This window comes from Camellia sinensis, chromosome 1 (genome assembly GCF_055761805.1).
Source record: "Camellia sinensis isolate YWXY chromosome 1, ASM5576180v1, whole genome shotgun sequence".
Classification (NCBI taxonomy): Eukaryota; Viridiplantae; Streptophyta; class Magnoliopsida; order Ericales; family Theaceae; genus Camellia; species Camellia sinensis.
The window spans coordinates 113,151,886-113,223,974 of NC_138961.1; the positions used below are offsets into that span (position 1 = coordinate 113,151,886).

Here is a 72,089-nt window from a genome sequence, read left to right on the forward strand (position 1 = left end):
TGCTGATCTTCAGAGCCATCAAAGCGTCCACCCTTAATGGCTGCAGCTTGTTTGTCACGAACCTAGCCATAAACATCTCGACCAGGCCTTTCCAAGTCTTCACGCTTCCCTTTGGTAATTTGTGGAACCAATCTGATGCAATCTCCCTGAAGGATGAGGGGAACACTTTGCAGAGTAGTGGCTCATTTCCACTATACAATGCCATTAAGTTCAAATATAGTCCAATATGGAAGTTGGGGTCTAACTTACTATCGTATATTTGAAACTTCGGCATATTGAATCTCTTTGGTGCCTAAACCTGTCCAATTCCACCGAGAATGGTGTCCTCGGCTTATCTGGGGAGGTTACCTCGGCCTCGGCATTCTGTTGCTTCCTCTTGAGGTAATCTCTTAACTCCTCCTTTGTCCGCCCAGGAGCTCGGCTATCTCCTGCTTTCAGTCTTTTTGGTGCGCTACTTTCAGTCTCGTGGTGTGTCCTTTTCGACCCCTCTCCATGAGTTGTGTCGAAGCACAGTGCCTGCCCCTGAACATGCCAATGTCCTTTGGGGTCTGCCTCCTTTGTGCGGTGCGTCCTTCGTGATTCTTCTCTTCTTGACTCTCTTTGTCCGACTTCCCTAGAAGGTTGGTGAGAGTATCTTTCGCTCTCGTTGTGCTGAGGGGCTACAGGGATCATTTTCTGCCCTCCCTTCTGGGCATTGGCCGCTGGAATCGACGTGTCCTGCAGCGGGAATGGTGGCTGCATGACGTTATTTTGTATCATGAAATTGACAACCGACTGCAGGTCTGCCAATTTGTTTTTCATCTCTTTTACCTCTTTGTCCCTTCGTAGGCACCTATCCTTCCAAACTTGGAGGTCGTCCTCGTTGTAGTATCCACTTCGATCTGGTTTCTTTGGTGCGTCGCCAGTCTGGCCGACGTCTTTCATTCCGTGATTCTGGTCACGAGTTTCTGCATTGCATTCGTCTCCTGTGATATCAAGGTCAATAGGTCTCCCACCCCCAGTAGGAGTGTTGTCTCCAATCTTTTCCTTCTGTCCGTTACTGGCCATCTATTCTACTTTCTTTCCCACAGACGGCGCCAAATTGTGTGGGTGATTTTCCGATCATACTGCCCAACTTAGTATTCAGTTAGAGAACATTGGCAGAATAGATGACACCTAGCTAACCTGTAACAGAAAGAGTAGACTCCGGCGGTGGTTCGTCTACCCGGGGGCACTCCAACAATCAAGTCAGTATATCTCTCAAAGATAATCAACAGTGCTTAACTCACTAGATAGAATATAAATTGCATACCTTAGACCCATGGGGGTGCCTCTCTTTTATAGCAAACTCAATCTTAATCCCAATAGAAGCCTAGCTCTAATGGACTTAGGATTACCATCAATCTTGGACTCCTAGTAGGATTGTGATAAACTTCCTAAGAGTCTTATCCTTTCCCAACTGTAGTCTTCCCCTTTTCTAGGACTCTTGTGCCTTATCCGCTTATCTCGGATTCTGATATCTTCGGAGGTAACCTTGGCCTCGTCGAGATAACCTTGGCGTCATGTCCAGAACACGTGGCACCTCGGCTGACATGTCGGCGTCACCTTAGCCACGTGTTGGTACTTAGAAAATATATCCCCACACTCCTGAATCAAAAAAAAAAAAAAAAACTGGATGGCTCCATCATATCACAGTGATGCTGACTTGGCCGGCACATGGTACTGTAATTGGCTCATGATACCAAACAAAAAGGATAAAATTTACTAGTGGTTTCACGTGATTCTCTAGAATGAGGACTCTCGATTCTTATATTAAAGAAAAATGCTTGGTCACTGGAGCCTGCCTCTGTTTGAATGATGTGGTCAGACAATTGTTCGGATAATCAGTGTTATTTTTATCAATCGCAATTAGTGTCTTTATCAATTATAATTATTATTTTTATTAATCGGTGTGTTAACAAGCATTCGTCTAAATGACAAGCTAGACAACCTCTCGGACGACCAAGTGTCAATCGACATACGTAAATTCAAACAATTCAAGCGAGCTCAAATTCAATATATATATTAAAATCGAGAGTAAGAAGAGCTAAAAGATTTCTTTTTATCTCCTAAGACCATCTCAAATGATGAATAAAAAATTTCATTAAATTTGAGCAAAATTTTAATAAAAATTTTGATTTGATACTTTTCACTCAAATGCTAAAACTAAAATTTTCATCAAATTTTTTCGCATCCCTAGTTGTCCGGGCAAATGTCCTGGAAGTCATCTGGATATGAACAAAAAAACTATCAAAATTGCTCTGGGTGGACATTCGGGAGGATTTCCGGCCTAAAGGTTCTCATTTTATGAAAGCTTTGGTTTTACCTTTATTTGATATGAATTTGGTGAAATTGTCTTTTTTTTTTCTTTTTTTTTTTAACTGAATTTGGTGAGGGTTGGAGCGCCTCATTTGGCGCTTTTCGTCAAATTTCAAATTTGATAAAGCATCTAATACTGGATTGGAGATGCTCTACTGAGTATGAAAAAAAAATGTAATAAATTGCAAGGAGGGTTGGAAGGTCTCTTTTTATCTCCTAATGAGTATGAACAAACATGTTATGCAAATTAATCTTGTTTTAATTCTTAAAAGTTACTATTTTTTTTTTGGGGCAGGGACCGTGAGGTAAGGCGGGCAAGGCCACCACCTCAAGCTCCCAAATTATGTCTAAAAAATAAGATTTGAAAATAATTTTGATTTTAAGTTATGTTTGATTTATTAAAATAAAGTTGAATAGCGTAATCATTCTATGATAATATCTATTTTCATGTTTGTTTTACTAAAACACATTACAAACGAAATCACAATTCACTATTGTGAATGAATAGTAATTTTATAAAGTCTTAGGCCTCGTTTGGCAAGTGGCTGTTTTAGCCAAAAAGTTACTAAAAAAACAAACTCCCAAACAAGGCCTAAGGAATGACTATTCTATTCAATTCAATTTCAATTAAGTGAATCAAGCACTACAAAGTAGTAGTTTAAAAATGAAGATTTATACAAATAATTGAATTGATGAATCATTTAAAAAAAAAAATGGATGATTGCTTGTCAAATGTATGAATTATTTATATAATATTATTTGACTATACGAATTATAATTACTTCTTGAAAAATAATTTTTTTAAAGTTGAAATTAATCAAATTTTACAATTTAATTTACTACGTCAGGAAAATGTGTGAATAAATTGATAGTGTTAATAATTAAAAAAAATGTTTAAAATTTATCTCAATAATTATGATTTACGCCAATAATTATGTGTACCATATGTAACAAATTTATAGAATGTACAAGCAAAAAAATAAAAATAAGTTGAAGATTATTATTATTATACCAATATATATTTTAAAATATATATGAGAGTGGAAACTCATCTTCTCAGTTCACCTTAGGTCCCCAAAATGTTAGGACCGACCTTATTTTTGGGTAAATATGGGAGGAGAAAATTTTATTTTTATCCTTATAATTTGGCTCGATGATCAATTCTACCCCCTCCCAACTTTGCGTAATTTCAATTTTATCTCCAAATTTTTTGAAATAGTGGCAATTTGCCCCTTACCATCACCGGAAAAAGTTTTTTAAAAAAATTATATTTTGACCCAAATTTCAAAAGAAAAATACATACTTGCCATCTCTTACCTGAACTCACCATCTCTCCAACTCCACCGGCCACCACCATGGGCGGCTAGCCCTCCTCCACTAATCAACAACTCCATACATTGATTCCTCCTACATCCTAGTGGCTTCATCCACTACCGAACTCCACAACCCCGTGTCCTTTTCACTAATTTTGCGATCTTCATTTGAAGAAGAAGGGTGTAAATCATCTAGCAAAGAGTGAGCTTTCCCACCACCACAAATTTTCTTGGAAAATGACTCGAATTGTACTTGATACATACTTTCCAATGTTACATACTTTCCATTGTTGAAAATTTTTTTGTGGCTTCACACAATGTACACGAAAAAAACTTGTTCAAGCAACTACGCGAAAGAGGTGTACATTTCTATGGACACCCGAGTTTTGATCTTCTCTAAATCCTCATAATATGAATTCTCTCAGCTTCAATGCATGAGCTTGAAGAAGAAAAGGCTTTCTTTACCGAACAAGAAGTTGATTCTCACAAACCTCCAAAACCTTATTGCCATTGTTACTTCTTCTTTATCACCCTCAGAGAAAGCAAAAAAATCAACGCTGTTCACTCTTCTTTTGATGGTTGCCCAGATAAGCTCTTGCTTCTCTGATCATTGTGGTGGCTCCGGTTCTATTACAAACATAAAAGGCTCTAATGATCTGAGCTTTAATGGGAACAATAAAACCCTGAATGACAGATTGGTTCTATGTTCTTTAGTCCCCACAACAGACTTTGGCCAGGTGGTGGTGTTTTCATTCTCTAGTAACTCAAAATTTTGGGCAAATTCAGATAAATCTTCAGTGAAAAAGTCATCAAAGTTGGCATTGCAAGCTCATTTCATGGTGGGAGCTCTTGAGATGGGTTTGTTGAATAATCTAGATTTGAAGAGTTTCTTGGATGACCATGTGATTGAAATGGACCACCCATGGCGACTCACCCGAGCAATATCCAAATTGTTTTCTCAATCCCAAATGGGACAAGTCAACGGACCAGTACACGAACTTCGAGTTTGCCCTGAGCTCAATGGTCTCATCTCTGGCGGCTTCCAATTCGGCTATATCCAACAACAGCTTTGCATTCCATGAAATGATCGGAATACTTGCCAACATTTGCAACTCTGGCGAGATCTCCCCGCAGTCTCACCATTTGCTAGCGGCCATGGCGGTGGAAAACAGCAAGACTTTGAATTCACAGTCACATTTGCTAATTATGGGTCATTTCGTGAAAGAAAACTTGCCCAATTAGGGTTTCATGGGGAAGGGTTGCAGTGGAAGAGGGCTAGCCGCCGACAGTGGTGGCTGGCGGAGTTACAGAGGCGTAGAGAAGAGAAATGGTGAGTTTGGATAAGAAATGGTGACTTCGCATCTTTCTTTTAAAATTTTGGGGTCAAAATGTAGTTTTTAAAGACTTTTTTCTGTTTAAATGTGATGATAAGGGGCAAAATGTTAAGATTTCAATAATTTTAGAGGTAAAATTGAAATTACGCAAAGTTTAGGGATAAAATTGATCATTGAGGCAAAATATAGACCTAAAAATGAAATTTTCTCATATAAGAACTTTATAATACAAAACAAAGCATACATAAATGGGAATTTCATATTACAAAGTTAATTATTGTTTTTTTTTTGGGTAAGTAAAAGTTAATTATTGTTTATATTATTTAGTAAGGAATTTTTTTATACGAAGAGGAATATGATACTTTGCAAAAATACATATATTAAATGGGTTGTGTTATGGTTGAACATGCTTAACTCACATACGATTTGGGTTGTGTTATGATTGAACATGCATAACTCGCACATAATTTATATGACCCATGTGAAAATTTGTATCGATATGTAAACATGAACTCATTATTGACCTGCAAATATCCAAATATAACTTGAATCTAGTAATCATAAAATTTTAAATGTTTTATTCCTAGCTATTGGATTAAATTTTGGTATTAAAAGAAGACTTTTTTTTGTTTTTGAAATTTTGTTGTATGTTTGGACATTAATGGGTGATAAACGAGTCGAACGAGTTGAACAATTAACTATTCAATTTTGGTTTAAAAAATTTAATGAGTTTCAAAATTTGTTCAAATTTAATTCGTTAAACTTTAAAGTTGATCCCAAACGAATTTTTGTCTATCCAAACTTGAATAGTTTAATTAGTATTTTTCATATGAAGCGTATCAAATTGAGCCAAACGAGTAATTAATTGTTCAAATTTAGTTTAAAAACTTTAACAAGCTTAAAAATATGTAAAATTGACTTAGTTACTTAACGAATTGAGATCAAACGTGCTTTTAACAAGCGGAATACAAGTCTATCTTGAGCTATTTAGTTCGTTTTTCCCCCCATCATCCAAGTTTAAGCCATTAAATAACTCCCAATCAGGTTGATTGATAAATATGATTAAAAAAAAAAACAAGAGCAAAAAACACTGAAACAGTGCCCTCCATCGAAAAAATACAAAAATACGAACAGTGCTCTCACCAGCTATGGTGTTAGGAGGGGCAACAAAATGTAACGCTTGCAATATCCCAACTTCAAAACAAAACACCAATGACTGCTTCATAATATCAAAAGAATAATGTTGCCCAAACCAAATTTTTGTAGAATATTTTCATATTTGTGATCCTTTCATTGTAAACCAAAACACTCTATACCATGACTCATAATTTAAAAAACAAAACTCGCATTTCATTTGGTCTAAATTTTTTGAATAAAATTTTTGCTCATGTAACCATTTTTCATATAAAAAAAATGCCAATATCACATCATTTTGAATGAGTTGTTTGTATAGTTTTTTCCTTGATAGATTACAGTTACTAAGTTACAGAACAGCTCAGTTTTCTGATATTCAGAATTAGTTTATATGTACTTAAGAACTGTCACTCCAAAAACAATGCCTAGGAAAGTAGCAATTGCAATGCCAAAGATGCCAGCAAGAATACCAGGAACAACTAAAGACCTCCATCCTTTGGCTGTGGCCATTCCACAAGCTGTTGTAGGGCCTCCAACATTCGCATTTGATGCCAAAAGCAATAACCTCAGGTCCAAGCGAAACAACTTTCCTAATCCAAGGATCACTGCAAGATGAACCGCGATCTGGACCAAAGCAAACATGAATATGCTTGGGGCCGTGTTGATGACATTCCATATGTTCCCACTAGCACCCACCACAGTGAAAAAAACCTGTGAAAACAATTAACACCATACAAATCAGCACAACTACAATAGAAAGACTAGGCTATTCTTGTCAGTAGCGTGAAGCTGCCAAAAAGAACCATGAAAACAAAGCTTTTGTCAGGGCACTGACTATTATTACTAAGCATGGTTAATGTTTAGTAAAAGAATGGTTAATATTTTCATGGAAAGATACAATTAATGAGAATTCATATTAAACACACACTTTGGAATTTTGGAGTTGAGTGAAGGTAGATGAATTTACACAAGAGACAAACTTGCCTGCATCAGAATCACAGCCATAGCCTCACCAGAAGGTGCAAGGTGATCAAATTGTGTTGGAAATGCAGTTGCTAGAATAACAACAATTGCTGTAATGGCCGGAAGGCTACCTCCTTGAATTCCAAAGTGTTTCGTGAATAAAGTGGCTATCTTGCAGATAGCAAATGATACAGCAATGGCAGTTGCAGTCTGCAACACAGGAAGCTTGTTGCTCGTTTCTGACCCCATATTTGATCCCACATCTGTTAAATTCCAGTTATCATTAAAGGATAGATATTATGGTGACAATTCGTTCATCAGCTATGGCAATGTTTGTTTCCTTAGCTCTTTTTAACAGTGGCTATGCCAATTCAGATTTTCTAGAGGATACGTACAAACAAAAACAAACTGATCAATAAATCACTATTCCATCAACACACCATTGGTTGATGTTGAAGACTCCGGAGGTATTTTGGAAGCCAATGCAAACAATGTTGTAAAATATACTGCACAGATAACATTATCTGCAGCTAGTCCTGCAGCTAAAACTGAGGGAGAGACGCCAAGGGCTTTGGAAATGGCAACATAATTGACAGCTACACAGAATTAGAAACAGAAACTTCATCAGTCATGCTGAAAAACTTGGAAAAGGGAATGCCACTTGTAAAAGAATATCACAACTCAAAGAATTTAAACTTAATATATATATCATGACAACTCACATAATTTTAAGCTTAAAAAAAAGGAAGATGAAGAAGAAGAGAAAAAAACCAGACTAACCATTTTGCATATGAATAAAATTCAAACTTTCAAAATTGCATACTAGATTCTATTAATGTAAAGCAGAGCAATCCAGGTTATCGGCATGGGTAAAGGAGTGAGGCCAACTTGATCTTACCAGTTTAAACCATAGGCAAAGTGAAATTAGTTAAATTCATTTTAAACAAATGTGCTATTTATAATACCGGTGTTCATGGATCGGAATGGTTTGGCTTTAAGGTAAACCAAGAACCAAATCAATACCTGTGGTCCCAAAAATTTGAAAACCAAATTAAACAGTGAAATCTTTGGAACCAAACTGCAAACTGGTTCAGTTTTGGTTCGGTTCCATGTAGCAATGCTAAGAAATTTATCAATATATCAATTATTCATTAAAACAAATATTTATTCTACCCATAAAAAATATTTCAAAAATTTTACAAGTATACTTCAAAATTTTAGAATATTCTCCAAACTAAATTTTATAAAATGTGTACAGGCATAACAAATTCATCTTATCATATAGCAATTACTGTAGAAATACAATTTTAATAATATAACAAGGGATCCGTTATTCCCACTCTATTTTGCTTCAAATGCACTCCCCTCTTTGTCCTTAATATACATAGTTATGTTAATACCCTTTCACACAAAATTCACTCCCTGAAAAAACCAAAATTTCAAGGGTATTAATGTAACTATGTATAATAAGGACCAAGAAGAGAGTGTATATGAAGCAAAGTCGAATGGGAATAGCGGCTCCCTATAACAAGTGTAAAAATCTGCAATTTTGTCCTAAAAAATAAGGGGGGCTGGGTTTTAAGCTTTTACAGCTTGGAATAAAGCTGCAATGTTGAAGCATTTATGGGCTATTTGTAAGAAAGCTGATTTTTGTGTGTCAAATGAATTCATACTTATATCATAAAAGGCTGTTGTCTCTGTGGTCCATATCTTTACCTGCTGATGCTTCATGGACTATAGAAAGATCTTTAGAGTGGTTTGTCATTGGCAATGGTAATGATACTTTTTTTGGGACTTGATAACTGGCAAGCAGGGATATTGGAATTGGCCTAAGAGAAGAAATAGGAGTATTCAACAGATTATAACTCATATGCCTCATTCTTTGAGGCCTGTTATTACTAAGGATGACTATATGTAAGGTGGCTTCCCAAGTCTAATAATCAATTCACCATTCATTCTGCTTGGAAGGCAATTAGGGAATGTAAACCAATTGTTCCACGGTATAAAGTTGTGTGGTTTAGAAAGCAAAAATCTTTTTATCTCTCTAAACTTTTTCTCTTAAACCTTCATCCCGAGCCTCACCGCTGGCCGGCCACCGCCAATGGCCATGGTGGCCAGCTGGCCTCTTCTTTCTCTTTGCGTGTGCGCGTTTTGTTTTCTTCAATAAACTAGAACCCCCCATAGTTTTATTACTCTCACCATAGTTAGTTCTTAGTTTGTTTAGGGTGTTTTTATTCTTTAGTTTTGGTGATGGGTGCCTCAATTTCGGACGTTTCTGAGAGAGTTTTCGGTTATAGGTTTAGCGGCTATGGAAGAAAGGGTGAGGGGGGTTGTCAATTCCACCATTTTCGGCGATCTTAGATCTATCATTTCCGACAGACAGTGGCTCCAAATCTATTGTGTTTAGCAGTTGGTTGTTTTTGGGCATTGTTTTCGAAGGTATCAGATGATGTGTAATTGGGATGTTTGGGCGTTGGTTGGGCATGGGTTGGGTTTCAGCAGATGGCTTCGGTAGGTGGGTGTTTGAGAGGTGGCTCCAGCTTGGGTGTTGGTTGGGCAGGTGGGTGTTTAAGGGGTGGCTTCAGTTTGGGTGTTGGATGCTTTTTTGAGTGTTCGGCAAATGGGTGTGGGGGATTTGGAGGGTGTTTGATTGGTTGAGTTTGGTCGGTTGTATGTTGTTTCGTTGGGAGTTTTGAGAGGGTGTTTGTGCGGGGGGCCTTATTGTTTTTCGGCAATTTTGGATCGGTAATGGACGGTGGTCGGGGTGAAAGAGGAGAGGGAGCAAAGGAGCTTGTTCATGAACGAGGAACAAGGAGCTTATTTCAACAATCGCAACAAGTACATGGAGGCGGAATCGAGATGGTGTGTATTGGAGCTGCAGCGGCGGAGATGGCGATGGAGCTGGAATTGCAAGATGGGATGCGAGCAGTAGCGGAGGTGGAGTAGCAGAAATGGGAGGCGAGTGCAGAGATGGGGCTGTGGGATGGTTGCTCGTGGTGTTTTTCGTCCTCTTTGGCAGGGTTTTTTTCTTAGTGATGTGCGTGGAGGTTGGTGAGGTGGATCAATATTTGGGGATGTGTTTTTGGGGAACAGAAGGTTGTGGGATTTCAGTGTGGCTTTGGGTAGTGTGTTTTGGCGTGGGAAAGATTTTCTGGGCGGTTCAAATCTTTCTGGTGTTTTGTATTTAAGAGCTTCTCAATTATTATTTTTTTCCTTGTAAAACTTAAAAAATCATGAGGCTGAGGGGTTGGTTGTGTGGATGCGAGTAGCAGTACTAGGGGAGTTTGAACTCTCTGAACCTGTCTCTGTACATTTCATTTCCGTGTACCTTTAATTTCATGTTTTTAATGAAAATTTTACTTTGCCAATCAAAAAAATAAAGTTGTGTGGTTTTCCCAAAATGTTCACAGATGGACATTTGTACAATGGCTGAGCTTTTTGGGGAACTTATCTACCAAAGATCGACTTAAGAAATGTGGTGTGACAAATGATGCAACTTGTGTTCTTAGCAGCCACGATGATGAATCCCATTGCCATTTAGCTGCTATTCAAAGAGTATTTGGAAGTAGATTCTAAGAAGGAATCACACTAATAACATCACAGGGATCCCCTTCCACTGGAAGATGAAATTCGGTGTGCTATTGCATATAATTGCCATTTCTTTCACTCAATCAATTTACAAACTTGCAATGTGGGATTGCAAGTTTTTATGGATTGAACAAGATTGAAGCCGGGGAAATGGTTGAATTTGCCAGCAGTGTGAAAGGAATAGCATTGAAGAAGACTCAGTAGGAGGCAGCCCGACTCCTACCCAATGTGAACCTGCAACCATCTACCAAGTGCGGGGTGAAAGGAATTGTAGGATCTTCTCTCTAAAAAGACTGAGTCTGATCGAGTGACTGCTTGGATCATTGCTGATGTGATATCTAAGTTGTGTTCATGGAGGAAGGTTGAATAGTCTCAGGAGAATCGTCTTATGTGCTCTTATTGAAGTATTTCTAGAAGATTTTTTCAGTTATTGTGTAAATTTCCTTTGGTAACTGTGTGACCAGTGTTTCACTCTATGTTTTCTAGTTGAATTTTTTCTGTTTGGAATCTAGATACAGGTTGTTTGCATTGTTAGTGCTATAAAATTTTAAGTTATCCAAAAAAAAAAAAAAAAAAAAAAACACGAGCGTAAAAATATATAAATAGTGAAAAACACAATACATAAACATATATATCTTTATATAGAGTGGAAAATATTTTCTACATAGGATGAATAAAGGTGTCATCAGCATTGAAATAAGATCCCTATCTATAAAAAAAAAAAAAAAAAAAAAAAACCATTGAAATAAGATTGAAGTTCTAGGAAGTCAATGAGAAAGAGAACAGATTCCTTGTGAAATACCCCTAAATATATATATATATATATCAAAATTAATAAAAAGTAAGGAACGGTTTGGTTTAATTCAGAATTTTGAGTCTTAATCTGCAAACTCAACCGTAATCAACAGTTCTTAATTTATTAGAACCAGAACCAAACCATCTCCTAAATGGTTTGGTCTGGTTCAGACGGTTTAGTGGTCTGACTTGGTTTTTTGAACACTCCTAGTTTATAAAGGGAAATGAGGAATTTAGAAGATAATGAAGATAAATAGTATCCCTCACAAACATTAGTCTCCAAAACCAATAAAAACTTTTAACGGGGAAAACTTATATCACACATGCCGAAGACATACAAAAATTAGGTAATTGGTGATAATTTTAAAACTCTTGGTTATACTCTATATATTTATAAAAAAAAAAAAAAAAAAAAAATGAGAGCTACTAATAGCTCCGACTTTTTTATTTTAGAAACCCCACCTTCTTTATTTTTTGGGTAAATTACTAATACATCCCCAGAGATTTACTTAAAATACGAATTGTTCTCTGTAATTTTGGAAATTACATACTACCCTTTGAAGTTGATAATTTCATAAGAAATGACCCACTTCATTAATAAATCATCATGTTAATTAACAATTTTTAATGATGTGAGATTTATTTCTATTAATAATTTAGATAATTTTATTGTTATATAGAAGAACAATTAGGAATTTCATTTTTTCAGTTAATTATGTTAAATAAAAAATTCTAATAAGGGAGTATTTATAATTTTACAAACCACAGAGATTAATCTGTATTTTAAGCAAATCTCATAGGATGTATATGTTATTTACAATTATTTTTTAATTACAAATTTACCCTAACATAAAATACCAATTTTATCCTCATCCTTAACCTCCCAAACCCAAACCCAAACCCAAATCCAAACCCTAGCCCTACCGCTACCCCAACCCCTACCCCACCCACAATCACCACTTGCGGCCAACCCTCCCCAACTTCTCCTCGGCCACCCTTGTCAGCGAATTTAGCCCTCTCTCCCACCTGTGCCATCCTTTCCGAAAGTCAACTACAATAAAGAAAAAAAAAAAAAAAATAGAAAACTCATTCAAATCAAACATATATATAATAATTGTAAATCAATTATATACAATATTTTGGTATTTAAGAGATGTTTAGGTGTGGTTAGTTATCATTTTGATGTATTTTCGTGCGGTTTGAAATAAATGGAGTCAAAGCTCTGTTTGACTCTAGTTTGTTGAACAAATTACGATTGTTTGGCCTTTGATAGCCAAACATTGTCAGGTTGTTTGGATTATTAAGGTCAAACGTGATCAATTTCACCAATGTTATCCCGCTCGGTAGGGTAGAATCAAACAAACTTGGTTTGTTTAGTTGTTTCTACTCGAACAAATGGCCAAACAAATCCAGTTCGTTTGGCCATGGTTATCCAAACAAAATTCGAACACTGAAGAGGAACGGTACAAAAAAGTTTGTTGAGGTAAGGGAGGGTTATTGCTAGGCGACAACAGATGTGCGAAAGGGGGTTGGTGGATGGGAGCTCCAGTAGTAAGGGTTGTGATTTTGTGAAGTGAAGTCCCACATCACCTAAGTATTAAAATAATGTTAAGCATATAAGCGTAAAGGAACCCTCACCTCAATAGATAGCTTTTGGGGTTGAATTCTACCCAAGACCGTGTAATATGGTATCAAAGCCGAAGTACTTAAGGATTGATAGGGTGTGTGTCTGTGGCTTGCATGTTAGGTGTGAGGAAGTGCGTGAAGCAAAGTCCCACATCACATCACTTGAGTACTAATGTTAAGCATATAAGTGTGAAGGCACCATTACTTCAATATCTAGCTTTTTGGGATTGAGTTCTACCCAATACCATGTAACATGGTATCAGAGCAATTTTAGAGGGGGTACTTGAGTAAAATGGCATTTTTCAATGGCAGTCATCAACTCAAGTGAGTTTTAGGAGAAGTTGCCGATGGACAATGCGACAAATGGGTGCATTTCAGCTAGATTGATCAAAGATAAATGAGGGAATCTTGGCCAGAAGTGAGATTGGCTGTCGAAGGTAGGCCATTAACACACAGGTGATGGACTCATCAGTGGAGCTGGTACACACACTGCAGCACAGCTTTGTGCTACATCAACGAAGGTGTTGATCGTTTGAGTGGAGGAGAATGTCACAAGTTGCCTTTCAAGGCCAACTCTGTGACGCTTTGCATTTGTGGGTGTGACTAAGAGTGCTCAAGACTAGCCTTGGAAGTGCCTAGATGATTGGCATCGAGATTCCAAGTCAACAGTTTGGTGCCTCAACGTGGCCCCAAGGTTGGCCCCAAGCAGACCAAGGTGCACACACTGACAGCAGCAAGCAGCAGCCGAGTGCATATTCCATGGTGCTGATGGGTGCCGAAGGTGGTGGAGGAGGTGGCCAGAGGTTGGGGTGCTGGAGGAGGGGGTTTGTTAGAGGAAAGGTTGTGGCAGGTGTGGGCATCCAAAGAAAGGGGTATTTTTGAGATTATGGTGGGGGTCCAAAGAAAAAAAGGGTGGAAAGGAATTTGGGTGGTGGGGATCCTAAGAAAATAAATGGCGCTATCAGCAGCTTCTTAAAAAATACCTAGTACAAGTCACAAAGCATGATTTCCTCTCCAAATAAACATTGAGTGCATATTCCCAACGCAACGAAAAATAAGCAACAAAACAGGAGAAAAGTCACTTCATCAAGCAACACATAAGGACTTCATTTTCCTCTGGGTTATAACAAAGCTACATAATTAGTATTTAAGATTAGACAGGATTACATGGTGCTGTTGTCAATCATATAATAGATAAGGGGTTCAAGAAGCTCATAGAAAAGGTAGCTTGCAACCATTATTCACTATAAAGTACCTCCACCAATATGTCTACCCATGAGCGCAGCAGCAATCTTCCAACTATCTTGACCGAGAGATCGCATTGGTACCATTAAAAATGCCACAGCAGTTCCAATGGTTGTTGCAACTGTTATAGTAAAATAAAATAAATAAATAAATAAATAAAAACAATAGTTAAAGAAACTGTGGAGCAGATAATGTAGAAAACCAAAGTTGACAGCATGATCTTCTTATAAAAGAATATTCATCAGTCTCTAGCAATATACTAAGTCACAGCTTATAAACTGATAGCTACGGATGGCCAATTCAGAAATTCTCTTACACCATAAGCATGTGCTGTGCTGTGAAATTATAAGAATGGATTACAATATCTGCACCTACCAAGATTCTTCATTATCTTAGCATGACTAAGAGAGACACAGATTAATTACCAAAAGACAATCAATGATAATGGCCTATTGCAGCAAAAAGTTTTATTTTTTTATTTATATATATATATTTTTTAAATCCCTTAACTTCTGATGAAATATGACAGAATATGGTAGCAATTAGATTGAAATTGCTTCCGAACCAACGAAGCACACCTAACTGCAGACCTCACAAAATTAATAGCCAAAACTAAAAGGCACTTGTTGCATTTAATAAATAAATAAATAAATAAAAAGAGCCAAAAGTCATGTCAAAAAATGGTGAGGCTTCCCTTCAAAAAAGAAGTTTGATCACCCTGGCATCAACCCTTCAATCAAGGGAATATTATTCATGAAACTTCAAAACTTTGACAAATATTGCTGTTATCTTGTATAACGTAAAAACTTAAAGAACAGACAATACTTTTTCAAGAAGAGAATGAAAGGAAAAATGAAAAACTAGAAGTTGATAGCACCAATGGTGTTTGTTTGACAACACATGGCAGATTAGAATGCAAAGTACAAATAATTTCAAATATTAAACCAATGGTTCGAAAAAACAAAAAACAAAACCAAAGGAATTCTATGAATTTGAAACTAACGACCACATTCAATTACAGTTGACATCTTTCATAAAATGCCCATCCATTAGGTGAGTTAGACAATTGCCCAAGGCCCCCAAACTTTTAGGGACCTTACTGATATATACTATTAACCAAACGCCCTTAGTAATGTTCAAAGCTCAAAAACTTCATTATTTCTTTGGGCCTAAAAGGGAAGTTGACAAGGCCTCACATGCTCAAATCATAATTTAAAAAATAAAAAAAGTGAAGCGTCATGTAATTTTTTTCCTTCTATATTTGTACTGGATCAAATAAATAAAAGACACGTGCTAGAATGTTCTAGATAATTTTTTTTTTTTTTTCCTTTTGGTTTGGCCCTCAAAATAGTAAAGCATCCTAGAAGCCTAACATCTTCTAACAGGATCAACAGTTAATTATAAAAACTTAACTAGTAAGTGGATTAAAAATATTATCAATTAAAAAAATGCTAGAAAAACTTCATTGCAAAAACTTAATTAGTAATTATTCTAAAAAAGAACCAATTTTTATATAAATTAATATTTAATAAAAAAGCATCCATTCGAAATTTCACCTGAAGCCCCAAAAATAATTGAGCCACCCCTTGCAATACGGTGGAATTACATGAAATCTAATTCTTCACTAGATTTAAGTATTCATAGAGAACACCACACGGTAATCAGAAGAAAGATTTTTCATCTATCTTCTCTTATGATTTCTCCTTATGAATCCATCACAGAGCTTCATTTTGGACATTTTATCCAATGAACTTCCCATGAAATACTACATCAGCATACAAAAATGAGAAGCCATTGGTACCATTCGGATTTTTTCTATCCAAGGAATTTATTTCCATGAAATTACTACACATGCATTCAAAAGGAAAGTCATTGCTCAGGAGTGATCAAAAAACACAATCAAGTGAAAAATAAGATTTTAGAGAGGCAAACCAAATTACCAATTGTACAATAAATAAATAAATAATGCATTTAGAAACAAATATGAGAGCACAAAACCTAAAATTGCAATGTTAAGAAAGAAGAAGGTAGTACCTGATCCAAGCAAGAAGGCCAAGAGCAGCGTCCCAGTGGACTTTATGACTCGACGCAAGTCGGCTCGAAACAACAGCAATGGAACAGCCATTGGGAGCAGGAACTCCAATACAATAGCATATGCCGGGGCTTCACTCGATATGATCCCCAAATTACTCGCTGCAAGTCCAACCAAAGTGCTAACCAACGCACCACTCAATGTACTCCCAATCTTTGTCTTCTCTGACCTTCCTCAACAAAACAGTCAGAGAACAGAAGCAATCAATCAAAAAGAAACACAAAAGAGAAAATCAAGTCCTAATTATATATTGTTTGTTGATGAATAAATACAGAGATTGAAATGGAGTGAGTCTACAAGTGTAGTGTACCAGATACCAAAAGCGCCGACGGAGAAGAGAGCAGTCCAGGTGCCCCATTGATCATGGGGAGAAATGAGAGGGAGATTAAAATGCGATGATTTAACAGTTAGGGTGGAACGAATCGAATTGGGGTGTATTGTGGGTAAAATGAGAGGAGAGAAGAGGGGGGATTGATGATGATCTTCTTGTTTGATATGCGAGAATGATGATGATGATGATGATGATGATGATGAATATTGGGGTTTTGAACTGAAACTGATGGCCGTCGCGGAGACCGTTGTGCAGATGTTTTGGCGGGAACAGAAGAAGCACGGGCGTTGCTGCTGCTGCAGCTGCAGACACTTGGCCACCACCGTTGATGATATCATTGAACGCGATTTCTGTTTAGAGTGGGGTGCTGGGGAGAAGTAGCGTTGTCAGTTCACAAGAAGTCGCCGCTACAAAATATTGTAGGAGTAGGCTAACGGTTTATATGATTTGCAAAAATCGTCCAACTCGTTTAATTTGTATATAAATGGGCGGTTTTATAAATATAATAATGTGAGCGGATACGATTTAAAATATGACATCTTTATGAATTGTGGGTTTAATCCGCACCCATAAGAAAGCGCCTGTACTTTATTTATTTATTTTTTATTATTATTGTTTTATTTTAACTATTGATTACATTTATATATCCCCACTTAGTTATTTTTGTCCAAAACAAAATGCTTTTTATTTTTTGAACTTCTCTAACATTGCATTTGATAATAGTATTATATTAACTGAAACTGAATAATTACTAATCATATTATTATTATTATATAACTGAACTTGTCCCGAATGAAGTGTGATTTGGAATTTTAAATTCCTTAATGAATATGCAGTTATAGTTTAAGATTTTGAAATATATGTTTGGGTTAGTTTATGATTTGATTTAAGATTTTGGATGATTTGTTTATGTTACGAATTGGATTTGTTGTATTTTTGACTTTATAAGTTTAAATTCATTAATTATTAATGTTGGAGCATTTTAGAAAACGGGGAGAAAATGGTCCAAAATAAATATTTACAAAATGAGAAAAAAAATAAGGTTCAAAAATAAATTTTTGAAAACAAAAAGTTTAATTCGCAAACCGCCCGTACATCCGCAAACTCTATCCGCACAAACCGTAAACCGCACTGTGAGCAATTGCGGGTTATCTTTTCCCCAAACCGCATAGATGCGGGCGGGTCCAAACCAATCCGCAAACCGTCCAAATCCGAACCGCGAACACCTTTACAAAATACAATAATAAAACCGAAATGCTATGCTCCAGATTTTTGGAGGGGACCTTTCTATCATATGCATCCTTCATCCTTATTTATAATCTTTATATTTTTTTTATTTTTTATTTTTTCGGCTCCACTTTGACTACTATAAAAAAAAATTAAAAAAAATTATTTTTTTGAGTCATAATTGAAAGAAAAAAAGAAGAAGAAGAAGTCATAATTAAACATCACATGTGATATAATCAAATATGTCATAACTAAAATATTGTTATAATTAAAAAAGAAAAATAATCATAATTAAAAAAAATAACATAACTAAAGATACATATGGTACCTCATTTTCAAAGAGTACGTATAATAATATATTTTTTTTGGGTGAATAACATTTTTTATTTTTATGATCTATTATATTATTAATTATGATTAATATTAATTATAAAATTATTTTTATTATAATTCAAGAATCATTTATTATAGTTTATATAATGTTTGATTATGAATATTTTTCGTTTTTATTAAAACTGTTACCATATTAAATTATGTCCAACTTATTACCCATTTTTTAAATTTACAGTATTTCCCCAGGGTAAGAAATTATGTCAAACTTATGGTAAAAACCTTTAATGTTACCCATTTATTAAATTTACAGTATTTCCCCAGGGTAAGAAAGTAACTGTGGCTGAACAAAGAAACAAGAAGACTGTCAAATGCTTTGCCAACGAATAGTGCGTTAGACGTCGATGCGCCATTAAGTTACTTTATTTATATATTGATTGGTCCTTATCGTGATCGTTTCTTTCATCGGATGGTCCTCATTTCGTCAAAAGTCACTTTCATCATAAGTCGTTAGATCCTTGCTTATCGAACGATCTATGAGTGATTTGGAATGATCTACATAAGTATATATTTTGACTTTTTATGAAATATGAATTGGGTATGAATTTGGTTTGAAGTGATGTGATAGAGAGGTGATATGATTTAAATGAGATGATGTGACGTAAATAGAATAGTGATTTTTTAACTTTTTGACTTTTTTAAGTTATGACAAGCAAGGTTTAGATAATGTTAGGTCATAATAGTCAAGTTGTATTACACACTAATCGATGGATTACAGATGATCGGACTGCATTCCCTTGCTAGTGCTAGTCTAGTGTCACGGACTTGGTTGTTTCCAGGCTATCCGTGCGGCACTTAGACAATTTCAAGTCTCACTTGTTGATACTAAGTCAGTCTAACTCACACACTTGTAGGAAAGAGAAGTTAGAAAAACATAAGAGAGTTTGAGAGAATGCCCACACCTGTAGGAAAGAGAAGTTAGAAAAACATAAGAGAGTTTGAGAGAATGCCTTGTACTCACTTTGAGAGAAAGCTTTCAATTCTTCGTTACTTGGGTCTACTTGGGTGGTTTGGGCAAACGAGACCCTCCCCCTTTTATAGGCTACAATAAACATTCTAGAACTACAAGTATGGAGAGTGTTTTAGACACTTCCTCCTACTACATCTAATAGACTATTCTAGAAGCATTTTAGATCTACATGGATGGAGATGATTCTAGAGCCTTCCCTCGTCCTTTCAAAGAACCTATTCTAGAATATACAAGAACTATGTACAAGCTTCTAGTCTTATGTACAATTGTCTACCATGCTCTTGATTGTTCTAGAGAATTCTAGAGTATGCTATTTTAGCCTCTCCTCTTGTAGCCATTCTCTAAGGAGTTCTGGAAGCTTCTAGCAATCTCCATAGCTTGCTAGTGCTTTCTTGTGAGGGGTAGCATCCAAATTTATCAATCCGTGACACTAGGCCATAGCCCACCTATTGTTCTCCTTGTCCGTTGGATGAGTGTTGATCCAATGGTCTTTGTCATTTTTGAGGATATCCTTCTAGAATGATATCTTTGCTTTTTAGACATCATTGGCCTGAACCATTACTTTTTCTGAGTTTATACTCCTTGAGCCTAATTAGTTCTGGGCCTGGCTCTGTTTTATTGACTGGATCTAGCTTTGCATTTTTACCACAAATGGTATGAAACAATATTCAAAAAATTAATTAAAAAAAATTAAAGTTTGAAATTTAAATTTAAATTATTTGTCTGTTTTCATTAGATAAAACTAGAAGGGAAAAAAAAAATATTTTAATCATTATATTAAAAGTGTTGCTAATAACCCCTAATTTATTACTTAGGACTCCTTTTTCTTTCAACCCATTACAAAATTTAAAATTGGAAAAATTTCTAGAACCTCACATAATAATAGAACTATCATTCCTACAAAATATTACACGCCCACATAGATTCACACCTTTACAATTAGCAAACCCGTAAAAACCTAACCCCCTCCTAAAAACCTAACATCGCAACTCCACCCTCTTTGAAAAAACAATCATTGCATCAACGATCTCACCATAGACCTATTATTATGTAATTTTAAAATTATATTTTTAACTTAGAAGGAAATTTAAGAAGGGGTGAATTGAGTTTCTAAATAAATTATTAAATTAAAAATTTAACCCAGATAAATAAATACATAAATAAATATACGAAACAATATATAGTAGTTCGGCACAACTAGGCCTACGTCTACTCCGGAAGTTCTTCCTTGAGAGTTCTCTACCATTCTTCATATACTAATAGCGCCACTAGCTTCACGAGTGCGAGTAAACTTTTACAACAAGTGGTCAACTCCAATCACTCCAACCAAGTGATTTTATTACTCTTTTTACAAGAATAAGAATAAGGGATATAAGACCATTTTACAATAAAAGCTCAAAATCTCAACAGATTTTCTCTCAATAGAAATAATTTATCACTGAAAGCACACAACACAATGTTTGGGGACACTTCAATATCACAAAATTTTCTCTTCAACACTTATTGTATTTTTCTCCAAGCAAAATACCCATTTTATAGCACAAAATCTACCGTTGGGAGAAGAGACACTCCTCTTTTGACACCACGAATCACGTAGGCATGCTCATCTTTTTGACTTGGTGACGCTTCAGATTGCAACTTGAATTCACGCGAAAAACACGCCAGCTTTGAAACAGTTGGCCAAATGTCGCTTTCAGTAAATAGTAATACAATTTTTTCAAACATTTCTCATGAAAAACAAGAGGGCACAGCAACTACATAGTAACTTTTTTATTAAAATATTTGGTAAAATCTTTATTAAAATATTTATATGCATAGTAAAATCTCTTTAAAATAACATTTATAATAATTATGAAAATATATATTCCTTTTAAAAATTTTATAGTTGTTGTTGAGATTTAAAATACACTCTAATAAGAAATAACTCACTACCCCACGTGGGTATATCAAATTTGTCAAAAGATAACAACCAATCAATATCAAATTTGTCAAAAGATGAATAGTGATCAGCTGGATTTTTCAAAACGTGAAGAGTGAAAATTTCAAAATATTTACATAAAATCAGATATAGCATAGTAACTTCAATTTAAATAATATTTAACACAAATACATCTTACAACATATATTTTAAACAGATAATATTTTGTGTGAAATAATGTAAAATATGTATACTAAAAATCATGACAAATCTAATGTATGTTAGACATCATCAAAATCAAGCAACATTATTAACAATTTTTCCTTTTTTGATGATGGCAATACATGCATGAATTTGACACAAAATTTTATATGAATAAATACAACAAAAAAATGTTCAACATCATCATACATGCATTTATTTTCAATATATTTTCTCCACCTTTATTAACAAATTCTTTGTCATTATATTTTCTCCCCCATTATTAACATATTCTTTGTCAAAAAAAAAATTATATATTTCTTTTTCCCCCTTTGATAGCATTAAAATAAAGGTTAATATGGGTATAAAGAATCGATTTTGAAAAAAAATGTCACAAGAAATATTTAGGTGCCGTTTGGTAACACTTACGTTTTCAGTTTATATTTACAAAAATTTTAAAAACTCAAATAAAAGCTTATTTGGTAAATTTTTGATTTATAAATCAATGGTCTCAGTTTATAAATTTGGCCAAAAAATGTAAACTCAAAAAATGTGTTTCCGTTTTGAGTTTTCAATTTTTTTTTTACCACCCAACACTAGCCACCACCCGCTATCATTTTCCACCACCGTCTTTCGCCACCATCACCCACCCGCCACCACCACTCACCACCCACCTGCCACCACCATCCACCATCCGCCACCACCAGCCACCACCAGCCACCAGCCACCTACCACCACCAGCCACCACCACCACCACCACCCACCACCCACCCGCCACCACCACCCACCACCCGCCATTGTCACCTATCCACCGCCACCACCGTCACCACCACCCACCCGCCACCACCCACTACTACCCGCCATTTACAACCCACCTGCCACCACCATCCACCCACCCGTCACCGCTTTCCACCACCGTCTTTCGCCGCTACTTGCCACCACTTTCTACCACCGTCTTCCGCCACTACCACCCACCTACCCGCCACTTGCCACCATTTTCCAGCACCGTCTTCTGCCACCATCACCCACCACCTGCTACCATTTTCCACCACCACCCGCCATCATTTTCTACCACCGTCTTCCACCGCCACCACTCGTCACCACCCACCACCCGCTACCACTTGCCATTTCTCACTCTTTTTTATATTTTTAATTTTTTAAAAATATTTTGTCTAAACCAAACGCGTTTGTAGTTTATGTTTTTCTAAAAATAAACAAAAATCAGTTTATAAAAATTTTGTAAATATAAACTGAAAACGTAAACGTAACCAAACAAGCCCTTAACAATAAAGACGCAAGCATTTAACAGAATATAAAAACTCCTCCTGAATTAATGCACAAAAATAACACAATAGATTACAAATTGATAATACCGAGGGCTATTAAGATCCGGCCATATAGAACTACACCGAGTGCACTAGCATAAAAGGAGAAATGTAATGCCCCGAAATAACTAGCAATAGAACCATCTCATGATAATAATGAAATAAACATACAATACATAATATAATGCTCTTCCATTTCATATGATCTCGAATGTACAAAAGATAACATATGTGGTTATACATTTATGAGTCCTAACCCTGAATCTATAGCATGTGTTATAGACAAAAGATATGAAATCTAATTTAAACAGGTAATTAAATGCCTTAAAGTCTATAACTTTCCAAGACGATATTAGGTTACAACAAAAGTGAGTTCAAGCTCAATATAGTTAAAGCCTTAGGCTTATACATAATGAAATACAACGAATAAACAAAAAAAAAGCCTTCAGCTCCAAGTTCCTCCCAAGCTATGTTCTTGGTGAAGGCATATCATTAGCACTTGAAAATGGTTTTCTCATATAGGGTGAGCTAAAGTCCAGTAGAAATATTCTAACACAGTTTATGAATCTTAACAAGGTTATAAGGTGGATGCATATACAATAATCGTGCCAAGACATTTTATATCTCTTTCCAAAATCATGCAATGCCAAGTTTATATCACAATTCATACAATCAATTCCTTTTTAATAGAAACAAGGCAGTGGATACAACACTAGGAATCTCTTGAGACGTGTCTGCAAGTAGGCTACAAGCACTACCAATTTGTCATTTTTACTGGTATTAACCGGAAGACTCGACACCTAACCATGCGGGTTTCTGGACTTTCACCAAGGACACTCAGGCCAACATAATACCACAACTACACTCCTACCCAGATTCATCAAGGTATTCATAATTTTTTCTCAAAACGATAACCATTTTCAATGTGTTAAATATGCAACAATGCCTAATGCAAATGGATCAGAAAATAGTTTTGATTCTCCTAGTTCTCATATAATTTCTATAACAATCATAGCTATCATTTATCGATAGCTCAAAACAGATATCTCTAAATAGATAAATAAATTTCTAATAAGGTTATACTTTCCAAATTCTCAAGATGGGAGTGATAATACATCCAACTCCGCTATCCTCATCAACGTTAATCCAATTTCACAAATCCACATCAATTCCATTTTATCAATATAAAACCAACGTTCGATAAATTTATGGAAAAATCCTCTTTTTCTTTATAAACCAATCCCAAGGATAAAAATCCATCTTTTCATCATAACTCCGCAATAAATATATTTCCTCAATCATTTCCAACAATTCATTTGAAAACCTCTCTTTTTTTATTTCAACCCCAAAACCCTAGGTTTGTCCAAAAATCTCCAAATCATAATGTTGTTTCAAAAACACAAATAACCAAGTTAAAAATCGTAAGAAAGTGCAAAGATATCCCTACCTAGAAGCTAGAAGGCGAGAGAGAGAGTGATGGAACCTCAACAACGTCGAAACCCAACTTTGTTCCAATCAAAAGAAAGCTCTCGGAGTGCTCTACTTTTTTGTCAAAGAGACTAGGGTGAAGAAATCAATGGATCTAGGTGTATTTATAAAGAGAATGTGAGTTCTAGAGAGAGAGAGAGAGGGTCTCAACTTAGGATTTTGAAATGTTTAGAGAGAGTGAGGAGTGAAGAAGTGATATAAAAAGTGATTTTTACAACCTGATATACGCGCAGATCGCTCGAGCGCAGGAATGGTCACTCGAGCGACCAGACACAATAAGTGGGACCGCTTGAGCTAAGAATACCAACTCTCAGAAGTTTTATAGATAGAGGACCATCGCTCGAGCATAAGAAAGACCGCTCGAGCCAGCACCGCTCGAGTACAAGAAAGACCGCTCAAGCGAAGAATGCCATCTCCTAGTATCTCTACAGACTTGCAAAAGTACTGGAAGTTCACAAAGACCGCTCGAGCATAGGAATAACCACTCGAGCGAAGAGGCAAAATTTTGGGCAACAATAGTTTTGAAAAACAAGTTACCAACCTGTTCCAAATGCAACCGAGACACTCCAATAACCAAATTCAATGAGGAATAAGGAGAAACAAAACATGAACAACAATATAAGACAATGAAACTCGGATTCAGAGCATCAAATGGGTTGGATCTAAACCAGAATCACTATAAGAAAATACTAATGAGACCAATTTCTTCATACTAGGTAGAAGCAATTGTTATTAAATACATAGGTGTAGACGCGCCCCGCGGAGGGCCCGCGAGGGCCTCGCTACTACAGTTCGGACTCGATTTTGTTACGGTTCTAAATCTGAACCAAAGAGTCCAAATCCGGCAAATCGTTTTGAGAAAACAGATTTTGAAAGAAGTGCCAAACATGGACTGCTTTGCCAGATACAGAGTCGCCACCTAAATATTTTATTAAGGGGGAATTTAGGAAACCCTGACTCGGTGCCAAAGGCCACGTGTCCGTCATCACCAAAGTTGCCTCGGCTCGGGAACTTGGGTACGATCGGGGAAGGTCAGCTATGAGCACCCCCTCTCGCCCGGTCCGAAGACCGGCCTCTACTAACCGTGATATCCGTTTTTGAAAACGTTATGTGTTCTTATTCCGGTTGTTAACCTAGAATTACTATGTTATGCGCACAGCAAAAAAGTATAGACCAAATCGCCTAAATTGGAACAAAACATCTCATGTTTGTTTTAAAAATGGTTTGCTACTCGCAAGTAGGCTAAAATGCAGGTTTTGCCACCCTCAAGTGGGCTTTTAGAAAAGATGGTTTTGCCACTATCTAGTGGGCTTTAAAATTCACAGTTTTAATGTGTTATCCCAATTTAAGCAATTCGACCTCCATCCACAGGCATTCAAGCAGTAATATCACGTAAGCAACTAGCCTCATGGTAATCATGCTATCATGGCAACACTCACACGCATGCAAGGATGCTAAAGCATAAATACTTACATCGTACTCCGTGTCAAAACAAAGAACTCGTTAGCAATCAATGCATGATCCAAGTCCGTGTTTAAATGCCTAATGCAACGCACACGGAATGTCACTAGAGTAGGCTCGGCTAGTCTATGAATGACATGTGAAAATGCGCAGGTAGCATGTATTCAAGTTAGATTTGAAATGCTAATGCTGTTAGCATGATGCGCCGAGCCTGGTGCATGTAAGACAAATGTATGGATGCACGCATGCTATCATACTGTTATGCTAATTTAAATATGCCCTAGTCTACCATCATAGGCAGGTAAATAAAAGGGAGAAAGAAGTGGGGGTTGGAAGACATACGCACACGCACCCACACTTATTACAAATACGCCCTCACTCGGAGGGACCGAATAAATATTACAGTCCGAATAAATAACTAACTACTTAATTAATTATTACAGAATTCCTATTTAATAAATAAATTAAATGCAAAGGGAAGGTGGCCACGGGCCCCGCCTCGGGATGCGCGAATGATGCATGCTCGAACCCGTCTCGCCCGGAAAGTCCGCACCATACCATTGCTGCCTCTGTTTTTACTGCCTTGCTTCTCTGAAAAATGCCAAAGTTTCGGGGCAGGTCCCTTGCACACTGCAGAATATCATCGGCTGAAGGAAATGCCCACCGGCAATACATAATTTCCACCGGCAGTTAATGAAGCCCTCGGCCCATGAAGGATTGCCGGCCGGCACTGAATGATGCCGATCGGCATAAACTTCCTGCAGAAGACAATTTTGACAGCAACAGAGGGCAAGCAGTGTATGGCATGGAATTTTTAGGCAAATGTATGCATGGATACACTCCCTATCATGTAATGGACTCAAGGGAGCATGGCCCTCGACCCTCGGGCCACCAATCACGCATTTCGATGCATGATGGCCAAAGAGTCAAGTATGCATTTCAATGTCAAATGCAATGCACACAAAACATACAAGGGACCCAACCTCAATCATGATTGGTCAAGAGGTGAGGCAATGCACAACAATGCGCATGCGACCTAAGCATGCAAGCAAACATACAAACATGCAATACAACTACATGGCACACACAATGCTAACAACATAACATGCACAACGCATTGAAACATGGCATACACAATGCAAGAATGGGCTTACACCAACATGAGAGAGACTCAGCCACACTCACATAGGAGGCCATAAGATGAAAATGAAGTGCCTCGAAATGCGTGCACACGGGCACGCAAACCGAGGCAGTGGCATATGCAATGCAATGGATAAAATGGCATATAGAATGCAACATGGACTTATACTAACATGAGAGAGCCTCAGCCACACTCACATAAGAGGCCGATGGATGAAAATGAAGTGCCTCGAAATGCGTGCACACGGGTACGCAAACCGAGGCAATGGCATATGCAATGCAATGGCTTGGAAAATGATATGCAAACATGCTAATGGGATTTCAGCACTGAAATGTGGGGGAAAACAGCCCCGAAATGAGGCGAAAGTACACCCGATGCATGGAATAGTCCCGAAACATGAATTTTGACACCCGAAATGGCCTATAGCTATACCAAACATGCACAATATGGACATGCAATGAATAGACAGTAGCAAGGCAGCCCCAAAATAAGAATTTTTCCAGTTCAAAGCATGGCCAAACAGCAAACATAAATAGGGCAAAACTAGTATGCAAAAATGGCCCTAAATATGAGATTATGAAGCAACTCACAGCTGCTGACTCCAAACAGGTTAGGGCCCTTCAACAACATTGAAGAGGGGCCCAAAATATGCACATTTACAGAACTGTAAAAACCCCCAAAACAAACATAGGTATGGCTAAGCTCTTATGCAAGAAATGGGCTAAAAGGTGGCCAAAGAAGCAAGTATACAAAACATTCATCAAACAGCCAAAGACCCTTAATGAAACATGACAAGGGGGTCAAAATATGGCCACTTTCAGTTCGGACCAAGGTCCAAAAACAGAAGAAAAATAGGCTAAAAAAAAAATGCAAAATGAGGCAAAAACATGGATTTCAAAGCAAGTAGCACATGTGGTATCTAAATAGTGATGAGCCCTTCTTCAATGTTGAAGAAGGGCTCAAAAAAAGCTCACTTACAGTTTATTACATGCCCCAAAACAGATTACACATAGGCCAAAAATAACATGCAAAATTATGGCATAAAGAGGGCTAATGAAGGAAGTGCTAGCTGCTGTCCTCAAACAGCAAGAGGTCCTCAATCAAACATGAAGAGGACTTCAAAATATGATGATTTACAGTTTGGGTCGGAGCCAAAAAATGCAAGCAACTATGGCTTAGATATGAAGCAAGAAAAGACTAGAAAAGGGAAGAGGAGGACTCACCCTTGAAGACCAGCAAACCAGCACCTCTTGGACCAAGTTTAGGTGCTTCTCAGCTCTGAAGAACAGCCTCAAGTTGCTGCAATGGAGTAAGGATGCCTTGTGTTATGAGTTGATGAAGAAATGGCCCAAGAACAAGGGTGTTTGATGGTTGAATGGGAGAGATATAGTGAGAGATGAAGGGATATATGTATGTATATATTAGATATATCTATATATCTCTGGTTTTTTTGTTCCAAACCTTCCAACCTAGACAAAGGGAGAGGAATGGTGCTTATATAAGGCAAGGGAAGCACTTAACTTACAAGCTAAGTAAAGGGAAAGGGTCAAAGGGGTTCAAGGGGGGGCCAAGGCTTATTGGAGAAGCTAGGACAGCTGGTAAGCTTCTTGGGGAAGCCAAGACAAGGGGTCAAGGCTTCCTCAAGAATCCTTGAGCAAAGGGTGCAAGAAAAGGGGTCAAAGGGTGTGCAAAGGGTGCAAAACAGCCACACACGTGCATGGGGAGCAGGGTCTGTGCATTCCAGCTGCCACAGCTGGCATCCATTCAATCTGTAGAATACTCCGGAAGGTCATCGGCTAGCAAAAAAGGTCGGTCGGCTACTTTAATCTGCCGGTCGGTAATCTATTTGGCCGGTCGGCCCTCTGTTCTGGCCGGTCGGCCATATATTTGGTCGGTCGGCAGGAAAAATCTTCTCTGCAGGTCCAACTTCAAACGGGCATAACTTCTTCATATGAACTCCTTTTTAGGTCAATCTTATGTCCAAATTGAAGCCCCGGAAGTAAGCTTTCCAATGGAACCAGCCTTGCATCAAAATTCCAATTGTACAAAAAGTTATGTTTATTTTGGTGAAGGCTGCTCAGTTTCGATCCAACCGGGATGATGCCCAACTTCAACCAATCATATCTCCGCCCTCCGGTCTCGGATTTAAGAGATTCTTGAGTGCAAAATGAAGCCCCGGAAGTCTTCTTTCCAACGGTGGCCTCATAACTAAACTCCAAGTGTACAGATAGATAAGTCCGATTCAGCGAGGGCTGCTCGACTCGCTTCTACCCGGATTCATGCCGAACTTCTCCCAAACTAGTTTTCTCCTCTCCTTTCCTCTCTTCTTCAACTCCAAACCCCTAAACAAAGTGTTTTGAAGGATTTGCCTCTCTCCTTGCCGAAGAAACTGAACATTTGCCCTGCACACCTTTCTCCGCCAAGCAAAACATCAGTGGTGCCCAAGTCTTAAGGGCGGTCAAAAATGGGGTGTCTACAGTTGCCCCTCTTTGACAGAACTCGAAAGTCATAAGAATGATGGGAGTGAATGTCAAAGTCCAGAGACGACCTATTTTTGACAAGGCCGAAGACTTGGACAAACAAACAAAATACCGATAAATAAATGGTTGTGCCCACAGGCTGCCTACGTATCCCTTTGCAAGGAATCAAACCAGCGTAGTTCAGGGGCAGGATGCAAATGACATGCAGGAAGAATTTGATAATTGGACTTATACGCCACGCGAAGCCAGTTTGCATTTAAAACAATGCAATGTACTAACAAGTACAAGTGAGGTGCGCAAGATAGCGCGATAGGATGCCTGTAAAATGCAAGTAAGGTGCACAAAACAGTGCGATGCGCAAGACAGTGCGAGTGATTAACTGCACAAAACAGTGCGATGCGCAAAATAGCGCGAATGATGAACTGCACAAAACAGTGCGATGCGCAAAATAGCGCAAGTGATTTGAGATGCACTAAACAGCGCGATACGCTAAACAGCGCGAGTGATTTTGAAATGCACAAGACAGTGCGATACGCTAAACAGCGCGAGTGATATGCAATGCACAAAATAGTGCGATACGCTAAACAGTGCGATTAATTTGGAATGCACAAGACAGTGCGATACGCTAAACAGCGCGATTGATTTTGAAATGCACAAGACAGTGCGATACGCTAAACAGCGCGAGTGATTTTGAAATGCACAAGACAGTGCGATACGCTAAACAGCGCGATTGATTTGAAATGCACAAGACAGTGCGATACGCTAAACAGCGCGAGTGATTTGAAATGCACTAAATAGTGCGATACGCTAAACAGCGCGATTGATTTGAAATGCACAAGACAGTGCGATACGCTAAACAGCGCGATTGATTTGAAATGCACTAAATAGTGCGATGCACTAAACAGCGATTGATTTGAAATGCACAAGACAGTGCGATACGCTAAACAGTGCGATTGATTTGAAATGCACTAAATAGTGCGATACGCTAAACAGCGCGAGTGATTTTGAAATGCACAAGGTAGTGCAATACGCTAAACAGCGCGATTGATTTGAAATGCACAAGACAGTGCGATACGCTAAACAACGCGATTGAAATGCACTAAACAGTGCGATACGCTAAACAGCGCGAGTGATTTGAAATGCACTAAATAGTGTGATACGCTAAACAGCGCGATTGATATGCAATGCACAAAATAGTGCGAGTGAGATACAACCACAAGATGCACAAGACAGTGCTAGTGAGATACAAAGTATAAGTGCACAAGATAGTGCGAGTGAATGCATGTTCTATGCAAATGAGGTGCATTTTCTATGCAAGTATGGAAGAGTGCATTTTCTATGCAAAAGATACGAGCATTTTCTATGCAAGAAACAGGAGCATATTCTACGCAATATTGAAAGCAAATTCTATGCAGAATCGAAAGCAAGCATATTCTATGCATGAATCATAACGATGTGCGGCACGCATGTCACAGAAGTGTATATGAAAGTGCACATTCTATGCGATGGAAGGGCATCAAACATGTACTCTGGTGCCTCCGATTTACCTTTCGGAGGACTTTGTAACACACTCAGCTCAAAAAGGCCACACCCTGTTTATGTTGGCAAGAGATAACATCTGCTGCTGCTTTAATTGCCATTCTGACTTGAAGCAAGCTTACTCTTGGGGTCGAGATACACTCATACTCCAGAGAAATGGCGAGGTCTGGGAAGGTGCACCTGAAATGTAGTCTCGGATCTTGCCAAAGCTAGAACACCCTAAGATGCTCCAAATTTTCCTTTTTTCTTTTGCTTTGCAATCTGGAACCTACATAGCTTCAGATAGGTCCTTGTTCTACTGTTCACACTTATCGGGGGTGGACCCTTCAGTTTTATGAAAGAACAAATACTGTTTTGCACAAATGTGGAGAATGGCACAGCACTCTGAGCACAAGATGATTTTTTGGAAATTGAGAAATAAGTTCTTAACCGGGTATTGAGCCGATGGCTGGCCACAGCCAAAACGACTCGACAAGGGAAAAGCAAAGGTAAACAACCTAAACACATTGAGTAACACTCGAAGCAACTCAAAACAAGAATCGAGACAGACAAAATAAAACACAAGACTCAAAAGTACACATGGAGCCTGTTTTCCCGGGTATTGTTTCCCACTCTTTCTCATTTGTGATTCTCACATCGCTCGGCCCTCAGGCTCTGTTTTTCTGAAGAAGCCCTTTTCCTCACTTTTCCTCTCAACGCACATCTCTCTATTCTTTAATCTCTCATTTTTCATCCCTCCCCAGGGTGGTTGATGAATAAACAGGAAGTTGCGGGTTCTTGCCCTAAGCATTCTGCTAGATTCTCTTCTTCTGCTCACAATAGTGAACTTTCTCCCACAGAGAGGTTGCGATGCGGCTGGATATGCAGCAGATCTGCAATCAACATTGGTTAACGATGCTCTTACTAGGGAGTTTGGACGTGATTAGATCTATCCAAACAAAGGAGTGAAATATCTTGATCCGTTCCCGTTCGTGCTTCGCACTTGGCTTGATACCTCGTTGCGTGGAGGATGTGAGAGCCTTCTGCCCTTTTGCGGTCAGCTTCAGTGGTGCCCTTTTCTGGCAGGTAGAGTGCCCTTTCTGGCAGATGCATTGACAACGGGGGAAAGACAGGAAGCCTGACTCAATTGTGCCCCTAGTTCATTATTTTGACCATTTTTTGTTTTTGCTTTCTACTGAAACAATTTTGACCAATATGAGAGTCAGATTAACATACTTGTTCAATTTTTGATTTGAAAATCATGCAAGTTAGGTTATGAGCACTGAAAATTTTTCCTTTTTGGGTCCAAGAAATGGTCCAGTTTTGGAAAAGATGGAATAATTTTCGAGAGAATAGTCAACCTCAGTAAAAATTCTCAAAAACTATTTTTGCAAACGGCCAATGCTCAACAAGCACGGAACCTACTCTTGAGATGCACAACTTCAGATCCGAAGGAAAATTGCCCCTTGCTTGAAAAGAGCTACACGGCAACGGAAAGTTGCCCCTTGTTTGAATGGCACCGCGGCACACCGTATGGCAACGGAAAGTTGCCCCTTGTTTGGATAGCATCGTAGCGCATTGCAATCAGTCCTCAGAGTAACGATGACAACCGAACTCTCGGATACAGAGAAGGAAAAGATGATCAAAACCATTACATGGACACAGTTGATTTTGAAGTGTTTTACGGCTGGACTTCAGAATGAAGTTGCCTACGTATCCCAAAGATGGGAATCAAGCCTCACGTAGTTCGGGGTTAAGGTACACTTGGGTATTAACCTTTCCTTTTTAGGCTCTAATTTTTGCCAAGGCGCCCGTTGCAGGTTTTCGACCTTACGAGCTTTGTTCTTCTTTTCTTTTCAATTTTTTTATTTCTTTTTTTCTTCTTTTTTTTTTGCATTTTTTTTATTTTTCTCTTGCTCTAACTTTTGCCTGGGTCGCCCTTCCCGATTTTCGGCCCAGCGAGCCTCTCAAAGGGTAAAAGTGTAACAAGTCCATGCCAAATGGTTTAAGGGTTTTGAAGCCATCCGTATCCAGGAGAGTGGCTGTTGTATTGATTTGCAGAAGGATCCATCTTCGGCTCTTCGAGTACATCTGGCATTTTTGCCCCTAGTTCCAGGGATACTTCTGACCTAGCTTTGCAAGCTTCTTTTGGCGACATCTGATCCCCTTGATCTGACTTTTCTTGCCCCTAGTTTGAGGGCTGCTTTAAATATGGCCACACAGGCCTCCTTTGATGGTTGACCATTGACCATTCTGAATTTAAGTCCAAGGTTTGAAAATGAGGGGTCAAGTCTCGAGGCTGAGAGCGATCCTAAGCTGCATAATCTCAAGAGCGATTCCACACAGGTCTTCGCAGGACTGCGCAAAACATTTTGTTTTTGAAAGTTTTTAAGAAAGCGACAGATCGCTCGCGCTGAAGACAGTGTGGGACCAATCTGGATTAAGTGAGGATCCTTCTCAGTACTCACATTAACAAGCATGATCTCGATCATTAAGGGCTTAGCATGCCTCTCTTTCTCTCAATTGATTAAATTTTGCAAAACCCAAGGAATTCCTTCCTCTTTGTTTTTATCACAATGTTTCGAAAAAAGTTTTGGAAAACTTAGGTCATTACAATGACTTCAAAGGCACAGAAAAGGCAGGCGAAGAGCAGTGTCATCTCATTCAAACTTCTGGCACAACTGGCACACGGCAGAAGCAAACACAACAGTATGAAAATTGCTGCTGTTTCATTCAAATCTGTTGGCATAACTGGCTCCAAGGCAGAAACAGACTCAAAAGAAAGCAAAAAGACAAACGCAAAACAAGATAGTGATGTCCGAGGTAACACCCCCGGAATCACCCGACTCTTAACAAAACAGGACTGACTCGATACAACAAGACAGACCTGAAACAAAAAGACTGACTCAAAACAGACTCAAAACAACACAACAAGATTGACCCAATACCCAAGTCAGAATGTACAAAACTAGCATTCACAAATGCTCAAAATAGTGCATGCCATACACCACATCTGGAGTAAATCGAGTGCCATCCGCAGGTGGTTCATCCCCCGATCACATCACATTATCCCCCAGGTTCACTGATCCAATGACGATAGACTTCGCTGAGTTGGTGCGGCGATGACCTTATTGTCAATCAGATCTTGTATTTCGTGGCGAAGACGGAAACAACCATCAGTGACATGGCCGACTTGCTGATGAAAGGCACAGTACTTGGTCGGATCATGGGAGGAAGGAAGTCTATCTGGCAGTGGTCGCGGCTCCAAGGGTTTCAAATTCCCCTCTCTAATCAAGATCCTAAAGGCCGCTGATAGAGACATGTACAGTGGTGCGAACACCCTCTGGCCTCGAGGTGGATATTTTGAGGTTTGTGGAGTTTTGCTGGATGCACCAGCAAAGGGATTGGCAGGCGTTGACTGGGTTTGCTGATCGTTTCCGAGCACGGGATTAGGGCTGAAAGGAACATTCCTCGTACAAAGGCCCTTCTCCTGGCTTGCCCCTTGATTCAGACTGCTCTCATTCTGAGTGGCGAAAGTGTCATCCACAGTCTTTGTAACAACTGCGAGGACTTGCTCTTTGTTCAGTCCCTCAACTTTCAAAGCCTCAATATCCCACCGAAGGTGTTCATGGGGACCAATGCCTGCCCCTACCTTGTTCTTACCACTTGCCTCCATTTTGTCAAGGGAGTGGCCTTTTTCCAATGCAACTCGTCCCGAGGTTGGGGAGCCTTTAGACATGAACTCCCTGGTATGTGATGTAGTTGACGATGGGGCCAAAACCCCAAAGGCCAAATCTGCCACAGTTCTCTGAAGGTCTTCAATCATTTTCATCAGCTCAGAAGTAGTGGGTTCGTGGGTTTGAAATGATTGGGGTTCAGATGCACCCATCATGCATAAGTCCATGCTTTCCGGGATAAACACCTCAGGCTTGGGTAGATGGGCCGGGGTGATGTATATGCTGGGGTCGTAAGGGACGGCCAGTGTGTGGATCAGATTGAGATGTGGATGAGGTACTTGGTCATCGGGGGCTGAAGGTGGAACTATCGTCCGGTTGTCGATGAGATTTTGGACCTCATGACGAAGGCGGTAGCAACGGTCGGTGCCATGACCACGCTGCTGATGGTACATACAGTACTTGGAGGGATTATGTCTGGCTGGAAGTGGGTCAGGCAGAGGTTGAGGATCGAGGGGTTTGAGATGCCCTCTTTCCATCAAGGCTTTTAGTGCGCTAGTCAGGCTCATATAGAGGGGAGTGAAAGTTCTGCCTTGAGCTCGGGCTGGACCGGCTGTTTGTAGGCTTGGTTTGGCAAAAGGGTTGGCTGTGGCGACTACATTGATCTCGGTGGGTTTGGGAATGATGCTACTACCAACATTGGTACTCCCTGCAATCGCCCTCCTTGTCGGTTCACTTGTTCTGGGAATGATCCCGCTGTTGAACGCATTCTCGACCTGAACCCCCAGTTCATGTAAACTCTTGAAAGTGAATAGTGGAGCGACTATCAACTTTTGCAACATATCATGCTCGAGGTTTCGCACCATCATTTGCACTTGATCCCTCTCAGAAGGGCGATCTGTCATCTGTGCTGCCTTTGCCCTCCACCTCGCAACAAATTCCACAAAAGGCTCTGTTGGGTTCTGGCGGGTTGTTTCAAGCTCTTGCATGGTCATTTCAACTTGGGTATTGTAGGAATACTGATCAACAAAGGTCTCAGCCAATTCTTCCCAGTCTTGCTTCACTTTATCTTCCAACTTAGCGTACCAAGTGGCTGCTACACCCGACAGGGTTCTTCCATACAGAGAGAGTTTCTGTGGCTTAGTCAGACCCATCGGCTTCAGGACATCCAAGAAAAGTCGGATATGTACCATTGGATCTCCAGACCCGTCGAAACGGTCAATATATGGCATTTTGAATCTGTCTGGGAGCCGTACGGCAGACTCAGTGTGCCCATTCTCAATGTCGAGAATGGAATTAAGGCCCTGTGCCTTTTTGAAGTGCTTTTCAAGGTTTGCAATTTTCACTGCAGTCGGATTGAGCTTATTAACATCAGGGGAATAAAGCCTCTCATTAGGCTGTACCAGGGGTCTGAACACCTGAGCTTGAGTCAACCTTTCTCAAGGGTTCGGACACTGCAAATCTTCAACTGGCATAAGTGGGTCAAAGTTTGGCTGGGGTCCCAAAGCTGGATGTGAGGCAAATGCCCCAGATGGGCATTGTGTTTCAACACTGGTCTCATTTTGCATGGTAGTTTCCTGATTTAATGCTGCTATCACGGCCACAAATTCTTCCGAACCCTGTGCCATCACGGTCTGCTGAGTCTGAACAAAGGTGATGTGACTGGCGACTGACGGATCAGATGAACCGATGAGCCCTGACTGGCCTTTCTCTGCCTTGCCTCAGCAAAAGAACACTGGTTGCCCTTGAATTGAATTTCTGACCTAACAAAGTCTATCAACACTAGTCCAATGTACCCCGGGGATATCGGGGCCTTCTGAAGCTATAGTTCCTGGACTACCTTGCAAAAGAGAAAACAGACAGCATCTCAGCACAATTTCACTGGAACGAATTTGAGCATACTAGGATGACTGTACTCAATACTGATCACAGTTTCCCAAATATCTGCCTGTAAACTAACACCCTCGGGTAAAAACTGATTCCACAAATACTGATGCTGATGCCCACAGGCCTGATACCCAGACTTGCAAACTGGTATATGCGTCCCTGTAGATTTACACTCTAAAAGTACATAGCAAGTAAGAGAGAGCCAAAACACCCCTATGTTGGGGTAGGGTTTCCCTGTCCTATTTTGTCAGGAGCTATGGTTTCACTACGCATGCAGCGGTTTCAAACAACTTAGCATCGGGTAAGCAACCTGTCCTAGTTTGGAATGGTCACTATGGATTCCGAATATGCACTAGGTCGAATGGTCAAAAAGGGTGCCCCGGTAAAACCGGGGTTTGTGTTCCCATACTGTCAGAGCCCATAACCGGTCAGCCTTATGGTCATGCCTTGACAAGACAAGCCTCCGGCAAACCGTTCAGGAATGGAAGATGGCAAACACGGTGTCCTAGGCGCACCAATGCACATGCAATACAAAGAAACACATAAATGAAATCAAAACAGGATATCACGAGTTCGAGTCAAGCTCTCTAAAATCCCCAGCAGAGTCGCCAGAAACTGTAGACGCGCCCCGCGGAGGGCCCGCGAGGGCCTCGCTACTACAGTTCGGACTCGATTTTGTTACGGTTCTAAATCTGAACCAAAGAGTCCAAATCTGGCAAATCGTTTTGAGAAAACAGATTTTGAAAGAAGTGCCAAACATGGACTGCTTTGCCAGATACAGAGTCGCCACCTAAATATTTTATTAAGGGGGAATTTAGGAAACCCTGACTCGGTGCCAAAGGCCACGTGTCCGTCATCACCAAAGTTGCCTCGGCTCGGGAACTTGGGTACGATCGGGGAAGGTCAGCTATGAGCACCCCCTCTCGCCCGGTCCGAAGACCGGCCTCTACTAACCGTGATATCTGTTTTTGAAAACGTTATGTGTTCTTATTCCGGTTGTTAGCCTAGAATTACTATGTTATGCGCATAGCAAAAAAGTATAGACCAAATCGCCTAAATTGGAACAAAACATCTCATGTTTGTTTTAAAAATGGTTTGCTACTCGCAAGTAGGCTAAAATGCAGATTTTGCCACCCCCAAGTGGGCTTTTAGAAAAGATGGTTTTGCCACTATCTAGTGGGCTTTAAAATTCACAGTTTTAATGTGTTATCCCAATTTAAGCAATTTGACCTCCATCCACAGGCATTCAAGCAGTAATATCACGTAAGCAACTAGCCTCATGGTAATCATGCTATCATGGCAACACTCACACGCATGCAAGGATGCTAAAGCATAAATACTTACATCGTACTCCGTGCCAAAACAAAGAACTCGTTAGCAATCAATGCATGATCCAAGTCCGTGTTTAAATGCCTAATGCAACGCACACGGAATGTCACTAGAGTAGGCTCGGCTAGTCTATGAATGACATGTGAAAATGCGCAGGTAGCATGTATTCAAGTTAGATTTGAAATGCTAATGCTGTTAGCATGATGCGCCGAGCCTGGTGCATGTAAGACAAATGTATGGATGCACGCATGCTATCATACTGTTATGCTAATTTAAATATGCCCTAGTCTACCATCATAGGCAGGTAAATAAAAGGGAGAAAGAAGTGGGGGTTGGAAGACATACGCACCCGCACCCACACTTATTACAAATACGCCCTCACTCGGAGGGACCGAATAAATATTACAGTCCGAATAAATAACTAACTACTTAATTAATTATTACAGAATTCCTATTTAATCAATAAATTAAATGCAAAGGAAAGGTGGCCACGGGCCCCGCCTCGGGATGCGCGAATGATGCATGCTCGAACCCGTCTCGCCCGGAAAGTCCGCACCATACCATTGCTGCCTCTGTTTTTACTGCCTTGCTTCTCTGAAAAATGCCAAAGTTCCGGGACAGGTCCCTTGCACACTGCAGAATATCATCGGCTGAAGGAAATGCCCACCGGCAATACATAATTTCCACCGGCAGTTAATGAAGCCCTCGGCCCATGAAGGATTGCCGGCCGGCACTGAATGATGCCGATCGGCATAAACTTCCTGCAGAAGACAATTTTGACAGCAACAGTGGGCAAGCAGTGTATGGCATGGAATTTTTAGGCAAATGTATGCATGGATACACTCCCTATCATGTAATGGACTCAAGGGAGCATGGCCCTCGACCCTCGGGCCACCAATCACGCATTTCGATGCATGATGGCCAAAGAGTCAAGTATGCATTTCAATGTCAAATGCAATGCACACAAAACATACAAGGGACCCAACCTCAATCATGATTGGTCAAGAGGCGAGGCAATGCACAACAATGCGCATGCGACCTAAGCATGCAAGCAAACATACAAACATGCAATACAACTACATGGCACACACAATGCTAACAACATAACATGCACAACGCATTGAAACATGGCATACACAATGCAAGAATGGGCTTACACCAACATGAGAGAGACTCAGCCACACTCACATAGGAGGCCATAAGATGAAAATGAAGTGCCTCGAAATGCGTGCACACGGGCACGCAAACCGAGGCAGTGGCATATGCAATGCAATGGATAAAATGGCATATAGAATGCAACATGGACTTATACTAACATGAGAGAGCCTCAGCCACACTCACATAAGAGGCCGATGGATGAAAATGAAGTGCCTCGAAATGCGTGCACACGGGTACGCAAACCGAGGCAATGGCATATGCAATGCAATGGCATGGAAAATGATATACAAACATGCTAATGGGATTTCAGCACTGAAATGTGGGGGAAAACAGCCCCGAAATGAGGCGAAAGTACACCCGATGCATGGAATAGTCCCGAAACATGAATTTTGGCACCCGAAATGGCCTATAGCTATACCAAACATGCACAATATGGATATGCAATGAATAGACAGTAGCAAGGCAGCCCCAAAATAAGCATTTTTCCAGTTCAAAGCATGGACAAACAGAAAACATAAATAGGGCAAAACTAGTATGCAAAAATGGCCCTAAATATGAGATTATGAAGCAACTCACAGCTGCTGACTCCAAACAGGTTAGGGCCCTTCAACAACATTGAAGAGGGGCCCAAAATATGCACATTTACAGAACTGTAAAAACCCCAAAAACAAACATAGGTATGGCTAAGCTCTTATGCAAGAAATGGGCTAAAAGGTGGCCAAAGAAGCAAGTATACAAAAAATTCATCAAACAGCCAAAGACCCTTAATGAAACATGACAAGGGGGTCAAAATATGGCCACTTTCAGTTCGGACCAAGGTCCAAAAACAGAAGAAAAATAGGCTAAAAAAAAAATGCAAAATGAGGCAAAAACATGGATTTCAAAGCAAGTAGCACATGGGGTATCTAAACAGAGATGAGCCCTTCTTCAATGTTGAAGAAGGGCTCAAAACAAGCTCACTTACAGTTTATTACATGCCCCAAAACAGATTACACATAGGCCAAAAATAACATGCAAAATTATGGCATAAAGAGGGCTAATGAAGGAAGTGCTAGCTACTGTCCTCAAACAGCAAGAGGTCCTCAATCAAACATGAAGAGGACCTCAAAATATGATGATTTACAGTTTGGGTCGGAGCCAAAAAATGCAAGCAACTATGGCTTAGATATGAAGCAAGAAAAGACTAGAAAAGGGAAGAGGATGACTCACCCTTGAAGACCAGCAAACCAGCACCTCTTGGACCAAGTTTAGGTGCTCCTCAGCTCTGAAGAACAGCCTCAAGTTGCTGCAATGGAGTAAGGATGCCTTGTGCTATGAGTTGATGAAGAAATGGCCCAAGAACAAGGGTGTTTGATGGTTGAATGGGAGAGATATAGTGAGAGATGAAGGGATATATGTATGTATATATTAGATATATCTATATATCTCTGGTTTTTTTGTTCCAAACCTTCCAACCTAGACAAAGGGAGAGGAATGGTGCTTATATAAGGCAAGGGAAGCACTTAACTTACAAGCTAAGTAAAGGGAAAGGGTCAAAGGGGTTCAAGGGGGGGCCAAGGCTTATTGGAGAAGCTAGGACAGCTGGTAAGCTTCTTGGGGAAGCCAAGACAAGGGGTCAAGGCTTCCTCAAGAAGCCTTGAGCAAAGGGTGCAAGAAAAGGGGTCAAAGGGTGTGCAAAGGGTGCAAAACAGCCACACACGTGCATGGGGAGCAGGGTCTGTGCATTCCAGCTGCCACAGCTGGCATCCATTCAATCTGTAGAATACTCCGGAAGGTCATCGGCTAGCAAAAAAGGTCGGTCGGCTACTTTAATCTGCCAGTCGGCAATCTATTTGGCCGGTCGGCCATCTGTTCTGGCCGGTCGGCCATATATTTGGTCGGTCGGCAGGAAAAATCTGCTCTGCAGGTCCAACTTCAAACGGGCATAACTTCTTCATATGAACTCCTTTTTAGGTCAATCGTGTGTCCAAATTGAAGCCCCGAAAGTAAGATTTCCAATGGCACCAGCCTTGCATCAAAATTCCAATTGTACAAAAAGTTATGTTTATTTTGGTGAAGGCTACTCAGTTTCGGTCCAACCGGGATGATGCCCAACTTCAACCAATCATATCTCCGCCCTCCGGTCTCGGATTTAAGAGATTATTGAGTGAAAAATGAAGCCCCGGAAGTCTTCTTTCCAACGGGGGTGACCTCATAACTAAAATCCAAGTGTACAGATAGATAAGCCCGATTCAGCGAGGGCTGCTCGACTCGCTTCTACCCGGATTCATGCCGAACTTCTCCCAAACTAGTTTTCTCCTCTCCTTTCCTCTCTTCTTCAACTCCAAACCCCTAAACAAAATGTTTTGAAGGATTTGCCTCTCTCCTTGCCGAAGAAACTGAACATTTGCCCTGCACACCTTTCTCCGCCAAGCAAAACATCAGTGGTGCCCAAGTCTTAAGGGCGGTCAAAAATGGGGTGTCTACAATAGGGTTTGTAGCACATATAACCATAAAAGAAATATTACACAATGCAAAAATAATTTTATCATTTTGATAGGGAAACGATGCTGCTGCATGTGAAGACCGGCGATGAAGAATGATGATGATGTAGATCGGTGGTGATAGTGATGATCGAAAGGATGTTTTTTTTTTTTTTTTTTTTTTGTAGATCGGGGATGGATTTTGGTAGATCGGATATGGATCTTGGTAGATCAGTGATGGATCTTAGTGGATCAGTAACGGATCTTGGTAGATCGAAAATGATGGCGAAGATCGATGATGAAGGTTTTGTATAGACCGGTGATGGATCTTTGTAGAGCGGTAATGGATTTTGGTAGAACAATAATAGATGTGGGTGGATGAAAGTAGTGATGAAAGTGGTGGATGATGGTGGTGATGGAGTCAGAGAACAAGAGTGGACAAGAGAGAGAGAGAGAGAGCTAGAGTTGAAGCCGGTATGAAAGAGAAAGAGAGAAAGAATTGGAGCGGGTGACAGAGAAAGAGATATAGAATTTGTATAAAAAAATGTTAGAGTTTATTTCTACATTAAAATCATCACTACTCCATATTAAGGCCTTGTTTTGCAAGTTAACATTTTAGCCAAAAAGTCAAAAAGTTATTAAAAAAGCCAAAAAGCCTATAACCTATACCAAAAAGTCAAAAATTCCCTTTCTCTCTACTTTTTGCACATCTTTTCATAAAAAGTCAAAAACCAACCCAAAACATACTAGTTTTTTTACCTCATATTTTAGCTAAAAAGTCAAAAAGTTACTAAAATAGCTTGTTCCTAAATGAGGCCTAAATTCAATAATCCAAGATTTATAAATAGGATACAGAATCCAGAATATATATGCATATATATATATATATATTTTTATTAAAACGGATTAGACATTCCAAGTTCTTTTCTTATGAAGCAAAATTGATTTTCGTTTAGGGATTTTGTGAAAATATCCGCCAATTGCTTATTGATGTTTATAAATTCAAGCTTAATATCCCTTTTTTGAACATGATCCCGTATAAAATGATATCTAATCTCAATATGTTTAGTTCAAGAATGTTGAACTAGATTCTTAGTCAAATTGATTGCACTTATATTATCACATTTAATAGGAATATAATCATAATATAAATTAAAATCCTTCAATTGCTGTTTTATCCATAATAATTGCGCACAACAACTTCCAACTGCTATATATTCAGCTTCAGTAGTGGATAAGGCAACTAAATTTTGTTTCTTGCTAAACCAAGACACTAAAGCAAGTCCTAGAAATGGACAAGTACCACTAGTACTCTTTCGGTCTACTAAACTACCAGCATAGTCGGTATCCGAAAACCTAATTAAATCAAATGAGACACCTTTAGGATAAAATAATCCCAAGTTTTGAGTACGGACAAGATATCTAAAAATTTGTTTAACAACAAATAAATGTGATTATTTTAGATTTGGTTGAAATCTACACATGCATACACTAAACATTATATCTGGCCTACTTTCCATAAGATAGAGTAAGGATCCAATCATACCTTGGTATTTTTTCTTATCTACCGACTTACCATTTTCATCTTTGTCGAGCTTTGTTGACGGAATCATTGGAGTTTCCATTGGCTTTGAATTTTCCAATCCATATTTCTTAAGTAATTCGATTGTATACTTGGATTGGTTAATGAAAAACCCATCCTTTGTTTGCTTGATTTGAAGTCCAAGAAAATATTTTAGTTCACCCATTATGCTTATTTCGAACTCACCTTTTATGCATTTAGCAAATTCCTCACACAAATTTTCATCAGTAGCTCCAAATATTATATAATCTACATATATTTGTACAATAAGAAAATTATCATTTTTAGTTTTAACAAAAATTATTGTGTCAATCTTTCCTCTAATAAAACCATTTTCAATCAAAAATTTGCTGAAGTGTTCATACCATGAGTGAAGTGCTTGTTTCAAACCATATAGAGCTTTTGAGAGTTCAAAAACATGATTTGGAAATTCATGATTTTCGAAGCCAAGAGGTTGTTTTACATAAACTTCTTCTGAAATGTAACCATTAAGAAAATCACTTTTTACATCCATTTGTTATAGTTTAAAATCTTTAAAACATGCAAATGCTAAAAGCATACGAATGGCTTCTAATCTTGCTACGGGTGCAAAGGTTTCATCAAAATCAATACCTTCTTCTTGATTATATCCTTGTGCAACTAACTTAGCTTTATTTCCAACAATAATACTGGATTCATAAAGTTTGTTCCGAAAAACCCATTTTGTACCAATGATGGAGTGGTTTTGAGGTCGAGGGACTAAAGTCCAAACTTGATTTCTTTCATATTGGTTTAATTCTTCTTGCATTGTTAAAATCCAATTTCATCATTTTTGGCTTCAGAAAAAGTTTTATGTTTAATTTGAGAAATGAAAGCTAAATCACCACAAATATTTCTAAGAGAGTTTTGAGTTATTATACCTTTGAAAGGATCACCTATAATTTGATCCATGGGATGATTCTGTATGGATTTCTATTCTCTCGGCAAATCTTGATTATCTCCACATTGATCTTGATGAAGTTCTTTCGATTCATCTTTTTGAGATTCATCAATTTTCTTGGAGATATCTAAGTTTTTTGTTTCTTGCTTAATATTTGCATCATTATTGCTTACAATATTCTTGAAAATAGAAAAGTTAGATTCTTCAAGATCAACATGTATTGATTCTTCTACAACTAAAGTTTGTTTGTTAAACACGTGATATGCTTTACTTGTTGGAGAATAACCAAGAAAAATAGCTTTATCAGATTTAGAATCCAATTTGCCCAAGTTATCTTTGTCATTGTTCAAAACAAAACATTTACACCCAAATGTGTGAAAATGACTTACATTTGGTTTTCTTCATTTCCATAGCTCATATGGGGTTTTCTTTAAAATGGGTCTAATCATAACCCAATTAACAATGTAGCAAGCAGTATCAATGGCTTTGACCCAAAAATATTTTGGTTGAGAGTTTTCACAAAACATGGTTCTAGCCATCTCTTCTAGAGTCCTATTCTTCCTCTCAACTACACCATTTTGTTAAGGAGTTTTAGGAGTCGAGAAATTATGGTATATTCTGTTTTCATTACAAATTTTTTTCAAAAGAATCATGTTCAAGTTCTTTACCATGGCCCATTCGTATACTTGAAATAATAAAACCTTTTCATTTTGAAGCTTCCTACATAATGTTGAAAAGTTTTTGAAAAGCTTCATCCTTATGAGCTAGGAACTTAACCCATGTAAATCTAGAAAAATCATCAACTACAACAAGAATGTATTGTTTACCACCAAGACTAAGTGCCTTTGAAGGACCAATCAAATCCATGCGCAATAGTTGCAGTGGTCTAGAAGTTAAAATAATAACTTGTTTGGTTCTAGTTTTCAGAAAACAGTTTTCAGAAAATTCTACTTTTTTATTTTTCATATTTTAATGTTTTTAATGAATTTTTTAATATTTTAAGCATTTTTTTTTTAATTTTAGACACACTTAATATAAACACATTTAAAAAGTATAATATTTGTGAAAAAAATCTTTAAAAAATACACTAAATACCCAAAAATACAAACAAAAAAAACATGAAAATTTAGTATGTTTTCGTATTTTTGTGTATTTATTAATTTTTTAAAATATTTTTTCACAAACATTTTACTATTTAGATGCATCTAAGTAAAGTGTATCTAAAAAGTAAAAAAAATTACTTAAAATTTAAAAAATATTCACTAAAAACAAAAAAACACGAAAAACAAAAAATTCAGTTTTCAAAAAATTGAATTCAGAAAACTGAAACCAAACACACTGATATTTCTTGATTTAAAGAAATTCTAGTTTGTTTACTTTGTTGACATGCATCACATAATTTGTCTTTTTTAAAAGAAATTTTAGGAAGTCCAATGACTAAATCCTTTTTAGAAAGTTTTGAAATGAAATCCACGTGAACATGACCAAGTCTCTATGTCACAACCAACTGTTATCACTAAGTGCAGAAAGGCACGTAATGTTAAAAGATAATAAATCAGAAAAATTAAAAACATAAACATTTTTTCGCCCGTGGCCAACAAATACAGTCTTGTTATCTTTGAGATTTTCTATTTTGCAAAAAAGACTTTTCAAAGATAACTCTATTTCCCTTGTCACACAAGTGATTAATACTAAGTAAATTGTGTTTCAATCTATCAACAAGTAAAACATTTTCAATAAAAGCAGAGGGACTTTTACCAATACTACCTACACCGATGATTTTTCCTTTATTGTTGTCTCCAAATGTTACATATCCACCATCTTTTGGAGATAAGGTAGTAAACATAGATTTGTCTCCGGTTATGTGTCTTGAACATCCACTACCCAATTACCATTTTCCTTTTTTGGATTTTGCCTTGTAGCAAACCTATAAAAGAAATCAAATATTTGATTTTGGTACCCATATCTTTTTGGGTCTGTGATTGTTAGTTTGTGAATTACTAGATTTTGGAACCTATTTCATATTTGTTCCTAATAAATTTTTCTTGTAAGGACATGATGAAATTGAGTGCCCTTTTCTAAAACAATAATGACAAGTAATATGTGGGATACTAGATGAGTAAGCTTTAACAAAGAAATTTTTATAAAAAGTTTGTTTCTTGTGAGATTTGTATCCAATACCTACTTTGTCGAAAACACATATTTGATTTCCAAGTAATTAGTTTAAATTTTCTTTTCCTTAAGTAAATTTGAAAATTGTTTTATTTAAATCTTTGATTTTTTTCTTTTAAAGAATTATTTTCAATTTTCAAATCATTTGAAGAATTTTTGAGAAAATCATTTTCCTTTTTCAAGCTTTCATTTTTGTTGATAAGCAAAACATTTGATTTTTTAAGAGTAGAATTTTTTGAAATTACTTTTTGAAAATCTTCATGAAGTTCCTCAACATCTAGCAATTCTTCATAGGAAAGAGTTTTCGATTACCTCATCATGTTCAAACCCCATGAAGCAAAGATTTGCCGCTCCCGAGATTCGCTATCCGAGCTATTTCCCATGCTGCCATAGCTCTTCTTTTGCTTTTCTTCTTTTCCTTCATCTTTTTTAGGTTGGGACAATCATATTTAATGCAACCCGGTTTTTTACATTCTTAACAAATTATTTGATCTGTCTTTTCTTCTTCATCTTTATTAAACAATTTTTTTGTGAAATCTTCTTTTAAATTGCTTATCTCTTTTTAATAATTCTTGAATTTTTTTGTGATCATTGCAATGTCAGTATCCTCATCACTTGAGTTGTTGTCGTCTTCACTTTTTCTTGAGTTGTTGTTTTGAATGCAATACCTTTCTTCTTCTTGTCATTGTCATCATCATCGGTTTTTATCAAAATTTCACGAGTCATTAATGACCCAAGAAGTTCATCTAAAGCGTGTGTGTTGAGATCCTTGGCTTTCCAAAATGCCGTCACTTTTGGTTCCCAATTCTTTGGTAGACACCTGAGAATTTTTCTTACCATTTCACTGTTAGTATAAACTTTACCAAGATTTTTCAAGAATTTGTAATATCAATAAATTTGGTAAAAATTTCAGAAATAGATTCATCATATTTCATTCTGAACAATTCGTAATTATGAACAAGCATATTGATACGTGACTCCTTAACTTGATTTGTGCCTTCATGAGTGACTTCTAATTTATCCCAAATTTCTTTAGCAGCGTCACATGCAGAAATTCTATTAAATTCATTTGGATCAAGTGCACAATATAAAACATGTTTGGCTTTAGCATTTGCTTGAATATTCTTAAAATCATTTTCATTCCATTCATCTTCTGTTTTAGGGACTTTCTTTGAGTCAACAATTTTGAAGGGAATAGTTGGGCCATTTTAATAATATTCCATACCTTGCAGTCTGTCCTTTGAATATATATCATCATTCTACTTTTCCAATAATTATAATTACTACCAGTAAAATATGAAAGATTGGAAGTTGAGTGACCATCAAAAATTTGTTTTCCTATAATGGTTGCCATTGATCAATTCTAAGACTGTTAAGTCAAAAAGTACTAGAGCCCTCACTCTGATACCAATTGTAACCCAGAAGGCAACCCAAGAGGGGATGAATAGGGCTTCTAAATAAATTGTCAAATTAAAAATTTAGCCCAAATAAATAAATAGATAAATAAATATACGGAACAAAATATATGAGTGTAATAAAAATAAAATGAGTAAAGGGAAGAGAAAACAAACACTGCTATTTATAGTGGTTCAGCACAACTGGGCCTACATCCACTCCTCAAGTTCCTCCTTGAGAGTTCTCTACTATTCTTCAAATACTAACAACACCACTAGCTTCACAGGTGCTAGTGAACCTTTACAACAAGTGATTAACCCCAATCACTCCAACCAAGTGATTTTATCTCAAAAATCACTCACAAAAATTATCACTCCTTTTACAAGAATAAGAATAAGAGATATAAGACTTTTTTTACAATAAAAGCGCAAAATCTCAACAGATTTTCTCTCAATAGAAATAATTAATCACTAAAAGCACACAATACAATATTTGGAAACACTTCAATATCACATAATTTTCTCTTCAACACTTGTATTTTTCTCCAAGCAAAATACCCATTTTATAGCACCAAATCTACCTGTTGGGAGGAGAGACGCTCCTCTTCTAACATCACGGATCACATAGGCACACTCCTCTTTTTGACTTGGTGACGCTTCATATTGCAACTTGGATTCACGCGGAGAGCACGCCAAGTTTGAAACAATTGGCCAAATGTCGCTTTCGATAAATAGTAATACAATTTTTTCAAACATTTCTTGTAAAAAACAAAGAGTGCTTAGTAACTACATAATAACTTTTTTATTAAAATATTTGAATGCACAGTAAAATCTCTATTAACATATTTATATGCATAGTAAAATCTCTTTAAAATAACATTTATAATAGATATAAAAATATATATCCTTTTAAAATTTTTGTAGTTGTTGTAGAGATTTTAAATACACTCTAATAAAAAATAATTCACTACCCTGCATGGGTATATCAAATTTGTCAAAAGAAGATAACTCACCAATACCAAATTTGTCAAAAGATGACAACCAATCAATATCAATTTGTCAAAAGATGAATAGTGATTAGCCCGATTTTTCAAAATGTGGATAGTGAAATTTTCAAAATATTTACATAAAATCAGATATAGCACTGTAACTTCCATTTAAATAATATTTAACACAAATACATTTCATAACATATATTTTAAACAGATAATATTTTGTGCCAAATAATGTAAAATATGTATACAAAAAATCATGACAAATCTAATGCATGTTAGACATCATCAAAATCAAACAACATGATTAACAATATTTAATTTAATTTATTTAATTTGATATTTGCATCTTTTTAGGAATAAGTTTATAAGGTTATATTAGTTTCCTAATTTTTTTGGTTTATCCTACAATATCTCCTAAACATCTAAATTATGGTTATTTAATGCGTATATAATAAGACTTCAACGTTGTTTTCTAAATAAACAAAAAAGAAGTCTTTCTTCTTCTCTTCTTCTACTCTGTTATTTTCTTTGTGAGTTTACTGTATTGAGTTCACAAGTGAGTGTTGGATAATTTAAGATTCGTGAATTCACTTTGCTGCACACAAATTATTTCGAAGGTCGTTGTATCTTGGGGGAGGAACATCATTTAACTTGGTGCATAAGAGGGTGTATTGTTCCTAAAGAGCGCAATCTGTGTGCCTCGACCACCATCCAAGCTTCTCTAAACTTTCTCTCTAATAATAATATTTATTTTTTGTTTTTGGTTTATTATTAGTTTGGTATTTTTATTCTAATAGTAAATCCTGTTTAATTTTTTCTAACAATCTTAGGAACAATAATTAGGATTTTTTGTAAGAAGTTGTTGTGTTGAGTATAATTTTATTTTAAAAAAAATACAGGATTGATGAAACCAATTCCGGCAAGCCTAAGAAGTTTAATGGTCAAAATTTTAGATGTTGGCAACAACAGATGAAATTTTGGTTAACTACTTTGGGTCTTTATTCAGTGGTTCATAAAGCTACTGTTGCAAAAGGAAAAGAAAAGGTTTCTGAAAAAGAAAAAGATTTTGGAAAAAGTAAAACTTATAAGGCTGTAGAAATTGTTGAGACGACTAAGGATTCAACTTCATCGAAAAAATCTGATGATGATGATTTTGATGAAAAAGTTTATCTTCGTCATAATAGGATTTTAAGTGCTTTATCTCCTTCTATCTATATCTTTTGCAGTACAAAAACTATTATTGAATTATAGGAAGCACTTGATTTTAAATATGGATCTAAAGATGCTAGTCTTAAACGTTACTATGCTAATTTTTTTTTTTGACTTTCATATGATTAATGGCAAATCAGTTGTGTAACAAGTGCATGAATTTCAAAATATTTGTATGATCTAAAAAGAAAAGGAATGGATTTATTTGATATTTTTTGGTTGCTTCACTGATTAAAAAATTACCTCCATCTTGGTCAAAATTTGGTAGAATGTTAAAACAAAAACATGATGATTATACTTTTGATGAATTGCTAGTATCTCTAAATATTGAGAAAAAGCACTGTGAAAAACAAGCTGGGTTTTTAAATTTTCATTTTCGAGCCAAGGCACTTTTTGTAAAAAAATCTTACACCCAGACCTATTAATTTCAAGAAAAATGGTGTACACAAGAATGAGAATAACAATCTTAATAATAAATTATAAGGCAAAAATATTATTCAGTGAAAAATAGTGCCTTGCTGGGTGTGTGGGAAAACTAATCACATGCTAGAGATTGTTATCATTAGAAAGGTCAACCCCAAAAAGCCAGTGGTCCTCCAGTAACCCCTAAACCACAAGCTAATGTTGTGACCGTGGGGGTCAGCTCCTCCAACCTTGCTAGCAAGTATTTTATTAGTGATCCCGAGTTAAATATTGTTTTTAACTCAAATGGTTGGCCTATAGACTCGGGTGCTAATGTTCATATGTGCACTGATAAAAATATTTTTTCACCTTATTATTAGGAATCAGGTAGAAGAAATGGGAGCTTGTTCAGGGTACTAGGTGAAGGACAAGTTAGATTGAAATTGAGATCAGGCAATATAATCATCTTTAATGGAGTTTTGCATGTTCCTGATATTAGGAAAATTTTAATTAGTGCATCTTTGTTAGTTCAACATGGTTTTAAAGTTGTTTTTGAATCAAATAAAGTTGTAATAACTAAGAATGGTAACGTTATTGGTAAAGGTTATCTTCATGATGGTTTGTGTAGTCTTAATGTTATGGATTCTAATTTTAATAAAATTGCATGTTATTCTTTCTCTACTTCTTCTATTGCTAATGCAGAATGTTCTAATACGTCGCATGTTAGACTTGGACATGTAAATTTGAACACTATTAAAAGAATAATGAGTTTAGAATTAATTCCAAAATCTGTAATTATTTTAAAGAAAAGATGTCAAATATGTGTACAAGCTAAACAAACTAAAAAACCTTTTAAATTGATTGAAAAAGATACATCTTTGTTACAACTTTACCTAGTGATACATGCATGTGACCTTAACAATGTTTAACTCATAGTGGAAAAAGATATTTTATTACGTTTATTGATGATCTTTCTAAATATTGCTATGCATATTTAATAAGTCACGAAAGTGAATTATATGATAAATTTAAAATATATAAAGCTTGTGTAGAAAATCAATTAGAAAAGAAAATTAAAATCTTAAGGTCTGATAGAGGAGGTGAGTATACACCAATAGAAATGGAAGAGTTTTGTGAAGAACATGGAATTATTCACCAACGGTCTCCACCTTATTCACCACAACCTAATGGAGTAGCAGAACATAAAAATCGAACGTTGCTAGATATGATAAATGCTATGTTTGCTAGTTCCGGTTTACCTAATAATTTGTGGACTGAAACTTTATAAGAAAATGCTATAGACCCCAAATATTTTTTCAAATAAATGACTAAATATCTCACATGGGTGTGGGGTCTGCAATTTTATGGACTCCACATCCATGTGAGACATTTGGTCATTTATTTGGTAGAAAATTTGGTATCCCTTGCATTATCCAATTTTATATTCTGCTTATCATATATTAAATAAAGTGCTTTACAAAAAATTTGGAAAAAAAAAAAGAAACCTAGTTTAAAAAATTTCAAAGTGTGGAGGTGTTTGGCTAAGGTTTTAATACCAATCACTAAGAAAAGAAAATTAGGACCGAAGACTATTGATTGTGTATTTATTGGGTATGCCTTAGATAGTATTGGTTATAGATTCTTAGAAATTAATTCTGAAATTTCTGAAATTTCTAATAATACTATAATGGAGTCAAGAGAAGTTGTATTTTTTGAAAATGTATTTCCTATGAAAGATAAGTTATCTAAATCAAGTAGCGAAAATTCTATGTCTAATAGCAGTATAGAAAATCAAGTAGGAACTGAACTAAGAAGAAGTAAAAGAGGAAGAATAAAAAAGAATTTTGATAATGACTTTCTTACTTATTTAGTTGAAAATGATCCTGGAACATATAATGAAGTTATGACATCGGTAGATGCTACCTTTTGGAACGATGTTATAAATAGTGAAATGGATTCTATTATGACTAATAATACTTGGTACTTAACTAATCTTCCACCAGGTTGTAATACAATAGGCTGTAAATGGATAATTAGGAAAAAATTAAGAACGGATAGAACTATAGAAAAATTTAAAGCTAGATTGTAGCTAAGGGGTTTAAACAAAAAGAAGGGATAGATTTCTGTAATAACCCCGACCCTTGATTAACGTAATTCGTGCTTAATTATGCCTAACAATAATTTAGGAAGGATTTGGATCTTATTTGCATGTGTATTGCATTATTTATGTGTTCTTATCTGTTTGCCATAAAATGATCTGTTCATGTTTTTGACTTTAAACTGCGAATTGAAAGCCTTATCGGCGTCCGAATCTGAAATCGACTTGATTTATGTGCTAGTTAGGATTTATAGAATTTTGTGGTAGGTTTAATTAAAATTCGGTTCGGAGTGATTAAAGATTAAATCATGTTAATTTATACTTGTTTGAGTAAATTACCAAAATACCACTTGGTGGGCCACTATCTAAACCATTGTTTAGACTTGAATTAGGTGTTTTGTTTTCATCACTCTTCTCCATCCACAAGACCAATTCGAGAGAGAGAGAGAGGGAGAGTAGGAGAATTTGAGTTCATCAAGAATTTGGCTAGGAAATTTGAAGAATTGAAGAATGGATTGTATAATTAGGCTCCTACACCTTAACATTCAAGACATAAGGTAGAGAATTCATCTTCTCCATTGTGATTTTGAGTTACTTCTTGCATGGTTCATGGTTAATTAGAGTTTAAAATCAAGTTTTGGTTCTAAATGTTGAATTGAGTAGGAATTCTTGCATGCATGTGTATATCATGAAGTTTGAGGTTGTTTTCATAAGAATTCTTGCATGTATGTCCACATTTTTGTTATAGTCCATGAACTCACCATGTTTTGAAGTTAAATCTTGCATTTGATCTTGTTTTAGAACTTTGGAGTTTCAAGGAACCCATGCATGTGTTGAATTTGCTTTGTTTTTCATGTTCTTGAAGTTTATTTGAAAATTGTGTTTAATTGAACTACCTTTGGGCTTTGATTTCTCAAATTGATCTTTGAAACATGTCATATTATGAGTTTACTAGTTTTTTCCAGAAAATTAGTCCAAAAGGATCGATTTTGGTACATTTAAAGTTGGTTTTGAGCTTGAGGTTCAAATCTGGAAATTCCAGATTTTCGACTCACGCTCAAGCGGAAAAATCCACGCTCGAGCGTACATACTGAGTTCATGCAGTACGCTCGAGCAGGTAAAATAACGCTCGAGTAGGAATTTCGTGTATCCAATACTTTGCCTGTGTTTACAGTCTGCTCGAGCGGGGTAATGCACGCTCGAGCGAGGACTTGTGTCTCACGCTCGAGCGGGTATCGAGCGCCCATCGAGCGTGAATTTCGTGCATCCAGTACTTTTACTGTAGCTTGCATTCCGCTCAAGCGGAGTAATCCACGCTCGAGCGGATTCCTTTTGTCTGCATGTCCGCTCGAGCGTAGAAGTCCACGCTCGAGCGGGACCCCTGTTTCAGCAAAATTTTGAAAAGTGTTTTAAAGCGCATCTTTGCATCCTCATTCCATCCTAGGCATTCTTAGGCCATGTTTAAGACTCTATAGTGAGGGTAAGAGGTTAGAAACACACTAAGAGCCAATGAAATAAGTTTTGTACAATTAGAATGTGTGTTTCAAGTGTGTATCTGTTATGTGTCGTGTAGGTCACATGCCACGTCCTATCTGATCGATCTGCTCTATCTGTCTGTCTCCAAGCCCACTGTGAGTAATAACTCTGTAAAGTTATGTTTAACCTAAGTATTTTCTAACTGGTATGGTATAATCTGTTTTCTGAAATGCTATCTTACAGATGATGAATAAATGTCCAATTTTCTAAAAACTATTTGTGGCACCCTTAGTTCACATGGCCCTTGCCCGGGGGTAACAATACCGTGGCCAATCTGCATGTGGCCCTCACCTGGGGGTAACAATACCATGGCTACTTGCGCGCAAGATATGGACCTTTATGGTTGTTGGTACCAACTATATATGTGGGTCTCTAGACCAATCTGATCTGACAACTAATGGGTGTACCACGTATGATCTTATGCAAAATCTGAATATGATAATGTATATGAATCTGTTTCTGTTTTGAAGTCTGATTATGCTCTGATTTAAATGATGGATTATAACTTGTGCTGGACATCATTCATATAACCCCTTTACTCTGTTATTATTCACTGGGCATTCGCTCACAGTTTATATTATATATGTAGGTGAGCCGGCATGTGACCAGGGCCAGAGTTGACGACCTTCTGTTTCGTTTTTGTCAGCCACCCGCTGTGCCTCCCGAGGAGGTTCCGATCGAGCCTAACGCCAAGGTTGTTTTTGTATTTTATGCTAGTCTTTGTGTAAGCACTGTATAGTCAGATCTTGGGAAGTTCACTTCTGTAAATATTTTGTAAATACTGTGTATCTGGACTGGCATGTTTATATATATATTTATAAGTTTTGAAATGTTATGTCCCATGTACGTTATCACAACTCATTGGACCTTGTCTATTTTGTATTATTGCTTCCGCAGCCCCTTATTATTTGTTAATCTGTTCAAAGGCCTTTGGTAATCTACGGATTACTGGCCGGTTACGGTGCTAAACCCATAGGGGCGGGTTTGGATCGTGACAATTTCTTTGATACATATTCTCCGATAACTCATATAACCACTATAAGGGTCGTAATAGCTATTGCCTCAATTTTTAAATTAGATTTACACCAAATGGATGTCAAAATGACATTTTTAAATGGATAATTAAATGAAGAAATTTATATGGATCAACCCGAAGGTTTTGTAGCTCCTGGACAAGAAAGAAAGGCATGTAAACTTGTAAAGTCTCTTTATGGATTAAAACAAACTCCAGAACAATGACATGAAAAGTTTTATAAGGTAATTCTTTCCAATGGGTTTAATATCAATGTTTCTGATAAATGTGTGTATATCAAAAGTTTGATGGTGATTGTGTTATTCTTTGTTTATATGTTGATGATATTCTTATTTTTTGTAGTAATTTGGTTGTTTTTAATGATACTAAGAATTTCTTATATAGCAATTAAGATATGAAGGATTTAGGCTCAGCTAATGTTATATTGGGTATTAAAATAATTAAAAGTGATAAATAAATTGTTTTGTCACAAGAACATTATGTTGACCAATTGATAAAGAAATTTAATTATTGTGATGCGAAAGTTGTATCTACTCCATTTGATCCTAATATTCGCTTAAAGAAAAATATGGGAGAAAGTATTTCTCAACATAAATATTCTCAAATAATAGGATCTTTGATGTATCTTTCTAATTGCACAAGACCTAATATTTCTTTTGATGTTTGTAAACTAAGTCATTACATTATTAATCCTAGTTTAGAACATTGGAAGGCAATTGAAAGAATTTTTAAATACCTTAAAGGTACAATAAATTATAAGATTCATTTTTGTGGACTTCCTACTGTGGTAGAAGGATTTAGTGATGCTAATTGGATAACCGAATCTAATGAAACTAAAGCAACTAGTGGTTATGTGTTTACTTTAGGTGGTGGTGCAATAGCTTGGAAATCTTCTAAACAAGCTGTTATATCTAGATCTATTATGGAAGCAAAACTCATTGCCTTAGATTTGACTTGTACTGAGGCTGATTGGCTAAGGAATTTGTTGTCAGATTTACCATTATTTGATAGTCTTATACCTATTGTCCCTATTCATTGTGATAATCAAGCTACAATTGCTAAAGCAAAAAATACAAATTTAAATGAGAAAAAAGACATATTAGAACAAGACATAATGCTATTAAACAGTTATTATCTCAAGGTGTTGTAGCACTTGATTTTGTGAGGTCTGAAAAGAATATAGCAAACCCTTTTACTAAAGGATTAACGCACAGGCTAGTCGTTGAATCATTGAGGGGAATGCAATTGAAACCCATAAATTAGTCATAGCAATGGATACCTAACCTTTGTGATTAGAGATCCCATGAATAATGTTCAATAGGTAATAACGAAGTTGATGGGTGACTCGAAAGAGCACTAAAAATATTCGAGGGAAATTTTCTAGTCCTGTTCCTATGGTGATCGTACTCACTATTGTGACGGGTTTTAGAAAGATCTTAGCTTTGAATGTATCCAAGGTAGGATTTCTACAGGGTGTTGGTCACAAATCACCCTTGGAAAATACACCTCTATAAGTGTGGCGGTGGGGTCGCTATTGTGGGAAATTGGGTTGCTCCCTAAAGACACTTGTAGAAACAAGATATGTGCGCATGACCATTTAATGCACAAAACCGTTAACCATGATAATTGCCCGTACTGTGCGTGTGGTAAGCCTATGTTTGATCACAAGGACCTAGTTCAAAACTTTGTTTACTATGGTTTCTTCAAACTAAAACTTATTAATACTAAGTGGAGGTTCAAGTTTGGAAGACACCTACACCTATTCTGTAGTAAAAACACTTTTTTCAATTTTAAATTATGTGGGGGATTGTTATTTTTTAATTTTAAAATTGTATTTAATTTATTGTATTTGATATTTGATTCTTTTTAGGAATAAGTTTATAACGTTATATTAGTTTCCCAGTCTTTTGGGTTATTCTATGATATCTCCTAAATATCTATATTATGGTTATTTAATTGTATATATAATAAGACTTCAACGTTGTTTTCTAAACAGACAAAAAAGAAGTCTTTCTTCTCATCTTCTTCTGCTGTCTTATTATTATTATTATTATTATTATTATTATTATTATTATTATTATTATTATTATTTTATTATTATTATTTTATTATTATTATTATTATTTTGGTGAGTTTACTATATTGAGTTTACAAGTGAGTGTTGGGCAATTTAAGGTTCGTGAATTCACTTTGCTGCACACAAGTGATTTCGAAGGTCGTTGTATCTTGAGGGAGGAACACCATTCAACTCGGTGCAGAAGAAGGTGCATCATTCCTAAAGAGAGTGCAATCTACGTGCCTCAACCACCATTCAGGTTTCTCTAAACATTCTCTCTAATAATAATATTTCTTTGCTGTTGTAACGCCCCAACTTCCGGGCCGTTAAATACATACAATAATGCAATACAAGTAGGATAGATAACCAAAATATCTTAATATACATATATAACTAGAGTTAATATCACAGATAATTCATTTATGTTCCATTACATGATTACCAAAACATTGCCAAACCAAAAGTCAAAAGGAAAAAGAAAAAACTACTAGTCTAAGTCACCAAATGAACCACAGTTCCAGCACTTCATCTTATTTGCCTTCAAAACAACCTTCACCATTGGAAACTGCTTCATCACCTGGAATGACACGCCATGAGCTTGGAATGCACAGTAAAAACAGACATCCCCATATCTTTGATCAACCAATCAACCATGCACAGAACAAATCGGGTAACATAACATACAATATTATAACAAGGTTCTATGAATTAGTAGTTAGACTAGACGTCTAGAATCCCCCAAAGAGATCCTTCTACCCAACCACAAGGATTGAACACCGGACTTTTTAGAACTCTCCCTTTTGCTGCTTTGTAGACCTTACCACCTATGCTCACCTCCAGGTAATTTACCGGTCAGTGACATTGATGGACCTCAAAATGGACAGCCAAACAAGTGGGCTCGCTTACACCAAAATCGTGCCTAGGGCTTGCTTACACCCTGCACAAACCATACCGAATCGTGCCTAGGGCTCACTTACACCTTGCACATACCATACCAAAGGGCTCGCTTACACCTTGAAACCACCGCATAAAGTTTGAATATATCTGTGTCAACCTAGGGGTTCGCTTAGATTGCTTGCGCAAGACTTAACTCATTTGGTTTTAGTCCCATCATAATTCATGTCATTCATATGTATAAATTATTCCACAACACTAATGTGAACGTCACCCATTGCCAACCCCTTATCATTTCCCGTTTATTAGATCTTTTGCCAAGCAAGTTAGTCACATTCGATAATATAAAAGAGCATGAGACAAACATAAGAAAGGAAATATAGCCCATGATAATCATACATAAGTATGGTAAGGCAAGCAACAACATTAGGCATGCTTTGAGATACTTAGAGACAAATAACACAATAAAACACCATTTTCAGCATTGTTCAGTTCTGCAGGGCTAACAAGAATGCTTTGGCAAAAATACTTCCAGGTCAAATTAGGGGCTGAAATTGAACAGAAACAATAATCAAGCTGTCTAGTTTCAGTTCCAATTCTCATAATTTGCACAACACCTCCAGAAATTCATTTACAAGCTATATTCGAAAACCTGTCCAGATTTGTCACCCTTTGGGAAAACTAGCTTTCCCTCTCAATCTACCCGATGATTCTCACCCAAATAAATTTAGTTGGAAAGAGGACTCAAAAGTATAAATTTTGACAGAAGAACCAACATGAGATGATTTTTCTGGAATTTTATAAAATTGAAAGACGTGGACTGTTTTTCAGTGACTCAGGACCAGATTTTTAAACACAATGTCCAAGCCTTAAAAACACATAAGGAGGGGCTAATAAAATTATCACAAGCTCTAAACACACAAAATATCCTACATTAAATTCAAATTTGAGAAATAAATAAATTTGATATTTCTTTTAAATTAGAGAAGTTGCAGCAGTGCATAATTTGACAATTTGTAAGGCAAAGTCACTGAATCCAACCCACACTTTCATACACATCAAAAACCCTATTTACCATTAATATGAAACACAAGAGGGCATCTAGACAATGAAATGAGATGGGTGAAAGAATTGGAGAAGACATGGAAGGGGTGTGTTCTTACATTAACTCAAGAAAACAACTTTTCTTCCTTCCTTCTTCTTCTTCACTTCCTTGTAGTTCACAATCTCCTCCTCTCACCCTCTCCTTGGCTGCTGAAAATATGTGTAGGGAATGTGGAAAATGTTCTCAATTTATAGGCAAGGGATTTAGGTTGAAAAGACAATTTTACCCTTACTCAATTATTGTTTCTTAATGGCTAAGAAAATTATCTTAATGACTAAGGAAGACAAAAATATCTAGATATTTTTTTTATTTTATTTTTCAACCAATTTTCCACCAAAACATTATTTATAATACCTATGTACATATTCAAATAAATAATAATATTCTATTCAAATAAATAATAAATATTCAAATAAATAATAAATGAAAGAACGACAAAAACAAAAATAGAAATAAAAATAAAATGTATGAATTAATTCATAAATTAGGAGGTAAATAAATAAAAACCAAGTTTTAGGGTACTTCCAATTACAAAGTAGTGTTCTATGATTTACTTATCACAATATACGGGAAAATTATCCTTTATTGGGCCACTTTGCAGACTTTTACGAAACTAGGGCTAAAATACTATTAAGCTAAGGCTCATGGTTATACGTGTAATTACCAAAAATTAGGATCTCTACAACCTATCCCCCTTAAATAAATTTCGTTCTCGAAATTAAATCATACCTCACGTCTCAAATAGTTGTGGATAATTTGCCTGCACCGCGTCTTCACGTTGCCAGGTGAACCCTTCAATACCATGGTGACGCTAGAGTATCTTAAGAAGTTGAATTGTCTTTCCTCACAAGTTCTTCTCATGTCTGTCCATAATTGCTACTGGTCCCTCCTTAAAGGTAACGTTTTCGTTGGGTTGGATTTCTTCCCAGTTGATGATGTGAGAAGGGTGCATTATGTACTTTCGCAACATGGAAAACATCATGTACTTCAGCCAATTGCGAGGGTAGAGCCATTTTGTACGCAACCTCTCCAATTGTCTAAAGTATCTCGAAGGGTCCGATATAGTGGTAATTTTCCTTTCTTTCCAAAACGAATGATACCTCGACAGGGCTGAATTTTCAAGACAACATCACCGACAATGAAAGTTAGAGGTCTTGTCTATCTGCATAACGCTTTTGTACTTTGAACTCGTTAAGTGTTCCGACCATGTTCCATTCCTTGAGTGCCAAGCTAACAATAATCCCCGTTTCTTGCAACTTAGGGCATCTGCCACCACATTAGCTTTGCCAGGATAATAAGATACAGTAAAATGGTAATGTTCGAGGTATTCCATCCACTGTCTTTGTCTCATTTTGAAGTCCTTCTGTGTGAACAAAAACTTCAAGCACTTATGATTCGTGAAAATCTCAAACTGTTAACCATATTAACGCCATTGCTTTAGAGAAAAACCATAGCTACCAGCTCCAGATCATGTGTCGAATAATTTCTTTCATGCGGCTTCAGTTGCGTGAAGCCATAAGCTGCCACTTTTTCATTTCACATTAACACATAACCCAACTCATCTTTAGACGCATTGCAATACATTGTATATCCTTCGTCTCACTCCGAAATAATAAGTATTGGGCACTAGTCGATCTCCTCTTGAGTTCTTCAAGGGATCATTCACATGCTTCATCCCAATCATATTTTACCCATATCATATTTTACCTATTTTTGCGCTAGATGAGTCATCGACTTGGCCAATTTTAAAAAAAAATCTTGAATAAACCGTCGGTAATAACCGGCCAACCCTAAGAAACTACGAACTTCGAGTACTGAGGTTGGATGCTTCCAATCTAATACTACTTCTACCTTGGCTGGGTCCGTTATAATCGCATGCTCAGACACTGCGTGTCTCAAAAATTTGACTTCCTTCAACCAGAACACCCAGCAAGTTGATTATACCACTGCATCTTACGATTTGTCGTGCTTAAAGACTCCTCTTTAGCCCCCTTAAATTGGAAACACCTCTCATCAGGTGTGCAAGTCGTCACCTTTTTCTAGTAGCAATCAATCACCATTTAGTGGGCAGATAGCCAATCCATACCTAAAATTATGTCAAAATCGAACATGTCCCTGACCACAAGGTTGCAAATCAAGTGTAAACCTAACACTTCTAATTTGCACTGACACTTCGTTCCAAAGGTGATGCGATACTTAAAGTAGTTTTTAAAGGTTCACATGTAAGACCTAACGATTTAACACATGATGTTTATATATAAAAAAAATGGTGCACCATAATCGAATAGAGCGTGAACCCAAGAATTATAGAGTATAATGTTACCTCTAATTACTAAAGGGTCTTCATCCTTTTCCTCTAATCGTAGGGTCTAGCCCCCTCTTCAAACTTTCTTGCATTTTCCCTCTCAATTGACCCAATTGTTCCAGACTCTAGTTTCCAATGCGGCTCAAGATTTCAGCCGTGGGTATTGGTCCATTCTCAGGGTTTCAATACATGATACTTCATTCTTATTGCGTTATTGCTCATGAGCTCGTGTGTTATCGCTTGTCTTGGTGTAGCCGTTGGCTCGAGTGTGGTTCACTATTTTTTTTTTTCTTTCTGTTCATAGTACAAGGTGAGGAATAAGTTGGAGTCTAATTATGGAACAATTTTTCAAAGGTAATCAACTAATCTTAAAGTTATGGTTTAATTATCCTATGGTGTTTAAAGCAATAAGATCAAGTAGTAAATAACAACTATAGGGAAGCACACAACACAACTTCACACACACACACACACACACACACACACACACACACACATACATATATATAGGCAAAATAATAACTACAAGACTTTTAAAACTGGATTAATAAAAGGAATACAAAGTGAGGATGGAAGAATATGAAGCAATTTTAGTAATTGCATAAATTAATACAAGGATCATTTGAAATATGGATGGATTATGGTTTAAGACTTTCATGTGGTCAAGGTTATAGAGGTAGTGACTAAGTCAGATATTTAACTTGAAACTACGTCGGCCATCCGCGTTTCAAACTGAATATTTATGATTCGTCACTGAATAAAGAAATTGCAACTTTTAGAAAAATTCTCGTACAAGTTGGCATAATAAAGACTCAAGGTTGTCAATCTAACAATGGTATAATTGAAAAATATAAAGTAAGACCAGATGGTGATGACTTAATCTTGAAAGTGAACGACATCAAACAAGGTTATAAATATGAAATGAGGGTATGATGATCGATAGAAGACTCATAGAAATAACAGTACCCCCTACTTCTATATTGTATCTAATGTTCAATATGTTGCCTTATTCAAAGTTAAAACCACTTCCCTTCATAGGTGATCATCAAATCGTTTGAAGTCGAAACGCGTGGGTAAGGGTTGAACCTAAGCTCTGATACCATTCTGTAATGCCCCAACTTTCGGGCCGTTAAATACATACAATAATGCAACACAAGTAGGGTACATAACCAAAACATCTTAATACTCATATATAACCAGAGTTAATATCACAGATAATTCATTTATGTTTCATTACATGATTACCAAAACATTGCCAAACCAAAAGTCAAAAGGAAAAAGAAAAAACTACTAGTCTAAGTCACCAAATGAACCACAGTTCCAGCACTTCATCTATTTGCCTTTCGAAATAACCTTCACCATTGTAAACTGCTTAATCACCTGGCATGACACGCCATGAGTAGGGATGGCAATCTGAAACCGACCCGACGGTGACCCGACCCCCCGACCCCGAATTAAGTGGTTATTCACCGAAAAATACCCCCGTGGGGACGGGGATGGTATTCAAAAGTTCATTCCCGATGATATCCAGGCTGGGGACGGGGATAGGTGTTTCAGACCCGGACCCGGCCTCGCCCCGCTTAATCCCCGAGGTGAAACTACAGTTTTGTCCCTGCATATATATATATATATATGCTTGTGTTTGTCTAGGGTTTCAAACACACATAGCCTCTTCTCTCACTCACACGGCGCGACTCCTCTCTCTCTCTCGCTCGCTACCACTGGTTTGGTCTCCCCCTCTCTCTTTCTCTCACCGCCGCACCTCTCTCCTCACCGGCGATCCTTTATCGCCACCGATCCTCCCTTACCGCCTCACCTCTGCCGTTCCTCCATCGCTCCCTCACCGCTGCTGCTTTCTTTCCTTCACCGTCGCTGTTTTCTCTCCCTTAGGCATCTCTCTTTCTCTCTCTCTCTCTAGGGATTTCGTTCTAGGGTTCACATATATATATATATATATATGAGTGTAAATTATGTATAGATTCAACCTTCGTTTTTTTTTTCCTTCTAAATTTATAGATCTATCTATTTTATCTATAGATTTGTTTATTGATCTGTTTATAATACAGCAAATACTAACAAAAAAATATAGATCTGTTAACCTGGATTCTGATATATAAGTTGGCCCTTGGGTTCTTTTAATCTGTGTTGTAGGCTTCTACGGTTCAGATAGCTGGACAACAAGTATTCATTGAAGGGCGCAGAGCAAACAGAATCAGTGCATCTCGAGGAGGAAGTAAGTACTTAAATCATCCTCATCAGTTTTTGTCAAACAGGACAGCTTTCTGATAGTTCTATAGTTCTCATACATTCAAGTTTTCTATAGTTCTCATACAGATAGTCAATATTTCCATATCAACTCTCTGTCTCAAGTTTTTTGAGTTAATTTATGTTGTTTGGGCATTCCATTCTATAAATTGGGTTAAAAAACTGGATGTGAAAGGGGATTAGGTAGATTACTTTGAAGAATATCAGAAACTGGATGTGAAAGGGGATTAGATGCATATGTTGCCAGAGAAAAAGAAAACATTAGAGAAGAATAATTGTTTTATTTTATTTTTTTCTTGAAAGGGGATTAGATGCATATGTTGCAAGATGATTCATTAAACTAACCTGTCAAATTGTTTGGATAAGGTATTGTTGACTTTAGTTAAATCATGTGATGACGGTAAGGCTATGTCCTGCTACCTTTCTCTATGCTTTCTTGTTGGATGTATAAAATTCACCATCTATTTGTTGCTATGAACCACGTAGAAAGCTGTTTAATATTATACGACATTGATTCAGCTATGTGTGGATGTATTGGGTCTATCATTTTGTGATCATTGCTGTCACTGTCAGTATATATATTCTATCCTGTATAGAATGAGTATTTTTTTTTTCTCTACGTGCATTTTAAACCCTTTGCTTATTTCCTTTGCATTTTAAACCCTTTTCTTATTGGTACATGTCCCAATTCAATTCCATTCATCTAAAAGAAAGAAAACAGAGAAAGAAATGTCCCAATTCAATTCAAACGGAGAAAGAAATCTTATTAATATTAATTGTTTATTTTTTTCCTTTTGTTATTTAACAGGAATTCAAGTTGAAGGAGATGATGGAAGTTGTTGTGTGGTTTGTATGGATATTGGAGAAACAATGGATTTAATTTTTATGTTGTAATGGATATATATATATATATATTTTTTTTTAATTTCAATTTTTGGGTAACCTATCCCTTGCGGGTTGTGCTTGGGATTAATTATTCTCTTTGCTACTTGTTGAATTTTCTTGTGTGTGGGCAGCTGAATTTTCTTAGAGAAATAGGATGCTATTTTATGAGTTTTGTATGGCATTGAGACACTGTCTCAATGTTGACACTGTCTCAATGTTTTGTATGCTATAGGATGTTGTGTATGGGTTGTGTATGACATTGTTTACAGATTTTAATCCATGTTTACAGGATGTATTTTAATCCATGTTTACAGATTTTGTATGGCATGCTACAGGTTAATTGGCATGCTACAAGTTATTTTAATCCATGTTAATTGGCAATGCTACAGGTTTACAGATTTGTATGGCATTATGTCAAATATATTTTAAATATATTTTAAAATTGCTACAAGTTATTTTGTATGGCAATGCTACAGGTTTACAAATATATTTTAATCCATATTAATTGTCTTCATTGCCTCAAATATATTTTAATCCATGTTTATAGATTTTTATAGATAAAAAAAAAATAGGGGATTTTTCGGGGTCAGGGATCCCCGAGCCCTGATCAGGGGTGGGGATGGGACCGGGCTATGAGTCCCCGTCGAGGATCGGGGTCGGGGCCGGGGAAAATTCGAGCATCGAGTATCGGGGACGGGGAGTGTGATCCCCGGCCCCGCCCCGCCCCGTTGCCATTCCTAGCCATGAGCTTGGAATGCACAGTAAAAACAGACATCCCCATATCTTCGATCAACCAATCAACCATACACAGAACAAATCAGGTAACATAACATACAATATTATAACAAGGTTCTATGAATTAGTAGTTAGACTAGACGTCTAGAATCTCCCAAAGAGATCCTTTTACCCAACCACAAGGATTGAACACCGGACTTTTTAGAACACTCCTTTTTGCTGCTTTGTAGACCTTACCACCTATGCTCACCTCCCGGTTATTTATCGGTCAGTGACATTGATGGACCTCAAAAGGAATGGCCAAACAAGTGGGCTCGCTTACACCAAAATCATGCCTAGGGCTTGCTTACACCTTGCACATACCATACCAAATTGTGCCTAGGGCTCGCTTACACCCTGCACATACCATACCAAAGGGCTTACTTACACCCTGAAACCACCGCATAGAGTCTGAATACATCCGTGTCAACCTAGGGGTTCGCTTAGACTGCTTGCGCAAGACTTAACTCATTTGGTTTTAGTCCCATCATAATTCATGTCATTCATATGTATAAATTATTCCACAACACTAATGTGAACGTCACCCATTGCCAACCCCTTATCATTTCCCGTTTATTAGATCTTTTGCCAAGCAAGTTAGTCACATTCGATAATATAAAAGAGCATGAGACAAACATAAGAAAGGAAATATAGCCCATGATAATCATACATAAGTATGGTAAGGCAAGCAACAACATTAGGCATGCTTTGAGATACTTAGAGACAAATAACACAATAAAACACCATTTTCAGCATTGTTCAGTTCTGCAGGGCTAACAAGAATGCTTTGGCAAAAATACTTCCAGGTCAAATTAGGGGCTGAAATTGAACAGAAACAATAATCAAGCTGTCTAGTTTCAGTTCCAATTCTCATAATTTGCACAACACCTCCAGAAATTCATTTACAAGCTATATTCGAAAACCTGTCCAGATTTGTCACCCTTTGGGAAAACTAGCTTTCCCTCTCAATCTACCCGATGATTCTCACCCAAATAAATTTAGTTGGAAAGAGGACTCAAAAGTATAAATTTTGACAGAAGAACCAACATGAGATGATTTTTCTGGAATTTTATAAAATTGAAAGACGTGGACTGTTTTTCAGTGACTCAGGACCAGATTTTTAAACACAATGTCCAAGCCCTAAAAACACACAAGAACGGACTAACAAAATTATCATAAGCTCTAAACACACCAAATATCCTAAATTAAATTCAGATTTGAGAAATAAATAAATTTGATATTTCTTTTAAATTAAAGAAGTTGCAGCAGTGCATAATTTGACAATTTGTAAGGCAAAGTCACTAAATCCAACCCACACTTTCATACACATCAAAAACCCTATTTACCATTAATATGCAAAACAAGAGGGCATCTAGACAATGGGATGAGATGGGTGAAAGAATTGGAGAAGACATGGAAGGGGTGTGTTCTTACATTAACTCAGGAAAACAACTTTTCTTCCTTCTTCTTCTTCTTCTTCTTCACTTCCTTGTAGTTCACAATCTCCTCCTCTCACCCTCTCCTTGGCTGCTGAAAATATGTGTAGGGAATGTGGGAAATGTTCTCAATTTATAGGCAAGGGATTTAGGTTGAAAAGACAATTTTACCCTTACTCAATTATTGTTTCTTAATGGCTAAGAAAATTATCTTAATGACTAAGGAAGGCATAAATATCTAGATTTTTTTTTAAAATTTTTTTTTCAACCAATTTTCCACCAAAATATTATTTATAATACCTATGTACATTTTCAAATAAATAATAACATTCTATTCAAATAAATAATAAATATTCAAATAAATAATAAATGAAAGAACAACAAAAACAAAAATAAAAATAAAAATAAAATGTATGAATTAATTCATAAATTAGGAGGTAAATAAATAAAAACTAAGTTTTAGGGTCCTTCCAATTACAAAGTGTTGTTCTATGATTTACTTATGATAATATACGGAAAAATTATCCTTTATTGGGCCACTTTGCAAACTTTTACGAAACTTGGGTTAAAATGCTATTAACCTAAGGCTCATGGTTATACGTGTAATTACCAAAATTAGGATCTCTACAGTTGTTTTTAGTTAATTATTGGTTTGGTATTTTTATTCTAATAGTAAATCCTGTTTAATTTTTTCTAGCGAACAATCTCATCATCAACTATCGCTCATTGACGATCTCTCACCAATAACAATCTCATCACTAACAATATATTTATGTTAGAACTGTATTGCTTAGTCAATTCTACATTTACTTTTGATTCTTTATTATAGAACAAATTGACCATGTTTGAACCCATGTTGTTGGGCATTCTAGCTATGTTTGACTCTATGTTACTAAACAATTTGTTTAGGTTTAGATTTGTGTTACCGAACAGTCTAGTATCTAAACAAAGTTTAACCAATCAAAGTTTAACAAACAAATATAAGTATGGATTAGCCAGTTCAATTAACAAATACAACTAGTACATCACCCAATCAAAACATAAGTGTGCATTAAGTTTACATGAAACTAATGTTTATGACAGTAATTGATATTAATACATCTGCATCTACTTTGTTACAACATTATATGTTTGCATCCGACTTTATTGTCTTAGTTGTTGCTACATCTAATCCTACGAGTGAATTGAAGTGATGCACTCTGGAATTATAAGTTGTCTCTCAGTCTACTGCACCAGGTATATGGTAACGTTGCCAACTAGTTGCTATAACAGGAATCTGGTGACCATGCACTAAGAAAAAAAAAATCTTATAAAATTTGCAAGCGCATTGTTAATAAGAAAGTCAAAAAAATTCAATAATGCAAATCATAAATGATACCTGAATGAAATGGATGTTGACGAACCCAATACATATCTCCTTGCGAGAGGCAACCCAACATATGAAGAATGTTTGATTTATTATGGCTGAACAAATGAAATTAGTTTGGTTAGACCTTGCTGAATTATTGCTTTTAATTCGGCCATGTGTTGTCAATTTTTTGGCATATGTTCAGGAGTTCAATATTGAAAATATTTCAAACTGTTATTATTATTAATTTTTTGTGTGTTTGAAAAAGCTCATCATTACAAAGTTAACCTTCTTTAAGTTGCGAACCTCATCAAAACTATAAACCTCCTCTGAGCTGACATTCTAATGCTCCATTTGTCTCACTATATTGAAGTTGCCAGAGAAGGTTTCACTCATTAGAACTGATCCAGCCAGAGAAGTCTCGAGTCATGTGAACTGATCCAGTCGGAGAAGGCTAGACTTATGCAAAGAGTAGCCAAATTCGCAACACTTGACAATGAAGTTTTTGAATTCTTACTATGTGTGGGTTTGATGCAGGTGGGTGCTTTGAACTCATATTATGTTATGATTTGGTAGGTGGGCTTAATTCTAATTGTGAGATGGGTGTCTCATTTAAAGACTTGTTTTTTTTAGTAATTTCATTTGAGATTATTATTATAAAAAAAGAAAAACTAATAGGTGTCCTAAGTAATAAAGTGGGAGCTATTGGTAGCACTTTTATATTAAACGTAGTGTACAAAAAATATTTAAAATATGATTTTCATTAAGTTTAATAACTAAAATATTATTTTTTTGGTCAATTTTACTTAACAAAAATAGATAAATAGTTTAGATTAAAAAAAAAAACAAATGATTAGAGTTTAAACTAATAAAATTTACAATTCAGAATTTATTTTGTTACAAGCCTCAAATTCTAAGATTGTTTTTTAAAAATATTATTTCCCCAACAATATTTTAGAAGTTTTGTTATTGACAACACTTATGTAGTGTTTGGTTTACTGGAATGAAGTGAAATTAAATAATGATTCTATCAAAATATTCATTCTCTTATTTAATTGACTAAAAAAGAAATGAAAAACATATTACAAATGGAATCATTATTCACTATTGTAAGAGCATCAACATCAAACTAGTAAAAATTTTATTATATTTTAATTTAAAAGTTACATTTTCTATTTTGGTTTTACATTCTTTTTAAATACATTCTCCAACAAACTCTCTATTTTTTTCTATACTATTTAAATATTATTTTATTCATTTTAATTTAGAATTATTTTTTATAAATTCAACGCAATTAATTCCAAAATATAAAAAGTAATGTTTTTTTATTGTTTGGCTAGGGTAAACTACTAGCTATATTTGTTGAGTCAAAACCATAAAAACTAAAATGGCTAACTTGATAACTAGTTTGATAGAGGTGAAATCTTGTGATTTATTCACTATTTTTAGAGCTAAAAAATGAAAATAATTAGTTTAATGGACATGCTCTAAAGGAATGATCATTACATTCTATTCCATCTCATTTCCATAATCTCATGGAGGATGTGGGATTCATAATCCAATCGATTGGATTGGGGGTAAAAAGACATTACTACCCTCATTTTACAACCAAAAAAAGAATAAGAAAAAGGTGATCTTTTATATAATAAGGATTTTTAGGTAATTTCATAGATTTAGTCTTAACCAACTAATACCATCGCACTAGTACACAAACAAATACAATTTATCTTACATTCTAACCTAATACTATCACACTAATAATTTTCTTATTCAATCTCACCATACTCATAATCCTATGTAATCTAATCTACCTGTTAGAATTGTGTATTTGTGTTATTGAATTGAATGAATGAATATAATAAGAGAAGCCTGTATATATAGGCTAAAAAGAAACCTTGATAAGTATAGAAGAAGATAGAGATACAAGGAGATAGAGATAGAGATAAATATACAAGATAGGGATAGAGATACAAATAGATAAGTAGATAAGTATAATATATATTAACAGCCCCTTCAAACTCAAGGTGGGTAGGCATCAACCAACTTGAGTTTGGAAACTAGATCACTGAAACGACCAAGAGGATAAGCCTCGGTGAAGATGTTGGCTGTCTGATTGGCAGAGATAATAAAGATAAGACGAACAGTGCCACTAATAACATGTTGTCGTATGAAGTGACAATCAATCTCGATATGCTTTGTGCAATCATGGAAGACATCATTATGGGCAATCTGAATAGCACTTTGATTATCACAATAGAGGTTAATCGTAGTAGAATGAGAAATCCCCATATCAGAAAAAAGCCAGCGAAGCCACACAAGCTCCTGAGTAGTGTCAGCAAGAGCACGATACTAGCCTCAGTACTAGAATGCACAACAAGAGTTTGTTTCTTGCTACACCAGGCAATGAGAGAGTCACCTAAGAAAAAACAAAATCCTGTAATAGAACAGCGATCAGTGGGGTTCCCTGCCCAATCAGCATCAAAAAATGCATGTAACTATAGGGAAGAATGAGTGGAGTAGTGAAGACCATGAAACATAGTGCCTTTAAGATAGCGTAAAATACGAACTAGAGCATCATAGTGTGGAGAGCGGGGAGCAGCCATGAATTGACTAACAATGTGAACAGCATAAGCAATGTCTGGACGAGTAATCATGAGATAGACAAGATTGCTAACTAGCTGACGATATAAAGTAGCATCAGACAGGAGGTGACCGTCAAGAGGTGTGAGACGAGTCTGCGGATCAACGTGAGTAGAGGCAGTCTTGCAATCGGTAAGAACATCAAGGGCCAATAGATCAGAAGTATACTTGGTTTGGGAGAGAAAGTAACTAGACGGATCATGAGAGATTTCCAAGCTGAGAAGACCCAAATCCTTCATCTCAAACTGGTGACTGAGAAACTATTTGAGACTAGAGATAGCCATTGTGTCATCTCTAGTGATGATCATATCATTTACATAGAGAAGAAGAAGAATAATACCACTAGTGATGATCATATCATTCACATAGAGAAGAAGAAGAATAGTACCACGCTCTGTCTTACGAATAAAAAGGGCAGAATCATAGGCATTGGAGAAGAATCCAAAATCATGAATGGTGGAGCTAAACTTGGCAAACTAGGCACGATGAGCTTGTTTCAAACCATATAAAGCACGGCGAAGTTTACAGACTTTGGAAGGCAGGACAGAGGAACCAGGTGGAGGTTGCATATAAATTTCCTCAGTGAGATCGCCATTGAGAAATGCATTCTTCACATCCATCTGACAAAGTTTCCAATGGCGAGCAGCAACAATGGCAAGTAAGCTACGAACAGAAGTCAAACGGGCAACAGGTGCAAAGGCTTCTTCATAGTCAATCCCATATTCTTGAGTAAACCGCCGGGCAACAAGATGAGCTTTGTGACACTCAATAGAACCATCGGAGTGAGTTTTGAGCTTGTAAACTCATTTGCAACTAACAACACTTTTGCCAGGAGGAAGATCAACCACATCCTAAGTATGAGTTTTATCAAAAGCCTGTAGTTCATCAGTCATAGCTTGCTGCCAAAGAGGGTTAGAACAAGCCTCTCTATAAGAAGTAGGTTTGTAAGAGGAAAATGCAATAGAACCAACAATGAAATCATGAAGAAGGACAAAAAGTTGTGTTACTCGAGTAGAATGATGAAGAGACACCTCAGAAGCAGGACCAGGAGGCGGAGCAGGAGCCTTAAGATGGGTTGAAGGCAACATGGTAGGACTAGGAGCAGGACCAAGGAGTAAAGCATCAGCAGGACCAGGAGACGGAGCAGGATCCTCAGGATGGGCTAGAGGCAGCATGGCAAAAGTAGTGTCTGTATCAAGCTCATTAAACAAAGGAGAGGGATCTGTGAAGAATGGTGTAATGGGAGGATTGAACAAATGAAACTTAGATATAGAGGAGAACATCTTGTCTTCCCAAAATACTACATGACGAGAGACACGAAGACGTTGAGAAATAGGATCCCAACAATGATAGCTTTCATGTTTAATCCTATACCACAAGAAGCAACACAGATGAGCTCGAGGTTCTAATTTGGAACGCTTATGTGGTTGAAGGAGGACAAAACAAGCACATCCAAACACACAGAGACAAGAATAGACAGAAGGTTGGCCATATAAGCGCTCATATGGGGTAAGATTGTTGATGGTAGGAGAAGGAACACGGTTGATAGCAGCTGTGAGAGCGTCTTCCTCCCAGAAGCGCTCAGGACAAGAAGAGGAAATTAAAAGAGCATGGACAGTATCTAAAAGATAACATGTTTATGCTCAGCACGACC

The 72,089-nt window shown here is 36.9% G+C and overlaps 1 protein-coding gene across 2 annotated transcripts; it reads right to left on the reverse strand.

The window, feature by feature from the left end:
- Positions 1-3,999: 3,999 nt before the first annotated feature.
- Positions 4,000-17,204, reverse strand: LOC114276514 (uncharacterized). Of its 2 annotated transcripts, none has more exons than XM_028218300.2 (6): positions 16,738-17,204; positions 16,370-16,596; positions 14,346-14,456; positions 7,522-7,677; positions 7,103-7,344; positions 4,000-6,829 (listed from the first exon to the last, which is right to left on the reverse strand). In XM_028218300.2, the coding sequence occupies exons 1-6, from the start codon at positions 17,094-17,096 to the stop codon at positions 6,506-6,508; spliced, it is 1,419 nt and encodes a 472-aa protein (XP_028074101.2). In that variant the 5' UTR covers positions 17,097-17,204; the 3' UTR covers positions 4,000-6,505. The 2 variants fall into 2 exon arrangements, with proteins under 2 accessions (XP_028074101.2, XP_082738514.1); XM_082882388.1 differs by having other exon boundaries at positions 6,320-6,829; positions 7,088-7,344; positions 16,738-17,202.
- Between the last annotated feature and the right edge of the window lie 54,885 nt (positions 17,205-72,089).

Excerpts from the sequence above, each read along its gene's own strand:
- LOC114276514 (XM_082882388.1), bottom strand. The coding sequence starts at position 17,096 with ATGATATCATCAACGGTGGTGGCCAAGTGTCTGCAGCTGCAGCAGCAG. Across the intron at positions 16,597-16,737 it reads GTCGGCGCTTTTGGTATCTG|GTCAGAGAAGACAAAGATTG; the intron begins GTACACTACACT and ends TTGTTGAGGAAG. Across the intron at positions 14,457-16,369 it reads GGCCTTCTTGCTTGGATCAG|TTGCAACAACCATTGGAACT; the intron begins GTACTACCTTCT and ends TTACTATAACAG.